This window comes from Musca domestica, unplaced genomic scaffold (assembly GCF_030504385.1).
Source record: "Musca domestica strain aabys unplaced genomic scaffold, Musca_domestica.polishedcontigs.V.1.1 1, whole genome shotgun sequence".
Lineage (NCBI taxonomy): Eukaryota > Metazoa > Arthropoda > Insecta > Diptera > Muscidae > Musca > Musca domestica.
The window spans coordinates 32,601,802-32,673,890 of NW_026712114.1; the positions used below are offsets into that span (position 1 = coordinate 32,601,802).

Here is a 72,089-nt window from a genome sequence, read left to right on the forward strand (position 1 = left end):
TATGCGCGAACCGCAATGTACGTGTTTTTCAATCATTGGTTTTGAAAATATTTTGTTTTCATTTTTCAAAACAATAAATACATACAAAAAATTGGCAGAAGTCGGGCTCTTTAAGAAAAAAAATTGTAATCAGCTGGTAGTTCTACCATACCTTTTTATTGTACCATGCAACTTCCCTACTGTGGTAAAATATTTAATACAGCCCCTTGTAGAATTAAGAAGGTTATGTCATGCAGACTTTGTCAAAATATATATTTATGAATTCATTGTACATACAAAAATCAAAGAAGCGAAACTGCTTTCTATGCAGTGAAATTTGACAAGGTAAATTACAGAAAATGAAGTGACTTTACATTCTTAGTTTAACCATGGTACACCCATACTAATACACCATGTCTATATCTTAGAATCTACAAAATAAAAAGGTTGTAAAAACTGTTACTTTTCTAAATTCACTCAACTTTAATATTTTCCAATTACATTTACATTTTTGTAGCCAAAATTTCTATTTAACTGTTAAGTCCGGGAGCAAGCCTTTATAATGTGTCACAAAATATGCCAAGCTGCTTATGTACCCACACTTTAAGACAAATGCTAAAAGAATCTAGAGTTATTTACCTTAAAACTGTGACAATGTCGCTTGCTGTTTCCGTTCGACATTTGACGGTCTTTTCTAGGCCATTAAGCATTGCAGACAGTTCAGCTAAGTCACAACCCGCACTATGCAAAGGACCAGCTAGACCCAACACTTTTGGCATATCTTGTAGGTCTTCGATTTTATAAAAACTACTAAATATTTCTCGCATGTCTGCAAATAATGTATCCTGATGACAATCATCCAATACCAGCAAATATACTTTTTCCATCTTGAGAACACCCTCGCGCATCAAATGTAGACATGTTTTCGGTTGCAAAATGTAAACATTAAACCCCCGAGGCAGATCATCAAAAGTAGTGCTTGGCTCCTGGCATACCCTCAAATCTGTTAAGTGTTGCAACATTGTAAACATTGCCGGCGCCTTGCTCGTACTAAGATAAATAGCAATTTTGTTATCTAGCAGTCGTTGCTTATGTCCCAATTCTTGCAACAGTTTTAACGCAATGAATTCCTTGGACGATTTATGGCCCAAACATATCATGGTGTTGCGCTCAAATGCAGCAGCTAAAAGTTCAACTTGATAGTCACGAGGACTAAAAACTGCTGTATGCAGATTATCGCACCAATGAAATGACATGGTGGATATGGATTATTGGATGGAACCGATTGCTTGTAAGAACTTAGAAATTTGCAACGCTCCCCTCTGTGGAGACGATAGGCGGTGCAAATTTGGGATACCAAAATGAAAGACGTCCCCAACGAAACAAATAAGAAAGGCAAAAAAGAATGCCGATAAAAAATAAAGTGAAAGTAAAACACCGAATACCTCTGTTGTTTACGAAAAAGACATGAGCAAAACGCAATCAGCTGGGAGCACTCATTAAATGAACGCGGAACCAGTCTGCAAAATTGACACTTCTAAGAATTTTATGGTTGCTAAAGTACTTGAATTATGTTGGCATTGTTAAATACGGGACAGGTCCACATAACTATTAATTTAGACATTTTTAAAGACAAACAAACTGAACCATAGCAAAAAAAATAGAAGTTGTTGTTTTGTAGCAGCTCTTACATCTGTGTTCGTTTTTCATTTTTCTGATTCCATTCAATCAGGTTCTGCCTCTAAGTCCAGTCTCAAAAAGGATGAAACATGTATGGGTTGTGTCCATAACGAGACTGAAGTTAGGTGAGTATGCTTGGCAGCGAAATAGGTGCAGCGTGTCATGTGGCCTGTGCCACAAGCTGGGCAGATGTTCTACACTTCGCTGTTAATCCGGGCCAAATAGGAATTTAGGCGGCTGCACCATCCGGATCGTAATTGAGCCAAAACTACTAGGGTTTGTCCGGGCAGCTCTCGTTCTTTACCTGCGACGGGAGGGGATGGTCTCCTATCACAGTATTCACTCTATATCCATCAATGGCTTCTGAGACCGCATTAGAGTGAATACTATTCAGTCCCGCTTAATGGGCTGGTAGATCTAGAGGATCATGAAGGTCTTTCCTAACGTGCATGGGCGGAGGTTGCCTATCCACAGGATAGTGATTCGGATGGCTTTGTCTACAACACCCAACCTGGTATTGCATTGACAGCATTTTGTTATGCTGTCGCACCGGTAAGACCTTCGCCTCCTTATGTAGGTGATCGACAGGTGTCATGGGAATCCCACGCCGGCCGGTTCTATGCACCGGATTGACTCGGAGGTACAAATCTCCGACCAGGGGCCGCCAACCCAGAAGCACCATAGCTGTTGGTGTTTTGTAGAGTAATACAACGTTCTTTTTTTCTATTATTAGGATAAAAATGCTCAAAAAAAGTGTAATTCTATCAAAAAGTGAAATTTTGTATAAAAAAGTGTATGCCAAAAATGGAATTAAGTCACAAAACGTCGAATTTAATATTAGCATTACTATAGAATCAAATAAGCTGGGGTTTGCTGCTAACTGTAATAAAATCAAACAATAATAAAAATATGAAAGTGTACAGTTAAAATATTATATGGCAGTGTTACCTAAAATTCGACTTAGCTTATACAAATATTCAACTTCCCATGGTACAATAAGGAGGTAGAGCAGCTTCGTAAAACTACAGAAATACAGCCCTGATGCTATGCCCGCTTCCTGTCAGACTCGTTCAAATTTATATACAGCAAGTTGTTTTAATTTTTTAAATGATTTTTTAAAATGGGTTGTCCCTCAAAAATTCGATCCAAACTGTTTAATCTTTCAATTTAATGGCCAAAATGGTTCATAGCTTTTATGCGCGAACCGCAATGTACGTGTTTTTCAATCATTGGTTTTGAAAATATTTTGTTTTCATTTTTCAAAACAATAAATACATACAAAAAATTGGCAGAAGTCGGGCTCTTTAAGAAAAAAAATTGTAATCAGCTGGTAGTTCTACCATACCTTTTTATTGTACCATGCAACTTCCCTACTGTGGTAAAATATTTAATACAGCCCCTTGTAGAATTAAGAAGGTTATGTCATGCAGACTTTGTCAAAATATATATTTATGAATTCATTGTACATACAAAAATCAAAGAAGCGAAACTGCTTTCTATGCAGTGAAATTTGACAAGGTAAATTACAGAAAATGAAGTGACTTTACATTCTTAGTTTAACCATGGTACACCCATACTAATACACCATGTCTATATCTTAGAATCTACAAAATAAAAAGGTTGTAAAAACTGTTACTTTTCTAAATTCACTCAACTTTAATATTTTCCAATTACATTTACATTTTTGTAGCCAAAATTTCTATTTAACTGTTAAGTCCGGGAGCAAGCCTTTATAATGTGTCACAAAATATGCCAAGCTGCTTATGTACCCACACTTTAAGACAAATGCTAAAAGAATCTAGAGTTATTTACCTTAAAACTGTGACAATGTCGCTTGCTGTTTCCGTTCGACATTTGACGGTCTTTTCTAGGCCATTAAGCATTGCAGACAGTTCAGCTAAGTCACAACCCGCACTATGCAAAGGACCAGCTAGACCCAACACTTTTGGCATATCTTGTAGGTCTTCGATTTTATAAAAACTACTAAATATTTCTCGCATGTCTGCAAATAATGTATCCTGATGACAATCATCCAATACCAGCAAATATACTTTTTCCATCTTGAGAACACCCTCGCGCATCAAATGTAGACATGTTTTCGGTTGCAAAATGTAAACATTAAACCCCCGAGGCAGATCATCAAAAGTAGTGCTTGGCTCCTGGCATACCCTCAAATCTGTTAAGTGTTGCAACATTGTAAACATTGCCGGCGCCTTGCTCGTACTAAGATAAATAGCAATTTTGTTATCTAGCAGTCGTTGCTTATGTCCCAATTCTTGCAACAGTTTTAACGCAATGAATTCCTTGGACGATTTATGGCCCAAACATATCATGGTGTTGCGCTCAAATGCAGCAGCTAAAAGTTCAACTTGATAGTCACGAGGACTAAAAACTGCTGTATGCAGATTATCGCACCAATGAAATGACATGGTGGATATGGATTATTGGATGGAACCGATTGCTTGTAAGAACTTAGAAATTTGCAACGCTCCCCTCTGTGGAGACGATAGGCGGTGCAAATTTGGGATACCAAAATGAAAGACGTCCCCAACGAAACAAATAAGAAAGGCAAAAAAGAATGCCGATAAAAAATAAAGTGAAAGTAAAACACCGAATACCTCTGTTGTTTACGAAAAAGACATGAGCAAAACGCAATCAGCTGGGAGCACTCATTAAATGAACGCGGAACCAGTCTGCAAAATTGACACTTCTAAGAATTTTATGGTTGCTAAAGTACTTGAATTATGTTGGCATTGTTAAATACGGGACAGGTCCACATAACTATTAATTTAGACATTTTTAAAGACAAACAAACTGAACCATAGCAAAAAAAATAGAAGTTGTTGTTTTGTAGCAGCTCTTACATCTGTGTTCGTTTTTCATTTTTCTGATTCCATTCAATCAGGTTCTGCCTCTAAGTCCAGTCTCAAAAAGGATGAAACATGTATGGGTTGTGTCCATAACGAGACTGAAGTTAGGTGAGTATGCTTGGCAGCGAAATAGGTGCAGCGTGTCATGTGGCCTGTGCCACAAGCTGGGCAGATGTTCTACACTTCGCTGTTAATCCGGGCCAAATAGGAATTTAGGCGGCTGCACCATCCGGATCGTAATTGAGCCAAAACTACTAGGGTTTGTCCGGGCAGCTCTCGTTCTTTACCTGCGACGGGAGGGGATGGTCTCCTATCACAGTATTCACTCTATATCCATCAATGGCTTCTGAGACCGCATTAGAGTGAATACTATTCAGTCCCGCTTAATGGGCTGGTAGATCTAGAGGATCATGAAGGTCTTTCCTAACGTGCATGGGCGGAGGTTGCCTATCCACAGGATAGTGATTCGGATGGCTTTGTCTACAACACCCAACCTGGTATTGCATTGACAGCATTTTGTTATGCTGTCGCACCGGTAAGACCTTCGCCTCCTTATGTAGGTGATCGACAGGTGTCATGGGAATCCCACGCCGGCCGGTTCTATGCACCGGATTGACTCGGAGGTACAAATCTCCGACCAGGGGCCGCCAACCCAGAAGCACCATAGCTGTTGGTGTTTTGTAGAGTAATACAACGTTCTTTTTTTCTATTATTAGGATAAAAATGCTCAAAAAAAGTGTAATTCTATCAAAAAGTGAAATTTTGTATAAAAAAGTGTATGCCAAAAATGGAATTAAGTCACAAAACGTCGAATTTAATATTAGCATTACTATAGAATCAAATAAGCTGGGGTTTGCTGCTAACTGTAATAAAATCAAACAATAATAAAAATATGAAAGTGTACAGTTAAAATATTATATGGCAGTGTTACCTAAAATTCGACTTAGCTTATACAAATATTCAACTTCCCATGGTACAATAAGGAGGTAGAGCAGCTTCGTAAAACTACAGAAATACAGCCCTGACGCTATGCCCGCTTCCTGTCAGACTCGTTCAAATTTATATACAGCAAGTTGTTTTAATTTTTTAAATGATTTTTTAAAATGGGTTGTCCCTCAAAAATTCGATCCAAACTGTTTAATCTTTCAATTTAATGGCCAAAATGGTTCATAGCTTTTATGCGCGAACCGCAATGTACGTGTTTTTCAATCATTGGTTTTGAAAATATTTTGTTTTCATTTTTCAAAACAATAAATACATACAAAAAATTGGCAGAAGTCGGGCTCTTTAAGAAAAAAAATTGTAATCAGCTGGTAGTTCTACCATACCTTTTTATTGTACCATGCAACTTCCCTACTGTGGTAAAATATTTAATACAGCCCCTTGTAGAATTAAGAAGGTTATGTCATGCAGACTTTGTCAAAATATATATTTATGAATTCATTGTACATACAAAAATCAAAGAAGCGAAACTGCTTTCTATGCAGTGAAATTTGACAAGGTAAATTACAGAAAATGAAGTGACTTTACATTCTTAGTTTAACCATGGTACACCCATACTAATACACCATGTCTATATCTTAGAATCTACAAAATAAAAAGGTTGTAAAAACTGTTACTTTTCTAAATTCACTCAACTTTAATATTTTCCAATTACATTTACATTTTTGTAGCCAAAATTTCTATTTAACTGTTAAGTCCGGGAGCAAGCCTTTATAATGTGTCACAAAATATGCCAAGCTGCTTATGTACCCACACTTTAAGACAAATGCTAAAAGAATCTAGAGTTATTTACCTTAAAACTGTGACAATGTCGCTTGCTGTTTCCGTTCGACATTTGACGGTCTTTTCTAGGCCATTAAGCATTGCAGACAGTTCAGCTAAGTCACAACCCGCACTATGCAAAGGACCAGCTAGACCCAACACTTTTGGCATATCTTGTAGGTCTTCGATTTTATAAAAACTACTAAATATTTCTCGCATGTCTGCAAATAATGTATCCTGATGACAATCATCCAATACCAGCAAATATACTTTTTCCATCTTGAGAACACCCTCGCGCATCAAATGTAGACATGTTTTCGGTTGCAAAATGTAAACATTAAACCCCCGAGGCAGATCATCAAAAGTAGTGCTTGGCTCCTGGCATACCCTCAAATCTGTTAAGTGTTGCAACATTGTAAACATTGCCGGCGCCTTGCTCGTACTAAGATAAATAGCAATTTTGTTATCTAGCAGTCGTTGCTTATGTCCCAATTCTTGCAACAGTTTTAACGCAATGAATTCCTTGGACGATTTATGGCCCAAACATATCATGGTGTTGCGCTCAAATGCAGCAGCTAAAAGTTCAACTTGATAGTCACGAGGACTAAAAACTGCTGTATGCAGATTATCGCACCAATGAAATGACATGGTGGATATGGATTATTGGATGGAACCGATTGCTTGTAAGAACTTAGAAATTTGCAACGCTCCCCTCTGTGGAGACGATAGGCGGTGCAAATTTGGGATACCAAAATGAAAGACGTCCCCAACGAAACAAATAAGAAAGGCAAAAAAGAATGCCGATAAAAAATAAAGTGAAAGTAAAACACCGAATACCTCTGTTGTTTACGAAAAAGACATGAGCAAAACGCAATCAGCTGGGAGCACTCATTAAATGAACGCGGAACCAGTCTGCAAAATTGACACTTCTAAGAATTTTATGGTTGCTAAAGTACTTGAATTATGTTGGCATTGTTAAATACGGGACAGGTCCACATAACTATTAATTTAGACATTTTTAAAGACAAACAAACTGAACCATAGCAAAAAAAATAGAAGTTGTTGTTTTGTAGCAGCTCTTACATCTGTGTTCGTTTTTCATTTTTCTGATTCCATTCAATCAGGTTCTGCCTCTAAGTCCAGTCTCAAAAAGGATGAAACATGTATGGGTTGTGTCCATAACGAGACTGAAGTTAGGTGAGTATGCTTGGCAGCGAAATAGGTGCAGCGTGTCATGTGGCCTGTGCCACAAGCTGGGCAGATGTTCTACACTTCGCTGTTAATCCGGGCCAAATAGGAATTTAGGCGGCTGCACCATCCGGATCGTAATTGAGCCAAAACTACTAGGGTTTGTCCGGGCAGCTCTCGTTCTTTACCTGCGACGGGAGGGGATGGTCTCCTATCACAGTATTCACTCTATATCCATCAATGGCTTCTGAGACCGCATTAGAGTGAATACTATTCAGTCCCGCTTAATGGGCTGGTAGATCTAGAGGATCATGAAGGTCTTTCCTAACGTGCATGGGCGGAGGTTGCCTATCCACAGGATAGTGATTCGGATGGCTTTGTCTACAACACCCAACCTGGTATTGCATTGACAGCATTTTGTTATGCTGTCGCACCGGTAAGACCTTCGCCTCCTTATGTAGGTGATCGACAGGTGTCATGGGAATCCCACGCCGGCCGGTTCTATGCACCGGATTGACTCGGAGGTACAAATCTCCGACCAGGGGCCGCCAACCCAGAAGCACCATAGCTGTTGGTGTTTTGTAGAGTAATACAACGTTCTTTTTTTCTATTATTAGGATAAAAATGCTCAAAAAAAGTGTAATTCTATCAAAAAGTGAAATTTTGTATAAAAAAGTGTATGCCAAAAATGGAATTAAGTCACAAAACGTCGAATTTAATATTAGCATTACTATAGAATCAAATAAGCTGGGGTTTGCTGCTAACTGTAATAAAATCAAACAATAATAAAAATATGAAAGTGTACAGTTAAAATATTATATGGCAGTGTTACCTAAAATTCGACTTAGCTTATACAAATATTCAACTTCCCATGGTACAATAAGGAGGTAGAGCAGCTTCGTAAAACTACAGAAATACAGCCCTGATGCTATGCCCGCTTCCTGTCAGACTCGTTCAAATTTATATACAGCAAGTTGTTTTAATTTTTTAAATGATTTTTTAAAATGGGTTGTCCCTCAAAAATTCGATCCAAACTGTTTAATCTTTCAATTTAATGGCCAAAATGGTTCATAGCTTTTATGCGCGAACCGCAATGTACGTGTTTTTCAATCATTGGTTTTGAAAATATTTTGTTTTCATTTTTCAAAACAATAAATACATACAAAAAATTGGCAGAAGTCGGGCTCTTTAAGAAAAAAAATTGTAATCAGCTGGTAGTTCTACCATACCTTTTTATTGTACCATGCAACTTCCCTACTGTGGTAAAATATTTAATACAGCCCCTTGTAGAATTAAGAAGGTTATGTCATGCAGACTTTGTCAAAATATATATTTATGAATTCATTGTACATACAAAAATCAAAGAAGCGAAACTGCTTTCTATGCAGTGAAATTTGACAAGGTAAATTACAGAAAATGAAGTGACTTTACATTCTTAGTTTAACCATGGTACACCCATACTAATACACCATGTCTATATCTTAGAATCTACAAAATAAAAAGGTTGTAAAAACTGTTACTTTTCTAAATTCACTCAACTTTAATATTTTCCAATTACATTTACATTTTTGTAGCCAAAATTTCTATTTAACTGTTAAGTCCGGGAGCAAGCCTTTATAATGTGTCACAAAATATGCCAAGCTGCTTATGTACCCACACTTTAAGACAAATGCTAAAAGAATCTAGAGTTATTTACCTTAAAACTGTGACAATGTCGCTTGCTGTTTCCGTTCGACATTTGACGGTCTTTTCTAGGCCATTAAGCATTGCAGACAGTTCAGCTAAGTCACAACCCGCACTATGCAAAGGACCAGCTAGACCCAACACTTTTGGCATATCTTGTAGGTCTTCGATTTTATAAAAACTACTAAATATTTCTCGCATGTCTGCAAATAATGTATCCTGATGACAATCATCCAATACCAGCAAATATACTTTTTCCATCTTGAGAACACCCTCGCGCATCAAATGTAGACATGTTTTCGGTTGCAAAATGTAAACATTAAACCCCCGAGGCAGATCATCAAAAGTAGTGCTTGGCTCCTGGCATACCCTCAAATCTGTTAAGTGTTGCAACATTGTAAACATTGCCGGCGCCTTGCTCGTACTAAGATAAATAGCAATTTTGTTATCTAGCAGTCGTTGCTTATGTCCCAATTCTTGCAACAGTTTTAACGCAATGAATTCCTTGGACGATTTATGGCCCAAACATATCATGGTGTTGCGCTCAAATGCAGCAGCTAAAAGTTCAACTTGATAGTCACGAGGACTAAAAACTGCTGTATGCAGATTATCGCACCAATGAAATGACATGGTGGATATGGATTATTGGATGGAACCGATTGCTTGTAAGAACTTAGAAATTTGCAACGCTCCCCTCTGTGGAGACGATAGGCGGTGCAAATTTGGGATACCAAAATGAAAGACGTCCCCAACGAAACAAATAAGAAAGGCAAAAAAGAATGCCGATAAAAAATAAAGTGAAAGTAAAACACCGAATACCTCTGTTGTTTACGAAAAAGACATGAGCAAAACGCAATCAGCTGGGAGCACTCATTAAATGAACGCGGAACCAGTCTGCAAAATTGACACTTCTAAGAATTTTATGGTTGCTAAAGTACTTGAATTATGTTGGCATTGTTAAATACGGGACAGGTCCACATAACTATTAATTTAGACATTTTTAAAGACAAACAAACTGAACCATAGCAAAAAAAATAGAAGTTGTTGTTTTGTAGCAGCTCTTACATCTGTGTTCGTTTTTCATTTTTCTGATTCCATTCAATCAGGTTCTGCCTCTAAGTCCAGTCTCAAAAAGGATGAAACATGTATGGGTTGTGTCCATAACGAGACTGAAGTTAGGTGAGTATGCTTGGCAGCGAAATAGGTGCAGCGTGTCATGTGGCCTGTGCCACAAGCTGGGCAGATGTTCTACACTTCGCTGTTAATCCGGGCCAAATAGGAATTTAGGCGGCTGCACCATCCGGATCGTAATTGAGCCAAAACTACTAGGGTTTGTCCGGGCAGCTCTCGTTCTTTACCTGCGACGGGAGGGGATGGTCTCCTATCACAGTATTCACTCTATATCCATCAATGGCTTCTGAGACCGCATTAGAGTGAATACTATTCAGTCCCGCTTAATGGGCTGGTAGATCTAGAGGATCATGAAGGTCTTTCCTAACGTGCATGGGCGGAGGTTGCCTATCCACAGGATAGTGATTCGGATGGCTTTGTCTACAACACCCAACCTGGTATTGCATTGACAGCATTTTGTTATGCTGTCGCACCGGTAAGACCTTCGCCTCCTTATGTAGGTGATCGACAGGTGTCATGGGAATCCCACGCCGGCCGGTTCTATGCACCGGATTGACTCGGAGGTACAAATCTCCGACCAGGGGCCGCCAACCCAGAAGCACCATAGCTGTTGGTGTTTTGTAGAGTAATACAACGTTCTTTTTTTCTATTATTAGGATAAAAATGCTCAAAAAAAGTGTAATTCTATCAAAAAGTGAAATTTTGTATAAAAAAGTGTATGCCAAAAATGGAATTAAGTCACAAAACGTCGAATTTAATATTAGCATTACTATAGAATCAAATAAGCTGGGGTTTGCTGCTAACTGTAATAAAATCAAACAATAATAAAAATATGAAAGTGTACAGTTAAAATATTATATGGCAGTGTTACCTAAAATTCGACTTAGCTTATACAAATATTCAACTTCCCATGGTACAATAAGGAGGTAGAGCAGCTTCGTAAAACTACAGAAATACAGCCCTGATGCTATGCCCGCTTCCTGTCAGACTCGTTCAAATTTATATACAGCAAGTTGTTTTAATTTTTTAAATGATTTTTTAAAATGGGTTGTCCCTCAAAAATTCGATCCAAACTGTTTAATCTTTCAATTTAATGGCCAAAATGGTTCATAGCTTTTATGCGCGAACCGCAATGTACGTGTTTTTCAATCATTGGTTTTGAAAATATTTTGTTTTCATTTTTCAAAACAATAAATACATACAAAAAATTGGCAGAAGTCGGGCTCTTTAAGAAAAAAAATTGTAATCAGCTGGTAGTTCTACCATACCTTTTTATTGTACCATGCAACTTCCCTACTGTGGTAAAATATTTAATACAGCCCCTTGTAGAATTAAGAAGGTTATGTCATGCAGACTTTGTCAAAATATATATTTATGAATTCATTGTACATACAAAAATCAAAGAAGCGAAACTGCTTTCTATGCAGTGAAATTTGACAAGGTAAATTACAGAAAATGAAGTGACTTTACATTCTTAGTTTAACCATGGTACACCCATACTAATACACCATGTCTATATCTTAGAATCTACAAAATAAAAAGGTTGTAAAAACTGTTACTTTTCTAAATTCACTCAACTTTAATATTTTCCAATTACATTTACATTTTTGTAGCCAAAATTTCTATTTAACTGTTAAGTCCGGGAGCAGCCTTTATAATGTGTCACAAAATATGCCAAGCTGCTTATGTACCCACACTTTAAGACAAATGCTAAAAGAATCTAGAGTTATTTACCTTAAAACTGTGACAATGTCGCTTGCTGTTTCCGTTCGACATTTGACGGTCTTTTCTAGGCCATTAAGCATTGCAGACAGTTCAGCTAAGTCACAACCCGCACTATGCAAAGGACCAGCTAGACCCAACACTTTTGGCATATCTTGTAGGTCTTCGATTTTATAAAAACTACTAAATATTTCTCGCATGTCTGCAAATAATGTATCCTGATGACAATCATCCAATACCAGCAAATATACTTTTTCCATCTTGAGAACACCCTCGCGCATCAAATGTAGACATGTTTTCGGTTGCAAAATGTAAACATTAAACCCCCGAGGCAGATCATCAAAAGTAGTGCTTGGCTCCTGGCATACCCTCAAATCTGTTAAGTGTTGCAACATTGTAAACATTGCCGGCGCCTTGCTCGTACTAAGATAAATAGCAATTTTGTTATCTAGCAGTCGTTGCTTATGTCCCAATTCTTGCAACAGTTTTAACGCAATGAATTCCTTGGACGATTTATGGCCCAAACATATCATGGTGTTGCGCTCAAATGCAGCAGCTAAAAGTTCAACTTGATAGTCACGAGGACTAAAAACTGCTGTATGCAGATTATCGCACCAATGAAATGACATGGTGGATATGGATTATTGGATGGAACCGATTGCTTGTAAGAACTTAGAAATTTGCAACGCTCCCCTCTGTGGAGACGATAGGCGGTGCAAATTTGGGATACCAAAATGAAAGACGTCCCCAACGAAACAAATAAGAAAGGCAAAAAAGAATGCCGATAAAAAATAAAGTGAAAGTAAAACACCGAATACCTCTGTTGTTTACGAAAAAGACATGAGCAAAACGCAATCAGCTGGGAGCACTCATTAAATGAACGCGGAACCAGTCTGCAAAATTGACACTTCTAAGAATTTTATGGTTGCTAAAGTACTTGAATTATGTTGGCATTGTTAAATACGGGACAGGTCCACATAACTATTAATTTAGACATTTTTAAAGACAAACAAACTGAACCATAGCAAAAAAAATAGAAGTTGTTGTTTTGTAGCAGCTCTTACATCTGTGTTCGTTTTTCATTTTTCTGATTCCATTCAATCAGGTTCTGCCTCTAAGTCCAGTCTCAAAAAGGATGAAACATGTATGGGTTGTGTCCATAACGAGACTGAAGTTAGGTGAGTATGCTTGGCAGCGAAATAGGTGCAGCGTGTCATGTGGCCTGTGCCACAAGCTGGGCAGATGTTCTACACTTCGCTGTTAATCCGGGCCAAATAGGAATTTAGGCGGCTGCACCATCCGGATCGTAATTGAGCCAAAACTACTAGGGTTTGTCCGGGCAGCTCTCGTTCTTTACCTGCGACGGGAGGGGATGGTCTCCTATCACAGTATTCACTCTATATCCATCAATGGCTTCTGAGACCGCATTAGAGTGAATACTATTCAGTCCCGCTTAATGGGCTGGTAGATCTAGAGGATCATGAAGGTCTTTCCTAACGTGCATGGGCGGAGGTTGCCTATCCACAGGATAGTGATTCGGATGGCTTTGTCTACAACACCCAACCTGGTATTGCATTGACAGCATTTTGTTATGCTGTCGCACCGGTAAGACCTTCGCCTCCTTATGTAGGTGATCGACAGGTGTCATGGGAATCCCACGCCGGCCGGTTCTATGCACCGGATTGACTCGGAGGTACAAATCTCCGACCAGGGGCCGCCAACCCAGAAGCACCATAGCTGTTGGTGTTTTGTAGAGTAATACAACGTTCTTTTTTTCTATTATTAGGATAAAAATGCTCAAAAAAAGTGTAATTCTATCAAAAAGTGAAATTTTGTATAAAAAAGTGTATGCCAAAAATGGAATTAAGTCACAAAACGTCGAATTTAATATTAGCATTACTATAGAATCAAATAAGCTGGGGTTTGCTGCTAACTGTAATAAAATCAAACAATAATAAAAATATGAAAGTGTACAGTTAAAATATTATATGGCAGTGTTACCTAAAATTCGACTTAGCTTATACAAATATTCAACTTCCCATGGTACAATAAGGAGGTAGAGCAGCTTCGTAAAACTACAGAAATACAGCCCTGATGCTATGCCCGCTTCCTGTCAGACTCGTTCAAATTTATATACAGCAAGTTGTTTTAATTTTTTAAATGATTTTTTAAAATGGGTTGTCCCTCAAAAATTCGATCCAAACTGTTTAATCTTTCAATTTAATGGCCAAAATGGTTCATAGCTTTTATGCGCGAACCGCAATGTACGTGTTTTTCAATCATTGGTTTTGAAAATATTTTGTTTTCATTTTTCAAAACAATAAATACATACAAAAAATTGGCAGAAGTCGGGCTCTTTAAGAAAAAAAATTGTAATCAGCTGGTAGTTCTACCATACCTTTTTATTGTACCATGCAACTTCCCTACTGTGGTAAAATATTTAATACAGCCCCTTGTAGAATTAAGAAGGTTATGTCATGCAGACTTTGTCAAAATATATATTTATGAATTCATTGTACATACAAAAATCAAAGAAGCGAAACTGCTTTCTATGCAGTGAAATTTGACAAGGTAAATTACAGAAAATGAAGTGACTTTACATTCTTAGTTTAACCATGGTACACCCATACTAATACACCATGTCTATATCTTAGAATCTACAAAATAAAAAGGTTGTAAAAACTGTTACTTTTCTAAATTCACTCAACTTTAATATTTTCCAATTACATTTACATTTTTGTAGCCAAAATTTCTATTTAACTGTTAAGTCCGGGAGCAAGCCTTTATAATGTGTCACAAAATATGCCAAGCTGCTTATGTACCCACACTTTAAGACAAATGCTAAAAGAATCTAGAGTTATTTACCTTAAAACTGTGACAATGTCGCTTGCTGTTTCCGTTCGACATTTGACGGTCTTTTCTAGGCCATTAAGCATTGCAGACAGTTCAGCTAAGTCACAACCCGCACTATGCAAAGGACCAGCTAGACCCAACACTTTTGGCATATCTTGTAGGTCTTCGATTTTATAAAAACTACTAAATATTTCTCGCATGTCTGCAAATAATGTATCCTGATGACAATCATCCAATACCAGCAAATATACTTTTTCCATCTTGAGAACACCCTCGCGCATCAAATGTAGACATGTTTTCGGTTGCAAAATGTAAACATTAAACCCCCGAGGCAGATCATCAAAAGTAGTGCTTGGCTCCTGGCATACCCTCAAATCTGTTAAGTGTTGCAACATTGTAAACATTGCCGGCGCCTTGCTCGTACTAAGATAAATAGCAATTTTGTTATCTAGCAGTCGTTGCTTATGTCCCAATTCTTGCAACAGTTTTAACGCAATGAATTCCTTGGACGATTTATGGCCCAAACATATCATGGTGTTGCGCTCAAATGCAGCAGCTAAAAGTTCAACTTGATAGTCACGAGGACTAAAAACTGCTGTATGCAGATTATCGCACCAATGAAATGACATGGTGGATATGGATTATTGGATGGAACCGATTGCTTGTAAGAACTTAGAAATTTGCAACGCTCCCCTCTGTGGAGACGATAGGCGGTGCAAATTTGGGATACCAAAATGAAAGACGTCCCCAACGAAACAAATAAGAAAGGCAAAAAAGAATGCCGATAAAAAATAAAGTGAAAGTAAAACACCGAATACCTCTGTTGTTTACGAAAAAGACATGAGCAAAACGCAATCAGCTGGGAGCACTCATTAAATGAACGCGGAACCAGTCTGCAAAATTGACACTTCTAAGAATTTTATGGTTGCTAAAGTACTTGAATTATGTTGGCATTGTTAAATACGGGACAGGTCCACATAACTATTAATTTAGACATTTTTAAAGACAAACAAACTGAACCATAGCAAAAAAATAGAAGTTGTTGTTTTGTAGCAGCTCTTACATCTGTGTTCGTTTTTCATTTTTCTGATTCCATTCAATCAGGTTCTGCCTCTAAGTCCAGTCTCAAAAAGGATGAAACATGTATGGGTTGTGTCCATAACGAGACTGAAGTTAGGTGAGTATGCTTGGCAGCGAAATAGGTGCAGCGTGTCATGTGGCCTGTGCCACAAGCTGGGCAGATGTTCTACACTTCGCTGTTAATCCGGGCCAAATAGGAATTTAGGCGGCTGCACCATCCGGATCGTAATTGAGCCAAAACTACTAGGGTTTGTCCGGGCAGCTCTCGTTCTTTACCTGCGACGGGAGGGGATGGTCTCCTATCACAGTATTCACTCTATATCCATCAATGGCTTCTGAGACCGCATTAGAGTGAATACTATTCAGTCCCGCTTAATGGGCTGGTAGATCTAGAGGATCATGAAGGTCTTTCCTAACGTGCATGGGCGGAGGTTGCCTATCCACAGGATAGTGATTCGGATGGCTTTGTCTACAACACCCAACCTGGTATTGCATTGACAGCATTTTGTTATGCTGTCGCACCGGTAAGACCTTCGCCTCCTTATGTAGGTGATCGACAGGTGTCATGGGAATCCCACGCCGGCCGGTTCTATGCACCGGATTGACTCGGAGGTACAAATCTCCGACCAGGGGCCGCCAACCCAGAAGCACCATAGCTGTTGGTGTTTTGTAGAGTAATACAACGTTCTTTTTTTCTATTATTAGGATAAAAATGCTCAAAAAAAGTGTAATTCTATCAAAAAGTGAAATTTTGTATAAAAAAGTGTATGCCAAAAATGGAATTAAGTCACAAAACGTCGAATTTAATATTAGCATTACTATAGAATCAAATAAGCTGGGGTTTGCTGCTAACTGTAATAAAATCAAACAATAATAAAAATATGAAAGTGTACAGTTAAAATATTATATGGCAGTGTTACCTAAAATTCGACTTAGCTTATACAAATATTCAACTTCCCATGGTACAATAAGGAGGTAGAGCAGCTTCGTAAAACTACAGAAATACAGCCCTGATGCTATGCCCGCTTCCTGTCAGACTCGTTCAAATTTATATACAGCAAGTTGTTTTAATTTTTTAAATGATTTTTTAAAATGGGTTGTCCCTCAAAAATTCGATCCAAACTGTTTAATCTTTCAATTTAATGGCCAAAATGGTTCATAGCTTTTATGCGCGAACCGCAATGTACGTGTTTTTCAATCATTGGTTTTGAAAATATTTTGTTTTCATTTTTCAAAACAATAAATACATACAAAAAATTGGCAGAAGTCGGGCTCTTTAAGAAAAAAAATTGTAATCAGCTGGTAGTTCTACCATACCTTTTTATTGTACCATGCAACTTCCCTACTGTGGTAAAATATTTAATACAGCCCCTTGTAGAATTAAGAAGGTTATGTCATGCAGACTTTGTCAAAATATATATTTATGAATTCATTGTACATACAAAAATCAAAGAAGCGAAACTGCTTTCTATGCAGTGAAATTTGACAAGGTAAATTACAGAAAATGAAGTGACTTTACATTCTTAGTTTAACCATGGTACACCCATACTAATACACCATGTCTATATCTTAGAATCTACAAAATAAAAAGGTTGTAAAAACTGTTACTTTTCTAAATTCACTCAACTTTAATATTTTCCAATTACATTTACATTTTTGTAGCCAAAATTTCTATTTAACTGTTAAGTCCGGGAGCAAGCCTTTATAATGTGTCACAAAATATGCCAAGCTGCTTATGTACCCACACTTTAAGACAAATGCTAAAAGAATCTAGAGTTATTTACCTTAAAACTGTGACAATGTCGCTTGCTGTTTCCGTTCGACATTTGACGGTCTTTTCTAGGCCATTAAGCATTGCAGACAGTTCAGCTAAGTCACAACCCGCACTATGCAAAGGACCAGCTAGACCCAACACTTTTGGCATATCTTGTAGGTCTTCGATTTTATAAAAACTACTAAATATTTCTCGCATGTCTGCAAATAATGTATCCTGATGACAATCATCCAATACCAGCAAATATACTTTTTCCATCTTGAGAACACCCTCGCGCATCAAATGTAGACATGTTTTCGGTTGCAAAATGTAAACATTAAACCCCCGAGGCAGATCATCAAAAGTAGTGCTTGGCTCCTGGCATACCCTCAAATCTGTTAAGTGTTGCAACATTGTAAACATTGCCGGCGCCTTGCTCGTACTAAGATAAATAGCAATTTTGTTATCTAGCAGTCGTTGCTTATGTCCCAATTCTTGCAACAGTTTTAACGCAATGAATTCCTTGGACGATTTATGGCCCAAACATATCATGGTGTTGCGCTCAAATGCAGCAGCTAAAAGTTCAACTTGATAGTCACGAGGACTAAAAACTGCTGTATGCAGATTATCGCACCAATGAAATGACATGGTGGATATGGATTATTGGATGGAACCGATTGCTTGTAAGAACTTAGAAATTTGCAACGCTCCCCTCTGTGGAGACGATAGGCGGTGCAAATTTGGGATACCAAAATGAAAGACGTCCCCAACGAAACAAATAAGAAAGGCAAAAAAGAATGCCGATAAAAAATAAAGTGAAAGTAAAACACCGAATACCTCTGTTGTTTACGAAAAAGACATGAGCAAAACGCAATCAGCTGGGAGCACTCATTAAATGAACGCGGAACCAGTCTGCAAAATTGACACTTCTAAGAATTTTATGGTTGCTAAAGTACTTGAATTATGTTGGCATTGTTAAATACGGGACAGGTCCACATAACTATTAATTTAGACATTTTTAAAGACAAACAAACTGAACCATAGCAAAAAAAATAGAAGTTGTTGTTTTGTAGCAGCTCTTACATCTGTGTTCGTTTTTCATTTTTCTGATTCCATTCAATCAGGTTCTGCCTCTAAGTCCAGTCTCAAAAAGGATGAAACATGTATGGGTTGTGTCCATAACGAGACTGAAGTTAGGTGAGTATGCTTGGCAGCGAAATAGGTGCAGCGTGTCATGTGGCCTGTGCCACAAGCTGGGCAGATGTTCTACACTTCGCTGTTAATCCGGGCCAAATAGGAATTTAGGCGGCTGCACCATCCGGATCGTAATTGAGCCAAAACTACTAGGGTTTGTCCGGGCAGCTCTCGTTCTTTACCTGCGACGGGAGGGGATGGTCTCCTATCACAGTATTCACTCTATATCCATCAATGGCTTCTGAGACCGCATTAGAGTGAATACTATTCAGTCCCGCTTAATGGGCTGGTAGATCTAGAGGATCATGAAGGTCTTTCCTAACGTGCATGGGCGGAGGTTGCCTATCCACAGGATAGTGATTCGGATGGCTTTGTCTACAACACCCAACCTGGTATTGCATTGACAGCATTTTGTTATGCTGTCGCACCGGTAAGACCTTCGCCTCCTTATGTAGGTGATCGACAGGTGTCATGGGAATCCCACGCCGGCCGGTTCTATGCACCGGATTGACTCGGAGGTACAAATCTCCGACCAGGGGCCGCCAACCCAGAAGCACCATAGCTGTTGGTGTTTTGTAGAGTAATACAACGTTCTTTTTTTCTATTATTAGGATAAAAATGCTCAAAAAAAGTGTAATTCTATCAAAAAGTGAAATTTTGTATAAAAAAGTGTATGCCAAAAATGGAATTAAGTCACAAAACGTCGAATTTAATATTAGCATTACTATAGAATCAAATAAGCTGGGGTTTGCTGCTAACTGTAATAAAATCAAACAATAATAAAAATATGAAAGTGTACAGTTAAAATATTATATGGCAGTGTTACCTAAAATTCGACTTAGCTTATACAAATATTCAACTTCCCATGGTACAATAAGGAGGTAGAGCAGCTTCGTAAAACTACAGAAATACAGCCCTGATGCTATGCCCGCTTCCTGTCAGACTCGTTCAAATTTATATACAGCAAGTTGTTTTAATTTTTTAAATGATTTTTTAAAATGGGTTGTCCCTCAAAAATTCGATCCAAACTGTTTAATCTTTCAATTTAATGGCCAAAATGGTTCATAGCTTTTATGCGCGAACCGCAATGTACGTGTTTTTCAATCATTGGTTTTGAAAATATTTTGTTTTCATTTTTCAAAACAATAAATACATACAAAAAATTGGCAGAAGTCGGGCTCTTTAAGAAAAAAAATTGTAATCAGCTGGTAGTTCTACCATACCTTTTTATTGTACCATGCAACTTCCCTACTGTGGTAAAATATTTAATACAGCCCCTTGTAGAATTAAGAAGGTTATGTCATGCAGACTTTGTCAAAATATATATTTATGAATTCATTGTACATACAAAAATCAAAGAAGCGAAACTGCTTTCTATGCAGTGAAATTTGACAAGGTAAATTACAGAAAATGAAGTGACTTTACATTCTTAGTTTAACCATGGTACACCCATACTAATACACCATGTCTATATCTTAGAATCTACAAAATAAAAAGGTTGTAAAAACTGTTACTTTTCTAAATTCACTCAACTTTAATATTTTCCAATTACATTTACATTTTTGTAGCCAAAATTTCTATTTAACTGTTAAGTCCGGGAGCAAGCCTTTATAATGTGTCACAAAATATGCCAAGCTGCTTATGTACCCACACTTTAAGACAAATGCTCTGTACCAGAACTGCAAGAATGTAAAACTTTTATTACGATAAACGATTAGCGATTCGCAAAACTAGTACATTCTCGCAGGTTGTGGAACAGAGCAAATAATAGTTCTATATTAAACTAATCATTCACTGTACATATTTTGTTATCGAAATGAAATAAGTCTCAATAAATCGATTACTTGACTTATTTGGGTCGACAGACAGAAGTTAGCCGGGTTTTCAATATAACAATTAAAAAAAGTCGAAAAATGAGGCGTTCTAAAGCACCATCCATGCTAAATAAGACCAAACGTTTCTGTGACCAGGGCAGCAACATTCATGAAAATTCCGACCCAGAAGATGAAGTTTCCCTAAATTGGGGTTCCAGGGGCAATACATCAGCTGCCAATGATATGGGCAGAACTAACTGGCGAATATTTAATGTGGTGTGGCGAGATGTCACCACAAAGAAACATAAGACATGGAAAGGAGATGGTACATTGGAAGTTAACACTTGCTCTTTGAAAGCTGTTCTCAAAGATGAGTTGGGCAAGTATATGGGTTGTAGCACTAGATTCAAATTATCCGACTTAATAGAAGAATATGAAATGGTAATTGGTGGAAAAGAAATTCAAATACAAACTGAAATTAAAAATGAGGATGAAATATTCGTACTTCGTAAAAAACAAGTAACCAGTCGCAATTGGGGTTCAGAAGAATATGTGTCGCCGGAACAACAAGCTGAAGAACAGAAAAAGCCTAAAGGAGGATTTTATTTTAGGCCTATAGCGGCATTAAAGCCGCCAAAGGACCTGAAATCGTTGGAAACATTCCGAAAGCAGCTGCGAAACTTAAATCCCACAGATAAATGGGGCACAAATCCAAGTTCTCTTTGTCATAACAATCATGCTGAATTTAAAAATGGAGTAAGCTCATCGTCATCTTCAACACAAAATAAGTCATATAAGTTGCGAAACAGAATTTGTTTTGTTAGGCCTTCAGAGTTACAACAATATTTATTTCAGCAAATTTGTGAATACTGTAATGAAAATAAAGATAACTTTGAAACCGATATCCTTCGGGCGCTTAATATTTCGAATATTTTGCAACAAATCTGCAATCATCCATCATTTATTAAGCACATTTCCAGCACTAATGATCTCATAAAATATCTTTCATCGGTATTGCCCGTCTGGTCAGATATGGGACCTTTTGACTCAGGAAAGCTTGAATTTCTGCAATACTATATGCAAACATATTCTGGTGCCAAGGTTAAGGGGAAGTTTATAGTTATTGCTAAAAATACAAACACTATAAACATGATCCATGGTTTGTGTGATTTTATGAATCTAAAATGTTTGCGCCTAAGTGAAAATGATGCAGCGGATAGCCTGAAAAATTACTTGTCTTCAGCAACAGAACAAGAACCATCTAAGGTATTGCTAATACCAAACGTTAGAAATTTACTCATTTGTGGAGCAGATAATATACAAAAAGAAACAATTATTGTGTTTGAGAATGTTGCCGAAACCATGGAGGCTTTGAAAAATAGAGACGATTTACATGAACTAAATGTTTTTTACTTAATAACGGCTTTTAGTCTCGAGGAGAGTTATATTCTTCCTTCAATAACTTTGGAAGAAATAATAAATTTATATTCTGTTGATTTCGATGATACATATTGTTATGTACATACACAAATCGAATGTAATTGCAATGAAAACTCCGGAAATAGTTCTTACGCAACACATTTTTGCAACTGGCAACATTTAAATGCACCTTTCGATGAAAATATTCTTAAGGTATGTAAATCACACAGAAAACAATCAACGAAATGTATTGTGGAAGCGAAAACATTTCCTTTTATCTAAAGCACAGAATGATCGACTGCATTGATTCTAAATGTTGGTTTAAAATATATTTTTCTCAATAATATATATATATATATATATATATATATATATATATATATATATATATATATATATATATATATATATATATATATATATATATATATATATATATATATATATATATATATATATATATATATATATATATATTATTAATTTATCTTTTCAGGACATCGGTTTGGCCAACTCGTCGGACAATCTTGTAACGATTTTTTCTTCAAAAGAATACTAGATCTATAATTTCTTTTTTAATAATTACTTATTACAGAAGTATTAGTTTGTTCAAATTTTCGTCCAAAACTGTTTATTTTATATTAAAAGGTTTTATTTAGCTCACCCCGTTTGTTTTATTATTTATTCTTGGGTCAAATTTAGTAATTCAAATTTCACCATCTTCCTGACAACCGATTAATCTGAAATTTGGTATACACTTTGGATTTTGGTGACAATACAATTATGTTAATTCATTATCGAATGGTGGATAACGTAGGTTTTATCAATCCCATCAATATGGGTATCAAAGGAAAGGGCTTAAAAAGCAGAATACAATATAATATAAAAAATTGAAATCCAAGATGGCGGCCGCTACCAAATGGCTGATAACAATTTTTTATCAATTCCACCAATATGGGTATCAATAAAAAGGGCATGACATGAAGAATACATTATACTATACAAGTTCAATATTTAAGATGGCGCAGTCACTAAATGACGTATAATAAGATTTAAATTTAGAAACTGCATCTGTAATTCTGGTATCTGATTAATCCAGCCTGGTTCCAAATGCGAAATAAAAACTAAAAACTTGAAAATAAATAATGAAGTAGTTAATGAGTTAAACAGAATGTGAAATAAAAACTAAAAACTTGAAAATAAAAAATAGGTAAAAAAAAACTTTTTAAGTTAAAAGGTTCTATGTTAAACATACATTGCAATGTTTAAGATAAATGTGCTAAAAACCAAAAAATAATAAAAAATAGATACAGTCGTGGGAATTATAAACATATGCATATAATTCCCACGACTGTATCTATTTTTATTATTTTTTGATTTTTAGTACATTTATCTTAAACATTGCAATCTATTTCTGTAATTAATTTTAACAATATTGAAAATAAATCCGCTAATATATACGTAAATTTAACATAAATTTTGATATCGTTAACTATTACAACGTATGGTTAGAAGTGGCTTCAATTTATATTTTTTGAATATTTAAAGGGTAAGTGTACCAGTAGTCGGCACTTTTAGGCTTTTCAATATTTCAATCTTTCGACATTCAATAAAGTTGTACAGATTCATTATTTTGTTTGTTTCGAAATAATAAACAACAATTGAATTTGAGTTTTGCCTTGTTAAGGCGAAGATCATATGTTTTATGATTTATGTGTTTGTTTTCTCTTTCGAGACGAGCTTAATGATCTGAAATTTGCAGTGAAAAGGAAAGCCAGATAGACACTATCACACACTCACCACTATGCGACGCGTTTCGCCGTTGGTTAAGCGGCTCATCAGGCATATTTGGTGTGGATGATGGCTTACAAGGGCCGTTCTCTGGAAAGTAGTATATATTTCGAACTTATTGCAAATTAGCATATGCGAATTATACACTACAAACTCTCCAGGTTCGACTCAAGTTCTATTGGCAGATCTTTTTGTAAGCCATCATCCACACCAAATATGCCTGATGAGCCGCTTAACCAACGGCGAAACGCGTCGCATAGTGGTGAGTGTGTGATAGTGTCTATCTGGCTTTCCTTTTCACTGCAAATTTCAGATCATTAAGCTCGTCTCGAAAGAGAAAACAAACACATAAATCATAAAACATATGATCTTCGGCTTAACAAGGCAAAACTCAAAAATTCAGCCGAGCCTGGCTGTGGGATTTGAACCGCGGACCTCGGTGTGCAGCCAACTAGAAGTTGCCATCTCTACGTTCAGAGCCATTAACCCGTCTTCCTAAAGCAGCACTAAAACAAGTGTATGCATTGGAAGCAATGTAGTTGTTGTGGACAAAAAATCCATCACTACAAAAACAAAACTTTGCTGTGAAAAAGATCTGCCAATAGAACTTGAGTCGAACCTGGAGAGTTTGTAGTGTATAATTCGCATATGCTAATTTGCAATAAGTTCGAAATATATACTACTTTCCAGAGAACGGCCCTTGTAAGCCATCATCCACACCAAATATGCCTGATGAGCCGCTTAACCAACGGCGAAACGCGTCGCATAGTGGTGAGTGTGTGATAGTGTCTATCTGGCTTTCCTTTTCACTGCAAATTTCAGATCATTAAGCTCGTCTCGAAAGAGAAAACAAACACAACAATTGAATTTGTTTTTATTAAATTGGCAAAATTTGCAACTTTACCAAAATAGTAGTTTTTTGCCAGTAGTCGGCGCAATTTTCCAATGCTCGGCATGTCTATTTGCCAGTAGTCGGCATATGCTATTTCATTAAAAAAATATTATTTTGTATTTTTTTTATTTCAAATAGTATAAAACAATGCTGTAATATTAATTCACAGTTTAATTAACTAATTTCGTTTTTAAATAGTGTTTTATTTAATTATCATTCTAAACCAAATATAGGTAGAAAATCAAGAATAGTATGGATTTTCAATTAAAATAAAAATGAGATTAAATAAAAAAGTACCTTTCTTATTTTTGTAATTGATCTTTTTCCTTTATACAACCAACATTTTTTTTAAATGCCACCGCTATCTATAACGTCAAATAGCAGATTTAAAAAAAAACATATTTAATTTAGAAAAGTTGGTCAAAAAGCAATAATAAAAGCAATTGCCGACTCAAAACTATTTTTTATTTGTGTAGTTTTTGGATTTTTTTTAATACTTTTCTTAAGTTTTGGTGAAATAGGTCAAAAATGATATTTTTCTAGTAATCGGCACCCCTGCCGACTACTGGCAAATCTCTTTCGTCGGCATTAAATAATATAAGAGAAAATGCTTGATTGTATATGTTTTTTAAATTATAAAATGATCTTTAGACTGTTATTTACTAATATATACTATTATAAAATATTTCTGATTCCAAAAGTATTAAATTTAATTTACTTAAATCGATTATTAAGTTGACGCCACCACTATTTTTTTTCTTTACAAACAAGCACTATCGCACGCGTTGGAAGACACTCACTGACGAAAACCGTTATTCTCTCGTAATAAATGATCGGGGCTCATTGTTTTTTTTACAGAAAGAGAGCAGAGAACACTGTTGACGTTTTTTGCAATTATTTCATTATTTGGTCAATTCCATTTTTAGTTATTTAAGTTTAAATTTCAAAACTGCCGACTACTGGGACATGCCGAACTTAGGCGCACTTACCCTATCATTAAAGGAAACGGCTTGTTTGCCCAAGCAAATTTTTGAATATAATTTTTGCAAATTTGCAAACATTGTTAATGTTTGATTGGAGAGAGATGTTTGTCCCTTTATGTTTTTGTACATTGTTATATGTAAATACCAGGGTATTTGTATGATCGTCTTAATATAAAGAAATGTCAAAAACCAAATATGGATGAGCTTACGATTAGACAGTCAAAAATATTAGAAAAGCAAAATAAGAAAATAAATGCTCTATTCAATAATCTGCATGATTCGAAAAATTTGATTACGTTACCCGTTTTTTCTGATATTGAAACAATAGTAATCATTTGCTGGTTCAGGAACTCTCAGATAGTTTGTGAAGTTTGGAAATAGTTCTGGCATGTACGGAGACAACCGGTCAGTTACTGTGAAATGCAATGAATATACAGAATAATGTAACACACTTATGTTAAGATGGTACTTCTGTCCTCTGTTTCGACCATTTCATTCAATTTTTATTGCTCTTTGTAGACAAGCCTTTAATTGTACGTTTTTGTGGCATAATGTACAGGCTGAGATAAAAAACTGCAACAAAGTCAAACGCCATTATTTTTATCGAATCTTTTCTCATCGAAGAAAACCAAATTCGGCAGTTCACCACTTTCGGCCAGGCGAAGCAATTCTTTAGCTCTTTTGTGTTTATTTTTTTGTTGCGGTGTAAGTTCCTGCACATTTTGGAATTTCAATGGCTTTACCCCGAGCTCATTTTCGGTGTAAGTTCTTGCCCTTTTTGGAATTTCAATGGCTTTACCCCAAGCTCATTTTTCAATATTTGACGAATGCAATATTGCGATATGTTCAGCTATTTTTGGCCACTGCTACGCGTGTTTCGATCACGTCGCATATTTACTTTTCGAACCATTTCTGGTGGTGTTGCTGTTTTCTTCGTCTACTTCCTTGACGTCGGGCTACGCTACAAGTATCACGGTAACGAGCGATGGTACGAAACACAAAAGATTTATTGACATTTTAATGCTGGAGTGCTCTAACGATAGCCACATGTGGTTTTCGAGCCAAATATATAGAAATCACACTGCCACGCCTGAGTTCTATCACGAATAACTTTTTTCTGGAAAATTCTCACCAAAATGCATTTGTACGCTTGTAAACAATACAATGAGCTGTCACTGGAATAGTTTTAACAAGGGCGGACGGGTGGCTTAGAAATGACAGCAGTCTGAAGTTGGTTGCAGTTTTTTCATCTCACTCTGTAGAAACTCTTAACGATTTTTATACTTAAAGTAACGCTACACTATAAAATCGATATGATAAAGAATATTATAGGCACCAGTCAAATGTACACTTTCTTTTACCACATTTATCATTACTTTTTTTAAAACATACTTATAAATACACTTGTAGTTTATTATAAACGTTATATTTCTATGAAGGTATATTATTCTAAAAACCGTTTCTATTGACATTACAAATTCAGGGGAGCGTCTAGAAGTACGCGTGACTTTTTATTTGACTTTAACATTATGTGTAATCTAGCTTCAAGAAGTCGACTGATAACTCACATGCTTTAGTTATCCAAAATGATATCAAATTTAGATACAAATCATTCTTAAGTTTCTTAATTTTAGCTTTGAATTGCAAAATATTATCTACTACCTGCTCTGTTAGTTTCATATATCTTAGATCTAGATTACAAAAACAATGAGATTAACTCTTAAAACATAATCTACTAGATTTTTTACGAAAAGAAGATTAGTGTCAAACTTATTTATTTAAGTTTCTCAAATTTTTTAATATTATTTTTTAAACATACGTTCGTATTTCCATTTCTTAATTTAATAACTGCAATTCGAGTAGTCGAGTAATCGACTAATCGGAAAGTCAAAAAATTGTTATTAATATGTTGTTGTTCTTGTATTTTTTTCATTAAACCAAGAGAGAGAGTGTGTGTAGTGTGAGTAATATAACATATCCCCCAATCCAATTTACGCCAAAAAGCACAAAATTTTATACCGTACGACGACGATTTCCCAAAAGAAGTGAAAATATTATATTATAATTTTAGTTAGAATAATAATTTTTTGTTAAAAATAGATCATGTCTCATCAAACGGGCATAAAAGGTATGACGACAGTTTTGCCATTGGAAGTGGAACGTAAACAAAATATGAAAATGATTTTTCTGTTTTCCCCCTTTTAGCTAATGAAAAATCACTGAAAGTCTTTGGAAAAGCTAAAAGTGGAAAATTTCGTGTCATAAAAGTATCTATAGAAAATGGTAAGTAGAAAATGCTGCTGGATGAAAAAAGCACATGATGTGGACGAAAGCCCACCTGCTGTGAAATGTTCAAAAAATGAAAGAAATGTGTACATATAATCAACAATTTTCCAATTGCAGAAGAGCTATGTGTCACCGATACAGCGGAAGTGAAAAAGGATTGGGAGAAAGATTTCGACAAACTTATTACACCTCTTATTGAGGAGAATGTACCATGCTACATATTGTATCGCTTGGATACTAAGACCCAGGTAGGACCAGCTTGGTTGCTGATCAGTTGGGTGCCCGACACTGCCACTATTCGCCAAAAAATGGTTTATGCTTCCACCAAAGCCACGCTCAAACAGGAATTTGGTTCTGCTCATATTACCGAGGAAATACATGCCACTAGCCAGGATGAGACTACCCTTGAGGGTTATAAGCGTCATAAAAGAGCAATTGCATCTCCAGCACCTTTAACAACACGTGAAGAGGAGTTGGCAGAACTACGCAGGGTGGAAGTTAATACGGATATTAACACCGAAAGTAGACACCAAACGTTGGGTGGCCTATCCTGCCCCCTATCCGAAGCAGCTAAACAAGCCATACAAGATGTGCTTAGAGGCTCCTATGATTATTTGCAATTCCGCATCGATTTGGAAGCGGAACAGATACATGTCTCCCATGCTGGTGTAGTGGCACTTTCAGATCTTCCAAAGCATGTACCTGATGATCATGCTCGTTACCATTTGTATTTGTTTAAACATACCCACGAGGGTGATTATTTAGAATCCTATGTCTTCGTATACTCCATGCCGGGCTATTCATGCTCGGTGAGGGAAAGAATGATGTATTCCAGCTGTAAGGCACCTTTCTTGGAAACATTGCAGTCGTACGGTATAGATGTGGCTAAAAAGGTAATTTCTATGGATAATAATTGTCAAAAGAAGTTTATACAAATTTCAAAATTTTGTTTACTACAGCTTGAAATTGATTCTGGCTCTGAGTTAACGGAGGAATTTTTGCAAGAAGAACTACATCCAAAGAAAATGCTCCACCGACCGGCTTTTGCCAAACCAAAAGGACCACCAAATCGTGGTGCTAGACGTTTAACGAAACCACAAGAACAGTCTTAATCCATGTGTGTTATAATTTAAACTTTGTCCCGTTTAAGATTTTGAGTTTATTTAGTGTCTTTGACCGTTTGTGAGATATTTTTCTATATAAATAATTTGTGAATTTGTTGTGGTCGTTGTAATATGTCAAGAATCGAATTAAATTTTAATGAAACATAGTAGACTGCTGATATTTGTTTCCTTATATTTTTGTATTAACTTTATATGATGCTCATCTTAGCCGAAATACTTTGTATGAAGAATATGTGAAAATTATCCTTTTGCTTCTTTACTAAGTGCATTATTGTTGTATTCTCTTATTTTTTGTCTATGAAAATTTTGTATTATTTTCATACTCACTTGATGATGTTTTACAAATATACATGTTTTGAGATTAGTATTTATTTTATACAAATTTATTATTCAAATGAAAAATATACTTGACATTTATTGTCGATAAAATTTAGTTATATTTCCTATTGAAATCACAATATTAAAGTAGTATTCTAAATATATATATCATGAAATAACTTTTACTTTTAAAATAAAAACAAATAAACTTTACATATTCATAGAAATTTAAAACGAAGCATATAAAAAGATCTTTAGAAACACATACAGTTTGTAATTTTACTGAACATATGTATGTGTTTATCGTTGTCAATTTTAAAATTATAATACGATTAATTGCAGTTCATGTCAACAATAAACCATATTTAGAGATTAGAAAAAATGCGTTTTAAATGGTATAAATTTTAAAAATAAAAAAAATTTGTGAGGGCATGGCAAGGTATAAATACATTCTTTGCCTGGTTTGTGCAAACATTTACCCAAACTCACGTTTTTTTAGTATAGCATTATTTATGATTCTCAAAAAATATATATTTTTTATCATTTTTTTTTCTCCTGAATAGAAAAATTAAATTAACCTTAGTCTTCCCCAAATATGAATATATAAACTCAAACATTGTTTTCATACCGATCATAGGTATTTTCTTTATTTACAAAAATAACAAGCTAAAGATAACAAATTGAGTTTTCTACTTTTTCGCTGTAATCTGTTCGGCAACTTTTGTATGAACTGGTTTTGGATCTTGGGGTTTCGTTTCATTCTGTTCAGGTTCCAGCTAAAAAAAATAAATAAAAAAGACCATTTAAAAGTTTGATAATTTTATATAAAACAATTATTTACCTTTATGGTTTCTAATGTTATTTTTTCTCCAACTTTAGCGTCGTGGGCTTTCATAAGTTCGGGTGTAGGTTCATCCTCTTCTTCGGCCAACTGTTGAGAGACAATAAAATAGTTAAAAACCACACTGAAAAATAATATTATTTATATGTTTACCTTATAGGTTTCTGCGATTGCTTGATCTCTATCCGTTCTCCATTTATATTGCCAATAACGAACCTCTTGCATAGTAGTACCAGATAACGACATTATTAACAGCGATGCTCCACCTGCCAATCCTCCCAGAAATCCACCAATTATGCCACCAGCTGCCATACCCCTTAAACCCATGTTTAGTTTGTAAAGAGCACCTGATATTGTTCCAGCTGCCAAATATTCATAGATTGAGGATTTTTCTCGGTATACGGAGACCAAGGTTACCATGCCACTATAGACAGTAATTATTCACAACATTTAATAAAATTGATGTTTGAATCTAACAAAACTGACTTACTAATAGGATGTGGTAAATAATGCTACGCGCCAGCCCCATTTTAGACCTCCTCTGGCAAAACTCATTGTGAACTTGTCCTGTAGTTTTCTCTGCAATAATGTTGATTTTATAAGTTTTTTGGAACACCTTAAAACATTTTTCTAAGCGGAACAACGTATACCTTGGCATCCAAGTGAGACTGAAAAGCAGTAGCTTGATTATTTTCCATAAAGTCCATATATGCCGTTCGCGATTGTATAATACCGCCATAGATACCACCAACCAAAAAACCCAGGAAACCAGCCTGATAGATCGAATTCAATTCAGGTGAAATTGAGCCAAATTCACTGAAAGATTATAATCGTATTATATGTTCTTATGTTTTCATTTATAAATCATGTGTTTTGTGGTCTGACTTACTCCACTTTGAAGACTTCTTTCACCCGTTCCCAGCCGGTTTCATTTGAGGGTGGTCTTTGTACAAATGATTTGTATGTTTTTGTTTCCTTTGATACTTTGTCATCGGGATCTGAGTGCAATGGCAAAATACCTAGTAGTAAGAATTTACTGCGATTTCTCTGAAGGAGTGATAAACCTTGTCTAAGCATTGTGTCGTAAAGGAACGAATTCTTCTTCTTTATAACATATGTGCTATGTATATTAAAATGATGACACAGATATATCAGCTGTTACGACGAAGCGAAAACATGTTTTTCGCTTTATTCTGTTTTTATTTCGCCTTTCGCTATAGACTTGCCATATCGTACTATTCTTTATTCGTTATTTCATTTTACTTTTCTAAACCTTTTTTCGCGTCTTATTTTAAAAGTATATTTAATATGTTAAATCTATAGTTTTCGTATCTAATCAAATACTTTTGTCGTTTTTGAAAAGATAGCCATGTTTTTAAGAATCGAAAATAGTGTTTTAATTTAACCTAGAAATTAATGAAATTACTGGAATTGGATTTAAAGAAAGTGTAGTGCAAGAGTTCTCGTGAAATATGAAGATGCAGACATCAGCAAGTCCGCTGCATTTCGACGCATGAAAATCGCAGTAATAGACAGGTTGACTTATTTGTTGCTTTAGTTGCTCCATCACATCACAGTGTGATTCGAAAAAACGTGTTTCATTGTGAGATGTCCAGTTGATCTACAGATGTACGCAAGCCTGCCTTTCTGGCTAGTGTGCACCATAACTGTAGAAGAAATCATTTGGTAAGTTTTGTACATATGACAACAGAGGTCATATATAATATTGATACGGCCGAAACGTCCGTTTTAGGGCATTTTGAGTCGTTTAAACGGCGTCCGGCCTTCTTGCTGATGCGCACGATAACTCTCGTGTTCGGAGATGAGCAAACCACTTCTGATACATCTCCCACAACGGGTCAAATTGCTAAATAATCATAACCTTTATAAAATGCGAAAAAATAAAGTAATTTTTAATTTTCTATTCTAAGATATACAGGGTGAGATAAAAAAACTGCAACAAAGTCAAATAAGATCATTTTTATTTTTTTTTAAATTTTATTGAATGAAAGCAAAAATGTCGGAAATAGCATCAAGTTTTAGAATAATTTTAGATTTGTTCGAATTGGTCACCTTTGGTACGAATTATGGCCTTCAAACGGCCAATGAAACCGTCACACGCTGCCTGAATGTTGCTCTGCGGTATTTTGGCCAATTCCCGGCGAAGCGCTTGCTTGAGGTGATCGACACTTTGGTATTTTTTAGTGCCAACCTTGCTTTCAAAAATACTCCAGACACAGTAGTCTAACGGTTGGTATCTGTAGATTTTGGTGGTTATTGTGCGCTGGAAATGAAGCGAGAAATGTCCAAGGTCAGCGGCCAAAGTGTTTGCGTGCCCATGGCTTTAATACACCCTCCAGAATATTTTCGTGACAATATTCGGCATTTATTCTGATGCCACGCTCGATTAATACGAGGGGAGAGCGACCATCAGCTTTTATGGCGGCCAACACCATCACCATGGCCAGCGCTTGAGTTCTGGTGGCCAACCGAAGGTGCACATCTTCAGCTGACCTCTTGGGCAAGTAAACACGACCATTTTGTTTGTCCATTGACATGGGGCTACGCTACAAGTTTCACGGTAACGAGCGATGGTACGAGAAACAAAAGATTTATTCACATTTAAATGCTGGAGTGCTCTAACATAGATAGCCACTTGTGGTTTTCCAGCCAAATTTAAAGAAATAACACTATCACGCCCGGATAACATTTTTTCTGCAAAATTATCACCAAAATGCTTTTGTACGTTTGTAAATAATATAATGAGCTGTCACTGAAATAATTTTAACAGCTGACGGAAGAGTGGTTTGGAAATGACAGCAGTCTGAATTTGGTTGCAGTTTTTTCATCTCACCCTCTAGTTTGAATATGTAGTATATCAGTCCAATTCATACGTTACTCACCCCACACATGATCAACATTTTGAATAATTCTAAATGTCATAAAATACAAAATATTTCACCGATTTGCTTTAAATTCGTACTATGTTATACTTCCAACAACCAACAATATATCTAGTGCGACCGATCGGCCACTACTTGACCCCATAAAAGGTAAATATTTTGAGTCAAATAGAGTTAAATTTGGTGTATCGAGCTTCTTGACTCTAAATTATAATCATACTAGCTGGCACGGTCCGCGTTGCCGGCCCGTAGTTTTTGTCTATTATACATATTTAAGAATAGCCAAATTTAATTACTTTTTTAAACCCATTAGCACCTCAGATTTTGCATTAGAGTCCTCATAAGTACCCCTAACCATGTTGGTCTGTTTGTCCGCCAAAAGGTGGATTTGAAGGGGTACTATTGCATGGAGAAAATTCTAAAATTTGTAGATATGTTGAAATTTTTTGTATAAGATTTCCACTCCAAATATAAATATTTAGCCAAATCCTTTGAAATATGGTAAAGTCAGGAGGTACCTTTAAATGGGCACTACTCCGAAACATCGCCCTACATTGAAAACTTTCTTCTACCCCATATAATCCAATATGACAAATAGAGGCCAAATCAAAAATGTAGCTATTTTACACCCATTACCGTAAGATGGGAATTAATTTTATTTGCCATTTAAATTGTAAGTTGGTCCATATTTTTCATCATAGTATAATTCAATGACGATTCAACAAATATTCGGTCCCGTGCTACTTTCTTATATTTGTAATTTGTTCATGTTTTCACAATTTATTTCAAATAGATGTACATCCCAAATTTACGTTCCCAACCAATATTCTCTTGGGGGTAACAAATTCAAAAGAATACAAAATTTTCTTTTCTGACCACACATTAGATGGGAAAGTGGACTTGGGGATACTCCAATGTGGGGACTTTACTTAAATATATTCCTATGGAGCAATTATCTGTATGATGGTTTCCTACCCCAAGGTGATAATACAAATTGAAAAGAATTGACAAATAAAGAATAACAAATTGAAAAAATCACCAACTTGTTCGCTGATTTTTTACATTTTTACATGTTTAAAGATCCTTACAAAGTTTGTCAATAAAATGTACTATTATTTTAAAATTCGATTCCATTGATTTTTTTTTCGATTTTTTTCCCTATTTGAGATTTTTTGCAATGAGATCTCTTCTTTCGTGATTTTTTAGCGATTTTGAAAATGTAATTATCTTTTAACTTTGGTGTGACCGTGTTAAACTATTTCGATATAATCTATTCCGTTTCGCCACCACATAATTCGGTACTACACTTCCATGTAACCCGACATCAATTTCAGTTCTTAAGAAATCAGGTCAATTAAATAAATTGGTATTAATATTCGAATTCAAAAATAAAATATAAAAAATACACTACAAATGTACATTAGAAAAAAGTAAGTGAAAATGAAAAAAAAAAAAATCATGCAAAATAAAACATTACTATTGTACATTTCAAAAGTTAAAAGGAAAATGTTAATATATCACATTTTTACGCGATTTGTTTGGATATCATCCTTTTCGGACAGGAGACAATTTCGAATTTGTTTTGCAATTTATGTAATTTTATTTTCTGCAATTACGGTTTCCAACATTGGGTTACAAAAATAACAACAATATTACATTTCCACCTTTATTTATCATACTGGAAAAAAGCTTTTCACGTTTATCAATTAAATAAAGAAAGTAAATAACAACTCGAACTATATTTTAAAAAAATTTATTAAACACAGTCATAAATTATGATATACAAAGTCGATCATCATTACTTATACATCTACTTGAATAATTGATATTAAAATGCTAATTATGCATGTCACAATAACTCCATCATTCTTTATAAAATATTTATTTGTTGTCCTTTTTAAACCACCATCAAACGTGGCGCAATATTCATGGACATTAGTTCTTGGAACAATAATTTTGCTGCATAGGGCAAACGAACTTGAGAGATTTGGGTTTTATTCTTGCAACCTTTGCATTCAAAGGTGTTGTTGCGCAAATTGGCTATAGCAATTAGGCCACAGAAATTGCACACATGAATACGATAAGGATCAGAGACTTCGAATAGACGTTCTCTCAAGAACTGTGCAGCACCGTGCGATATTTGACAATCACGTTCCATCTCACCGAAACGCAAACCACCATCACGAGCTCTGCCTTCCATAGGTTGTCGCACTAAAATCTGGACTGGACCTCTGGCTCGAGAGTGAATCTTGTCGTCCACCATATGCTTAAGACGTTGATAGTATGTCGGACCCAAGAAGACCTGAGCATTAATCTTGCGACCTGTGTGACCATTATACATGACTTCGTTGCCACGCAAATGATAGCCATACTCTTGGAGGAAAGTGGAAATTTTTTGTACGTTGACAGCATCATTAAAAGGAGTAGCATCGCCAATCTCGCCTTTGTTCGAACCAAGTTTGCCTTGGAGACATTCAATTAAATGGCCAATTGTCATACGAGATGGAATGGCGTGGGGATTAATAATAATGTCGGGAGCTAGACCTTCACATGTAAATGGCATATCCTCCTGGCGATACTGAATACCACAGGTACCCTTTTGACCGTGACGCGAAGCAAACTTATCTCCAATCTGTGGAATACGTACCGATCTCACACGAATCTTACAAAACTTATAACCTTCGCTGTTCAACGTTAACATGACCTGATCGACAATACCAGTTTCAGAGTTACGCAAGAATGTTGAAGCATCTCGTTTGGTGAAGCGTTTTGTTGTGCTGTCAAGTTCGTCATCATTTTCGGGTAAAGTCATTGTCTTGCCGATTACCACATCATCACCTGACACACGAATGCCGGGGGCAATAATACCATCATCATCCAATTTGTCATAATGGGCATTTCGCATGCCCTGGCACGTTTGCCGATTAGGTTTTTCAAAGTTTTCTTCCTGATCCCCGATGCGTTTATTTTCCGAATCTTTGTACGAACGGTAAAACACAGATCGGAAGTATCCTCTTTCGACAGCAGAAGCATTCAAAATGACAGAATCTTCCTGATTGTAACCGGTATAACAGAGAATGGCTACAATGGAATTAATTCCGGCTGGCAATTCTCTGAAACGCAAGTATTCCATAGAACGCGTAGTAACCAATGGTTTCATGGGATAGTACAATACGTGGGCCAGTGTGTCCATCCGAACGTGGAAATTGGTAATGTAGACACCCATAGCTTGTTTACCCATAGCACTTTGATAGGTGTTACGGGGTGACTGGTTGTGATCAGGGAAGGGAATAATAGAAGCACAGACTCCCAATATCATAGCAGGATGGATTTCACAATGCGTGTAAGTGGTACAATAGGCATAGTCTTTGTTTTGTTTTAAATCGTAGGGAGACATAGCAATCATAACGGTTTCCTCTTCCAGAGTATCAATATATTCCACCACGCCGGATGCTACCAACACTTGCCAGCTGTAGTTATTGTAATCGCGTTCCTTCAACATTTCTACGTGAGTCTTTTTTAACAAAAGAGCTCCATTTTCGACAATGAGCAGTGGGCGACAGATACGACCAGCGTCTGTGTAAATACGAATTTCACGGTCACGAATATCTCGAATCATAGACACTTCTGACACGATGATATCCATCTGTCTGCGCAGTTTTCGTAATGTGGCCATCAATTGTTCGGGGTCACGATGTATACCAACCCAACAACCGTTGACAAAGATCTTTGTGGCGTCTGCAATGGCTGAAGGTGCAATTTCTTCCAAATTTTCCATAGACCACTCTTCCAAGAACTCCAAAATTGGCGAAGGCTGTGAACCAACAGAAATGTAGGCCATAAGAGCCAGATTCTTTACCAGACCTACAGCAGCTCCCTCAGGTGTTTCGGCAGGGCATAACATACCCCACAATGTGTTGTGCAATTGACGAGGTTTGGCCAATTTACCATCACGACCAATGGGTGAATTGACACGACGTAAATGTGACAAGGTTGAGGCGAAAGTTAACCGATTCAACACCTGAGACACACCAGCACGAGCCTGATGAGCCTTTTTCTGGTCACCCCAATTGCCAGTGGCCAATGAATAACGTAAACCATCAGTGATGATGTTTGTCTTAATGGCCAATTCCAAATTGAAATCTTTTCCACGATCGATAAATTTCTGGGTGTACATGCGAACTTCTTTGAGGAGATTTTTGAATAGACCACGGAAAAGGAAAGCCATAAGTGGTCCAGCCAAATCCAAACGCTTATTACCTAAAATAAGAAAAGGATGTGAGTAAAATTACAAACATATCTATGTTCCATGGCTTTTACCGTAGTGATCACGATCGTCCAATTCACGACGACCCAAAGAGGCCAACAGCAGACGATGTACCATATAACCTAAAAAGTAGGCTTTCTTTGTCTCACAGAAATCTGAAACACCCACATGAGGCAACATTTCTTTTTGCAGAATTTCCTTGGCGTATTTTATACGTTTGTCTTTGGTTACACCAGGACGTGCACCTCTGGTACCAATAAAATTCAAAGCAACATTTTGTTCCTGAACGACAAAAGCCTCATCCAAAGATGGCTTAACCATTTCCATCATCTCTGGATCATCAAAGTCGTAGATAATGTGTTCCAAAATATCACGATCAGCCACAAAACCCAAAGCGCGGAAAACAATCATAATTGGAATTTCTTGTTTGATATAGGGCAAAATGGCAATAATACGTTGACCAATGGCTGACTTCTTAATATTCTGTGAACCTCTGGCCATCATGTTAACCCAGAGGGTGGACGTGGGACGTGAACTGTGTTCGAGACAAGAACGAATTTCAGCCTTATAGGCATATTTGCCGTCTTTCATGCTGAAAACGTACACAGTGTTAGTTGCCATTTTCTCCTGTGCAATTAGAACCTTTTCGGAACCGTTGATAATAAAATAGCCGCCGGGGTCCAATGGACATTCATTCAATTCTGTTAAATCACGATCTGTTAACTGGGACAGCAAACAATATGTGGAACGCAACATAATGGGAATTTTGCCAATAAATGTCTTTTGATGTTGTGTCTCGACAGGGGCCTGTCCTTCAACAATTTTTGATTTGGTAATATCGACATAGAGCGGGGCTGAATAGGTTAAGTTTCGCAAACGTGCTTCGTTAGGCATCATAGGACTGGGTGAACCATCCTTTTCCCAATGTGTAGGTTTTGATAAGTAGATTTGTTCGAATTTCAAAAGGAAGCGGGGCTGAAAGGAGTGTTTCATAAAACAAAAGCTCAGATATAATTCTGTATAATCATACCGGCGTTTCGATTTCTCCCGATGTATGTTGGGCTTCAGCTTGCAAATCTATGGCTGGAGAGTCTTCGACAATGCGCTGTACGGACATCTGAATAAATTCATCAAAACTGTCCAGTTGCTGTCGCACAAGACCCTTCTCGTCAAAGTAGGCGTTTATGACAATCCAACAAGCTTCTTGCCACAACTCATGGGAAATTTCCTCTGCATTCTCCTCCTCATACATTTCTATAAAAGAGGTAATAACGTTAAAATGTTGTTGTTATTGTATTGATCGCTTTGAAATGGGGCTCCATGAAGCAGCGTTCTTTTGTCGTCGCCATGTTTTATCATGAAAAATCAGATCGAAAAATTTGTGTTTTATTTTACTTACGGTCTTCATTGTCGTACATCATCTTGGCGGATTTTTGTTTATAATCCTATGTAGACCAAATAAATCAAATTATAAATTGTATATTTCCTTCAATTTACAAATATATTTCCGACAAAAATTTCACAAGAGAACAACACGCAAAAAACCACCAGCTTCCTTTGGTGGCGGCGAGTTGTGTGAACTGTCAAAATAGTGATGTGTAGTTCGTGTACAAAGTGGTTCATATTAGCCATTCACTGTAAAGAACAGGAAAACTAATTCAGAGTGGTTCCTTTTTAATTGAAAAATTAAAAAAACTAATGCTATGTTCTCATTACACTTTCAATCATGTTGTTCGCTCTAAGACATGGTAGAAAAATACAGGTAGATGGATCAGTGCTTAGGAACATTGTTATGTCAAATTTTTTTAATTATTTCTTCAAAAATAAATATATTTTTATATGTTTTTCTACACGACGCCAATCGGAGGTTGTTATAATATGCATTTTTTAATAATATTTACAAATTTGAGTAATTTTTCATTCAACTATTTCGATTCCAAAATTGGTTTGACAGTTTATTGTCCCAGCAGCTGTGTCGAAGCGTCTACCTATATTCTTCTACCATGGCTCTCAGAATTAGGTACACGAATTAACCCGTTCATACGGCACGATTCGTAATTCATATTAAAATAATACCTTTTATTAAAAAATTTGTTTGTTGATTTTAATGGAATTTTATACAAAGATACATGAAATTCTCACTTATATGAATAGAAGAAATTATTGTTTTTCTTCCAAAGCTCTCATTTGTTAGGGATGGGACAAAATTTTTCTTTGTTCTGAGAGTGATTTGATTTGAACAATGTACAAATATGAGTGTTCGCTCAGGAAATTTTGTGTGAAGAATTAAGTAGTTTTTTCATAGTTAAGGGTCAAGTGAAAACGCCACATAAACAAAATGGGAGCGTTGAGTCATTTTGCGCTTTAAATATTATCGATAAAACCGATAATTACTTGCAAGCATTTACAATTGCCACGCGTAGCCACATTTTATTATGACTGTCTTTTCAACTGCTTCCTAAAAAAATAGTAGCACGAAAATATTTCCTACATAATAAGAACTCAAAATACCAAAATTTGGCGAATAATATGACTTAAGGTGAGAGTACATAAACAGCTTGAAGTCTTCGCATGGCAAATTTTGTAACATATCATAAAGAGATGCCGTTTTCCTTTATAGGATACATAGTTCCATGGTAAAATTAAGAAGATAACCTTGTCAAGTTTCACTGCATAAAAACTAGGTGTCCATCTCTGTATTGACAATGGGATTAATAAATATTGAAAATGATATGTTGTCAAACGAATACTTTTGAAAAAATTATAAACATATGTTTGTCAAAATAAGTTGGATATCATCTTACGGTAGCACTCACCATTCACAGTTACGTTACGAATGGCAGCATCTCTGAAGAAGCACGGTCCAAAGAGGCCACTAGCCCATAAAATCGACGATTTAGCTTATTGAGTCAAAAGCGATCTTCATCCATAAAATGGAAGAAGCACGAATTTAAAATAAATTGCAATAATTTGCAAGCGTTGTTCATTTGTAAGACGCTTAAATTATACACCAAACTAAAGAATTTTGACAGTGAAATAAAATACAATACGAGCGTGAGCTGTTTAAAGCAGTGTTGTGAAAAAGATAATAGCTAAAAATCACCAATTTAAGGATTTGCTTTGCGATTTAAATGTTCAAAACGCCGTTTCATGCGTATTCTATTTTAAGACTACTTTCATAACTAACTCATTTTTTCTATAATTTTTAAAGCATACTTCTAGGCTCTCACTGCGATTTTTGAACAACATATAACTGACATTGTAGCGACCGCATAACAGCAAGTCTATGGTACAATTACTAAGGTAATCTCATGCAATCATACAATTAAATGTTCCTTACGATATGCGCGTACATCTGAAAAGAAAATTAGATTTATTTCCGACCCAATATTCTATCATTTTCACGCCTTTACAGGGTGTAAAAGTCAAGGAAGAATATAACAAGTTAAAATTGAATCAGTCGGTTTTGCCGACAGAGGTGTACCCCCAGCCAATGTTCGATTGTTTAAATATATTTTGACTTCTGTTATAATCATTCAAATGTTTTACCCTCTATGGAGTAGGTTCCAAAGGAATGGACCAATTTTGTCTATTTCATATCGGTCCTAAATAAATATGATATAAATATTGCGACGTGCCAGGTTTGGACTACATTGGTTACTTCCCTCACTTTATATGTTTAGAAAATTTTAAAATGTGCGCGAGGTACCAGATATACTTAGTGGACCGAAGTATTCAATTTTCACACATCAACCAGTACCGATAGAAATATTGGAATGGGCAAAATTACAAGAAAATTAAAAATTTATATCGAATTTTATGCAAATTCATAAATTTCATATTCATCCCAGGTTTCTGGTTGTGAGAAATATTTAGATATATCAAGTTGTGTTGTAGATTAAAGTATTGAAAACTGTGACCCTTTGTGGGTAAGGTATCAGAAGGGGATCGCAGATATATATCTTCTTCACAACAAATCTTGCGTTAGCTAAAATGTTTGTATTTTGGATATTTGAAGAGGATTGGATGCTTATTTCGCATTCTTTGAGCGTTTTGTTTTTCAAAATCTTAAACCCTATGTCTCTACCATCGTGTGTTGATGGAAATATTGAGATCTACCAAGTCTAATGAAATCGTGTTTCCCGAGCTTCTTGTATATTCAAAATTTTAATATTTTGTGAGAGAGGTACCAGAAGGAGTGGACCGATATATTCCATCTTCACAGCAGATCTTGTGTTAGTCTACTTATTATACTTATTTCGGATTTTATAATCGTTTGACCCTTTGTGGAGAGGTACTTTGACCCTTCGTGGGGGAGGTACTTTATGGAGTGGACCTGAACTAGCACTGATGCAAATATTCGGATTTGCAAAGTTGGAACAAAATCGGCTTGCCATTTCTTTTTCTGTACAGAAAATGCATTTTTTGAAAATTTCGACATTTTGTGGGGGAGGTACCAGAAGCAGTGGACCCGTATTGCCCATGTCCAAACTCGATCTAAGTTTGACAAAAATATTACGATGTACCAAGTTTGGACCAAGTCGAATACCTCTTCGAGAGTTATCGTGCACACCAGCCAGCCAGATAGACAGACAGACGGACGGGCGGACGTCGCTAGATCGACCCCAATGTCCTGAAACGGATTTGGTCCAAAGAGACCTAGGGTCTAAAACCGTTATTTCGACTAGGCACATATCAAATGACATATAACCTCTCAAGGCATATGGCTGAGGGTATAACTAGCCATATGCCTGGGGGTATAAAAAAAGTTCGTGTATTGCATTATATAATAATATTCAATTATTTCTCGGCGTCAACAATTTTTTTGTATATTCAAAACTAATGCATTGTGAGTAGTTTTGTGTTATATTTTTTATTTTATAGCATTCAGATAAAAATAAGTTTAAATTCCAAATTTACTTTAAATAGCAGCAGACAGATAAAGATTGCATAAAAAAGAGTTGGCCTATTAATAAATCAATAGTAAATCACGTCAAATTTTAGGTGGTTTATTTTATTTCCAGAGGCAAAAAAGAAATATTATTAATTTCTTTCTTTCTCATAGCTCATAAATATTGGACGGTGGATGAATGTCATTAGCATTTTAATAGCCAACTAATAGCGATCAGATGACAATTTGTTTAAGCTTTTGTCGTATTCTTTAACAACATATCTTATTGTTGTTAATTTCATAATTATTGATTAATTACCATTTGAATGATTTTTATCGCGATCCACATTTCTCACCCAATAAAAAGGCAATAAATTGAACATCTATACAATTTTTACAATTATGTAAAAAAAATAATTTTGAAAGTCAATATGCATCTTCAAAAAAAAAACACTAATTTTGAAATTCGATATCATTTTAGTTCAAAGCAAAGATTGAATAATACTTCAAAAGCTAATGTTAAATCAAAGTGTGTCAAAATTTATGTTTGAATAATTATGGATATTAGGTATATATTTTATTTGATTGGAAGTTATATCTACCCGGAATATTTTGTAAGGAAATATAGGGTGAGATGTAAAAACTGCAACCATTGCTTGTTACCGTGATAATGGTAGCGTAGCCAAACGTCAAGAAAGTGGACGTAAGAAAACAGCAACATCAGCAGAAATGGTTCGAAAAGTAAAGAAGCGACTTGATCGAACCCCGCGTCGCAGTGGCCGAAAAATGGCTCGCAATATTCCATTCGGCAAATATTGAAAAATGAGCTCGGGGTAAAGCCATTGAAATTCCAAAAAGTGCAAGAACTTACATCGCAACAGTAAGAAAATAGACTCAAAAGAGTCTTCGCTTGGCGAAAGTGGTGAACTGCCGAAATTCTCCGATGAGAAAATATTCGTTGTCCAGCAGTTTGTAAACAAACAAAATGATCGTGTTTACTTGCCAAAGAGGTCAGTTGAAAATGTGCACCTTGGTTTGACCACCAGAAGTCAAGCGCCGGCAATGGTGATGGCGTGGGCCGCCATAACAAACGATATGTCTCTCTTCGCTCGTAGTAATCGACCGTGGCATCAGAATAAATGCCGAATATTTTTGCTAAAATATTCTGGAGGGTGTATTAAAGCCTTGAGCCGCAGACCTTGGACATTCCAACAGAACTCAGAACCATCGTACTCAGCACGCGCCACCCAAGAAAGGTTACAAAATGAGGTTGCTCGCTTCATTTCCAGCGCACAATGGCCACCAAAATCTCCGGATACTAATCCGTTGGACTGTTGTGTCTGGATTATTTTGGAAAACAAGGTTGACGCTAAAAAATACCAAAGTGTCAATCACCTCAAGCAAGCGCTACGCCGGGAATGGACCAAAATACCGCAGAGCAATATTCGGGCAGCGTGTGACGGTTTTATTGGCCGTTTGAAGGCCATAATTCGTCCCAAAGGCGATCAATTCGAACAAATCTAAACGTATTCTAAAATTTAATTCTATTTCCGATATTTTTTGCTTTCATTCAATAAAATTTAAAAAAAAAAAAATGTAAAAGTTATGGCATTTGACTTTGTTGCAGTTTTTTTATCTCACCCCGTATGTATGAATACGAGTCAGTTTCTTCGATTTAAAAAATCAAAAATCTTAAAGTTAATATTCGTGCTTTTTAACAGGAAGTAAAATTCTATGAGAGCTACATCTAAACTGAAGAAAAACAAAATTGATTGTGATTACACGACAATTTTAAATTTCGTAACAACGTATGTAGAAATAAAACATATGTTCTCGCGAACCCATTTTTGCACAACAATTAAATAATATTTCTTTGTGTAGTATTACTTAACATTTACACACACACACACACTTAATTCTAGACAATTAATACACCATTAAGATACGCGCAGGTATGCGATTGCCAGTTTGGCAAAAACTAATGTTGCTGGCCAATACCACGAAGTCCATCGATCGATCGATCTAAATCGTCTTACACTTCTGGCAAAAAAATGAAAAGAAAACAATGATGACAATCAATTTTGTCAACGAAACGAAGACAATCAAGAGACAACAAACATTAAGAAATAGACAGAATTCTGGCTACCGTATGCCCTGCCTGACATTACGAGAGACAAGCTACTGTGTCGGATTATGATTAAATGTTTTGTAAAATATGTATATATGTATGTAGATGTACCTAATAACTGTCTGTGTTGGCGAATAAAAAAATAGACTCGTCCAAAGTCTCGGAGAAAAAAAAAAACATGATTGATTGTGACATCTTTATTAGAAGGTAAACCTTTGAGGATGCCCCGGTTACACAGTTGTAAAAACAAATTAAAAACATGAAATGAAGCCATTATATTACAATACCGTCTGATTTTAGTTACTGTGAGAGATTTGCCCATATTTTTCAATCGATTGGGTATATTTTAATACCCTACAACACTATGTGTTGGGGGTATTATAAGTTTGATTGGGCCAAAAATTATGTAACCACGAAATATTGGTTTCCCATATAGGAAAGTATATATGGGTCTTCCTAGCTCGCCGAGCTGAGTCGATCTAGCTATGTATGTCCGTCTGTCCGTCTGTCCATGTTAATTTGTAATCACGCTACAGGTCGCAATTATGGTCCTTACGAAATTTAGCATGAAGGTGGGGTTTGGGTCAGAATAGAACCCTATTGCTTTTGGAGATGATTGCCAAATGTTTAGGGGTTGAAATGGACCAAATACTGAAAAAATGTCGGATTTTGCAGTAGCTATACAGGTCGCAATTATAGACCAATCGACGCGGAATTTTGCATGTAGCTAGAGTTTAGGGCAGGGAAGAATAATATTTAGCGGGTCATCGGATAATATTTAGCGGGTAAAATAGACCATATCTTTTGTTTTGAAAAAAATCAACATTTTTCATTAAACCGCGAATATTTTGAATTCCGGCGAATTCACAAAGCCATGACAAGGTTACTTCTGATCTTTACATTGATGTTAACATCCAACAAAACGGATGTATAGCAAAATATGTGAAAGATCTCTTATATGTCGAGAACGGCTGAACTGATTTCGGAAAGAAAGAAAGGAAAGAAAAAAACGTCTAAAAAAATCGCATAAAAATATCTCCCTAAAAATGAAAATATTGATTTTCTAAAATTTCCTCATATTTTTTAAATTTTGTCATATTTTTGGCATATTTTCATTTTGAATTTAACATTTGGTAATATTTCTACAGCTAACAAAACTAAATAGTTAGGATATCAGGATATCATATACAGATCACATTTATTGCCCGATCCTTACGAAATTTTGCATGGAGAGGGTCAGAATAGAAGCCTACTCTTTTTGGAGATGATCGCCATATATTTAGGGGTTGAAATGGACCAAAAAACTGCAAAATTGTCAGCAGGTCGTAATTATCGCCCGACCCTTACGCACATTTGAATGGGGGTTACCGGACATTGCAAAAGCCAAGCAGTTTTGGATGGCCATCCAAAAATATTCAATGTGCGAAATAGTTTGCCAACTTTTGTAGACAAAATACGAAAATGTCCATTCCAGTGACTTTTTGGAGAATTCACAAATACAGGAAAGACGCACTGCTGATTATGTCGTTAACACTGATTTCGTTGAAGAATATAGTCAAATGTCTGTATCTCATACAGATACGTTTCAGTCAAAAACCAATAATAAATGTTAATCTTTTGCCACTTCTGAGAGATTATAGGTGTTTGGGAAATATTGGTTCCAGATCTAGGAAGACCATTTACGTGCAACATCTACCAATAAATTGGAAATGAGCAAATTAGCTTAAGTTGCTATTATTCGAAAATTAGAGAACGAAACCTGATGGTTTTCTTTTATTATTTGTCACAATACCTTTCGAGTATCTCGCCTATATAAATTGTATCACTTATTATAGTGTTGTAGGGTATTCAACGGTCGGTCCCGCTCGACTGTAGCCTTTACTTACTTGTTTGAAAATATTTTTAATAAGTAAAATCGATTAAGATTGCAACAATGTCGATTTTACTTATTAAAAATATTTTCCAAAAATTTCTCTCGCAGTAACTAAAATCAGGCGAAATTTTTATACGGGATTCATCAAAAGGTGGCCATATGGTGTGCTGGTACCGTTTCTACACAATAAGAACTCAACATCTCCAAATAAAAAATTGAATGGAAAATACAACTTAAACAAAAAAAAGTAAGTGACCATCTGATACCCTACAACACTACAATATGTTAGAAGCCCCCATTTATGTCCAAATCCTTATTGGGAGATTTCGCTTTTGAAATTATATTACCCTTAGCATTTTGACCAGGGACATTTGCCCATTATTTACGCACTCCGTCGTGATGTTAGTTGTTGTGGTCCATTTTACAGCTAAATATTATCCAATGGTCATCCAAAATGCTAGAATTCTTCCCTGTCCTTAATTCTCTCCTCAGGCGTATCGATTGGCTTCAATTGTGTGATCAAGAAATTTTTTTTGTGTTTTTGGTTCATTTAAACCCCTAAATATTTTGCGATCATCTCCAAAAGCAAGAGGCCCCCCTGTATCTCCAAATTTATTTGCTTGTCTACGATATTTAGCTATATTTGTCAACGAAATCAGCATAAAAAGCCAGAAGTTCGCCATAATTGCGACCTGTAGAGTGATTACAAATTAACATGGACAGACGGACAAACGGGTGGACGGACATACATAGCTAGATCGACTCTGCTAGGTGTGATAGGAAGATCCCTACATACTTTCCTATGTGGGAAACCAATATTGTAGGGTATAAAAATACTGATTTACTCTTATATAGAAATAGAATAGAAGGTATCGGTCCACTTTATCAAGTACCTCTCCGCCACAAAGGATCAAAATTTTGAATAATTATAATTCTTATAAAATGTGATTTATGAGTCTTCCAATTACACACATCACATTATTTTTATTAACCCAAGATCTGGTGTGAGGATGGAAAATTTCGGTCAACTCCTTCTGATACCTCCATCACAATGGGGAAAACATTTAAAATATTCATAAAGCTCATAAAATACGAAATTAATATCCGATTCCATTTAGACTTGGCACATCTGAATATTTCTATCAACACAGGATCTGTTATAAAAACGGAGATCGGACCATTTTTTTTGGTACCTTTCTCACAACGTTTTGAATAACCAAAACGTTTATAAAATCTCAAATAAGCAAAAGATTATCTTTATATTTTACATATCCCATTATTTCCACTAACAAAAGATCTGTTGTGCAGATGATATATCGGTCCACTCCTTCTGGTACCTGCCCCACAAAGGGTCAAAATTTTGAATATCCATGAAGCTCATAAAAGCGAAATTAACATCCGATTCTTTTCAAGACAAGGTGCATCTCAATATTTCCATCAACACAAGGTCTGTTTTAAAGCTGGCAGAGATCGGACATTTCCTTTGCTACCTGCCCATAGGGTTCAAGATTTTGAAAACCAAAACGCTCAAAGAAATCGAAACTTCGCACGTCTCAATGCTTTCATCAACACAAGATCTGTAATAGAGATGGTAGAGATTCGAACACTCCTTCTGGTACCTCACCCACAAGGGGTCAACATTTTGGGCATCCAAAACGCGAAATTATCATCCGATTCTTCAGACTTTTTACACCTCAATATTTCCATCAAAACAAGATGGTTTCCTCCAAATTTTGCACAAACCAATGTTTTTAATTGTATTAGATGAAGTATGAAAACGATATACACTGGTGGCCAAAACTAAAGCAACTGAAATTACAAGGAGAATGAATGCCCTGTAACTTTTTCAAAAATTAAGAAAATGAGAAATTTTTTCTTGTTTTAAATTAGGCACTTTATTCACTTTTTAAAAACCTAAAACCAAAATTCATTTTTATATAAAAAATAATGTTTGGTAAAGTCAATTAACCCGATTTTGGCTTGGACAAAACAAAAGCAACTCTGTTGTTCATTCATATAACCGCTGCAATTTCAGTTGTTTTTACGGTGATATTTATCGCTTTTCGCTTCCGTCGACAATTTCGCTTGTCATAAATCCTTTTTGAGAAGTTTTTTACAACAGTATGTGTTTTTCTTTTCGTTTTTTAAGTACTGCCCAAAAAAAATTTAAAAATGGCTAAAAGCAAATACAGTACCTGAATAAAACAGCAAATTATCAGTGATAATCAAAACAACATATCACAGAAAATGATTTCCGAGAAATATTTCATAAATATTTATGTGATTTCATAATTATTTCTGTATACTTAGCCGGTTTTTTGAAACTGCATGAGTAGTAACAGTCTATAACGGATGAAGGCCGTGAAAAACTACAGCCCGTACTGATCAACAAATTGAGAGAGAAATAAAATAACAACCATTTAAGAGTTCAACTGGATTGGTGAGAGAGCTCGAGATCAGTGCGTAGACGAGTAGTGGCAGCTGGTCTGCATGCCCGTAAGACATCAAAAAAACATTTATATCTGAAAAAATCAAAAAGGCTTTCGGAAACGATAATATTAAATGGAATCAAGCTCAATGGAAAAACATTATTTCTGGGATGAGTCTACGTTTAATATTAAAGGCTCAGACGTGAACAATTTTACGGTGAGAAGACCAAAAAATGAAGGACTCATGCCGCAGTGTTGCAAAGGTACAGTGAAGCATGAGGGAGGGTTAAAAATGGCGTGGCGCTGTTTTTCTTTCTATGGACTTGGGCCTATTCACGAAATAAAGGAAGTTGTGGATCGGTTTGTTTACAAAGATGTGTTGGACATCACGTTGTTCCCTTACGCTGAGTAAAATATTCGGCTGAGTTGGGTGTTTCAGCATGGCAATGATCCTAAACTTGTATCAAAACTTGTCAAATATTGGTTGCGGGAGTCAAAAATGCATGCTTTGTTATGGCCGGCACAATCACCTGACCTAAACTCCTTAGAAAACCTTTGGAGTATCGTAGATAGGAAGATCAAGATAGATTCGGAAATAAATAAGCACAAAATTTTCTAAAGAATTCGGGGTGCCTGGGAAAGCACACCCAAGGATCAAATTGAGCGTGTTATAGATTCAATCCCTCGTTGGTGTGCAGCTGCTATCAAAAATAATGGTTATGCTATCGACTACTAGCCAAAATTTGATTATTTTAAAATAAAAAAAATCAAAAGTTGCTTTAGTTTTGACCAAGCAAAAATTGGATCATTTTAGTTTTCCACATATTATTTTTCGTTCAAAATTATTTTTGTATTTTTATTTTTAGTTTCTTAAATGTGAATTAAACCCCTCATTTAAAACTGGAAAAATAATTACGATTTTTTATTTTTGTAAAAGTTACAGGACATTTATTGTCTTTGCGATTTAAGTTGCTTTAGTTTTGGCCACCAGTGTATCTGTAACGTCACGTATATTTCCACATTTTCCAAAAATTTGCACATATCTCATAAAAAGTATACGAAGTAGACGATATAGTCCAAATATGGCACATTGTAATATTTTTATCAGTCTTAGGTCCGATACGAATTGGTCAATATTGGCCAAGTGCTCGGGAACCTCCCCCATAAAGGCTCAACAGTTTGAATAATCATAACTCAAGTCGGGGGGTAATTTACTTATTTTTATTAAAATTTGGTATGAGAATAAATGTTTAGCATATTGCATAACCCCTTCGAGAGTTGTCGTGCGCATCAGCCAATATATTAAAGAAATCATTCAATGTTTTTTACATTTGTTGTTATATTTATTTTTTTCTTTCTAATTGTTGCATTTACAATATAATAAATTAAAATTATTGTATTCAAATAATATAATTTATTTAACTCTTAAATTTAAAATTTCACAGTTCATTGTGTACAATGTATAATCATCACATATATGCAGTTTAAGATATATATATATATAACTAATATTTTAAGAATAATTTATTTAAATTTATAATTTCAATAATTCGAAGACTAAGCTAATTATTGTTCCATCATCAGTTCGCCTTTCTTGTAGACATTTATGGCATAGAATTCGGGCACACGATAAACTTTTAAACGATTGGTGCTAAATTGGCCATTGGTAATGGCTTTCACAAAGAAAATGTCCTTCATTTGCATTTCATTGTCGGCTTCATCGATGTGTTTTAATTTTCTCGGCCGATATCCTTGACGATTCAGTAGTTTTACATAAATTATATCGTTTTCCTTGAAAAGATTCCTGCCCTGGTAAGTACCCCTCGACTGTGGATAGATCAGTGCCGGTTGTATTGGTATTATATCGTTTGGCGTAGATGGATAGAAGTCGTTTTCTTCTACGAGGGCAATTTTTGCAGGTAGTATGGCTGCCATTGTTGTAGCAAGGCAGAGGCCCAGTGTGGTGATATGAAGGAATGTCACTCGGGAAATCTGCAAGGAAAAGACAAAAAAACTAATTTAGGCTAAAGTACAATATTAGAGGGGATATTTGTTTTGGTAATGATATGCAATATTTATCCAAATATGATGCATCGGGAGTTTTTGTTATATCTGAACCAATTACCAAATTTGACACCCGATTCGGCACTAAAGCTACTTAGCCATTATTATATTATATTATATTATATTATATTATATTATATTATATTATATTATATTATATTATATTATATTATATTATATTATATTATATATATTATATTATATTATATTATATTATATTATATTATATTATATTATATTATATTATATTATATTATATTATATTATATTATATTATATTATATTATATTATATTATATTATATTATATTATATTATATTATATTATATTATATTATATTATATTATATTATATTAATTATATTATATTATATTATATTATTATATATATTATATTATATTATATTATATTATATTATATTATATTATATTATATTATATTATATTATATATATTATATTATTATATTATATTATATATTATTATATTATATTATATTATATTATATTATATTATATTATATTATATTATATATATTATATTATATTATTATATTATATTATATTATTATATTATATATATTATATTATATTATATTATATTATATTATATTATATTATATTATATTATATTATATTATATTATATTATATTATATTATATTATATTATATTATATTATATTATATTATATTATATTATATTATATTATATTATATTATATTATATTATATTATATTATATTATATTATATTATATTATATTATATTATATTATATTATATTATATTATATTATATTATTATTATATATAAGCCATAATAATGCTATTCAACACAAGATAACTCAAGATATCATATGGCCTTCAAACGGCCAATGAAACCGTCACACGCTGCCCGAATGTTGCTCTACGGTATTTTGGCCAATTCCCGGCGATACGCTTGCTTGTCGTGATCAACACTTTGATATTTTTTAGTTCCAACCTTGCTTTCCAAAATACTCCAGACACAATAGTCCAAGGGATTGGTATCCGGCCCGTGCTGTGTGCGATGGTGCTGAGTCCTGTTGGAATGTTCAAGGTCTGCGGCCAAAATGTTTGCGTGCCCAAGGCTTTAATACACCCTCCAGATTTTTTTTGGCGATAATGTTCGGCATTTATTCTGAAGCCGCGGCCGATTAATACGAGTGGGGAGCGACCATCGGCGGCCCACACCATCACCATGGCCGGAGCTTGAGTTCTGGTGGTCATCACGAATAACTTTTTTCCTGGAAAATTCTCCCCAAAATGATTTTGTACGCTTGTAAACAATATAATGAGCTGTCACTGGAATAATTTTAACAGCTGTCGGATGGGTGGCTTAGAAATGACAGCGGTCTGAAGCTGATTGCAGTTTTTACATCTCACCCTGTATATTCTGGATCAGCGTAAGATTCTAAAATCGAACGAATTGAGATAGAAGACTAAAGTGTTGAAAACATGTGTATTTTGCCAGTAGCCAGGTTAAGTTCGTAAATGGGCCACGTCGCTGCACGTTTTCGTATAGCCCCCATATAACGTTATCTCTCGATATTCGGTATTTTTATGATTTAAGCTACATTATTTAACCGAATTGCTTCAAATTTCGTATTTGAACATCCTATGATTAAAAATTACTTATGTAGGTCCACGTCTTCATATAGCCCTCGTATAAAGGTCATCATTTAAACGGTATTTTTCGGAATTTGTTTGCAATTTTGGGTTGAAATGGACCAACAACTAAAAATGTTCCAGATTTTGCAGCCGTTATACAGGTCACAAATAGAAACTAAAGGACACGAAATTTCGCATGAAGTTAGAGTTTAGGACATATCATATAGATGAGTCTAAATTTGGAGACTCATGTTCGAAAATATATTTAGGGTTTCTAATGAACAAAAACAGAAAAAATGTCCTGATCACACAATTGAAGCCAATCGACACGTCGGAGAAGAGAGTTAAGGACAGGGAAGAATTCTAGCATTTTGGATAATCATTGAATTATATTTAGCTGTAAAATGGACCACAACAACTAAGTGCGTAAATATTGGGAAAATGTCCAAAATGCTAAGAGTAATATCTGGACAGTGCTCCGTGTTATAATTTCAAAAGCAAAATCTTCCAAAATGGCTTTGGACATAAATGGGCTTCTAAAATATTGTAGATTATCACATGGTCGGCCCGGCACGACTATAGCCCTTGCTTACTTGTTTTTTTTTATTATCGTTTTGACCACTTTCAATATAATTTCGTCCAATTTTGGCATTTTGCTATTAATAAAAAATTATAAATATGGGTCCACGATTTAGTACAGCAATTGTATAATGACACCCCCTGATTTTAGTTATTGTTATGGTCTTCCTTTGTACGACAATTTTGCGGTTTATGTTAGAATCTAACTTTTCATGGATACTTCGGCCTATAGAAGAATTAAATTTTTATTTTTATTTTTTTTTTCATATTTCATCATGCTGCGATCCCGTTTAAAGTGAATTTTTAACAATATTATGAAAAAAGGCCAATAGTCCCCTTTGGTGACTCACTTGAGGTTTTAAATAATCCTCATCTAGTTGTAAGTAATTTTGCGAGGATTCTACACACTTAAAGTGCAAGGATTCCAAAGAATCTGTTGAAGAGTGGGAAATTTTCCCACCTATTTATGTTACTTCGCAATGTAAACTTTCAAAACTCGGCCACACGTGTCTTTTATTATACCCTACACCACAAGGTGGTCAGGGTATTATGTCTTTGTGCATTTGTTTGTAACAGGAAACGAGATAGACCCATAGTTCCTTTTGATGATCTGCATAGAATCACAATCTGAGTCGATTTATGCATGTCCGTCCGTCCGTCCGTCTGTCCGTCTGTCCGTCTGTCCATGTATTTTTGTAAACAAAGTACAGTTCGCAATTATTGCCCTATCCAGATGAAATTTTGCACAAAACATTTGTTTGGCCCAAGGACGAACCTTATTGAAATTGGAGATAATCGGTCAAAATTTAGATATAGCTCCCATATATATCTTCGTCCGATTTGCCTTTTATTGTGCACCAAACGTGTAATATCAGCCCGAATAGTATGAAATTTTGCACGTACAACCAATTTAGGCCTGAAAATAAGTATGCCAAATTTGATCGAATTCAGATATAGCTATAGCTCCCTTATATATTGTTTATCCGATTTGTTATTTTTGTCCTTCGCAGCCGTAATATGCACTCCGTAACAACGATATTCAAGGAAATATACTAAATACAGTCCAGAATTACATGTGCCAAATTTTATCGAGATCGGTTCAGATTTGGATATAGCTCCCATATATAAATTCGTCCGATTTACCTTATATTTTGCACCAAACGTCTAATATTTGTCAAAATGGGATGGAATTCGGCACTTAGGACCGAACTTAGTCTAGAAGCCAGTACATATGTCAAAGTTGGTGAAGATCGGTTCAGATATGGCTATAGCTCCCATATATACTGTTCATCCGATTTGTTTTATTTGTTACCCACAGCCGTAATATGCACTCCGTAACACCGATATTCAGGGAAATATATCAAATACAACTCAGAAATGTCTTTGCGAAATTTTATGGAGATCGGTTCCGATTTGGATATAGCTCCCATATATATCTTTATCCGATTTCAAATTAATTGTGCACCAAATGGGCAATACAAGTCCGAATTTAAAAGATACAAATGCTTCGGCATATTTAATCCTTTGAACTTTAAATTATAATTATAATCAAAGCGTGTATGATTGAATTCTCCCATAAAAACTTTTAATTTTTATGCGAAGCTCTACTAAATTAGCAAAGTGGTGTAGGGTATCATAAAGTCGGCCCCGCCCGACTTTAAGTCTTTCTTTACTGGTTTTTATTTCTGTTTTTGTATATTTCGATGCCTTTTTCTTTAAACACTTCAGTTACATCAATGCAAACCATGAATAATCAAAGAAAAAACAACATTTTTTTCTAGGAAAACTGACAAGGGCCAAATACACGCCAGTATTATTTTTGTCGTGATATTTCGTGATTATTAAAAATGTAAATACCGACGTCCTTGAAAATTGTATCAGATTTGTTAAGATTTCACTCAAGTTATAAAGTAAATTTAACAAATAAGAAAACATTTATTCCGATAGAACGTATCACACTAATTATTTTGAAAATTTGTTTTGTTTGCCATTATACTATTATTAATTTTAGTTAGTTCTATTTGGTAGTTGTATTGAAAAAAGTCAAACCCTTTTAGAGGTTCAGTTTTAAAAATTAAAAAACAAATCACATTTATAAATTGTTATAAGGTTTGTTAAACACTTTCAATTATCAACGTATATTTTTGACACAAATGTAATAAGCTTTTTACGTTCATTTCGTTTAATAATAATTAAATCCACAAATTAATAAATTTGTGTAAAATATTTTTTTTTGTTAAGGTTTCTTTAAATTTTTTTACATTTACCATTTTATTTAAATTTTTCTAAAAATGCAAAATTTGTATTTCCTTTAAACTTTGAAACAAAAACGAGCGAAACGATTACACCGTCACAATCCCAATGAAAGCGCGTTCACAGCGTGAAGACCAATAACCAACTGAGTCTGCGTTAAGGGCAACACAACAACTTCATTCACGCGCACCTTTTGCCAAACGCTAGCCACTACCGATACGACCGATACATTAGCTTTCGACGTGATAAGGTGACAAATGAGATTCAGAGCCAAAATCAAAACATAAACATAGGTCGGTGCTAACAAAAACAAACAGATAGTTTGGGGTAAATAAAATAAAAACACCCAATAAGAAAAAGAAACAAGAGAATCAAAAATAAACCTAGTGAACACTGAAACTAATAAATTAAACTTTGAATTAAAACTAATATGAATTATGTGAATTGCTACACAAAATGTTATAACAATTTAATGGTTACACAAATGAATGGGAAATGATAAGGCGGGATTGGTGAAATATAAACACAGTTGGTTTTGCCAAAAATGTATGAAAATAAACATCATATGTAACATATTCGGGTGTTTATTCAATTTGTAAAAATACAAATATTCCAACATTTATTGGCAATTGTTTTCTTTTTAACTATTTGAGTAACCTTAATTTACCCGTTATATCAAATTAAATTTGCAAAATAAATCGAGGTGAAAATTAAGAGCTACCAAGGGGGACATTCATTGATTACACTGAGCCACACAAAATATTATTACGGAAAATGATTATGAGAGTAGAGCTAAAACAAAAAGTATCAGTCGGTTTTGACGTTAGATGACGATACCCTCAGCCAATGCTCGATCATTTAAATATATTTTGACTTCTGTTATGATTATTCAAATTGTGGGTATTGTCTATTTCATATCTGACCTGAATAAATATGATATATGTACATATTGCGATATGCCAGGCTTGGACTATATCTACTATTTCCTTCACTTTGTATGGGATATATGATTATTATACCCTCAGCCATATGGCTACAGAGGGTATATATCATTTGATACGGTCGAAACGTGCCTAGTCGAAATAACGGTTTTAGACCCTAGGTCTCTTTGGACCAGGGGTGCACAAGAAGAAATATCTCTTTTCAGTCAAACTTCTCTTTGCTTATTTAAATCAAGAACAAAACAGTGTTAAGTCATTATTTATACAAATATTTTTTATCCATTTGCTTTATAAATTATTTTGCAAACATTCGTGTTTAAAAACAATTAAATAGAACCGTAAAATATAAAGAAAAACAGAATTTTAATTTTCTCTTAAACTATCTCTTTTTTCTCTTCATGTTCTAGAACACGGTTTTGGGCACCACTGCTTTGGACCAAATCCGTTTCAGAACATTTGCAGTCGATCTACCGATGTCCGTCCGTCCGTCTGTCTGTCTGCCTGGCTAGCTGGTGCGCACGATAACTCTCGAAGGAAGTATCTGATTTGATCCAAACTTGGTACATCGTAATATTTTTGTCAAACTTAGATCGAGTTCGGAGATGGCGATATCGGTCCACTCCTTCTGGTACCTCCCACACAAAATGTCAAAATTTTCAAAGAAATGAATTTATTGCACAGAAAGAGAAAGGATAATCCGAACTTTGCGAATTCTAATATTTTCATCAGTGCTAGGTCAGGTGTGAAAATGAACAATATCGGTCTACTCCATCAAGTACCTCCCCCACAAATGGTCAAAATGTTGAATAATTACAATTCTTATAAAATGTGATGTAAGAGTCCGATTGTCTCCAAATTTCACATATCCCAATATTTTTATTAACCTAAGGTCTGGTGTTAAGAGTGAATACATCGGTCCATTCCTTTTGGTACCTCCCCCACATAAGGTCGAAATTTTCAAAAAAAAAAAAAAAAAAAAAAAAAAAAAAAATATGTATAAAATATATTTATTGCACAGAAAGAGAAACGATTATCCGATTTTGCTCTAACTTTGCAAATACTAATATTTGTGTTAGTACTAGGTCAGGTGCTAAAATGGACAGTATCGGTCCACTCCATCAAGTATCTCCCCTACAATGGGTCAACATTTTGAATAATTATAACTCTTATAAAATGTGATGTAAGGATCCGAACGTCTTCAAATTTCACGCTTACAAATATTTTTGCCAACACGAGATCTGTTGTGAAGTTGATATATATCTGCGAACCCCTTCCGGTACCTCCCCAACAAAGGGTCACAATTTTCAATAATTTTATCTGTCATAACTATCGAAACAATTTAGCAATTCTTCACTACTTGCTATGCTCAAATATTTCTCTCGATAAGAAGCCTGATATGAATATGAAATTTATCGGAATTTATGATTTCGCATAAAATTGTAAATAAATATCCTTTCTTGTTATTTTGCTCAATATTTCGCTCAATATTTTTTATTTGTATCAGATGAAGTAAAAAAATGGAATATTTCGGTAGACTCTATCTGGTACATCACGCACATTTTAACATTTTCTAAAAATTATTACGTATCTCATATAAAGTGAAGGAGTGAGTCGATATAATCCATACCAGGAACGTCGGAATATTTATATCATATTTTTGGGTCCGATACGAAATGGACAATATTGGTTCATTCCTTCGGAACCTGCTCCATAGAGGGCCAAACGTTTGAATAATTGTAACACTAGTCAACTATATTTCGATTATTTAATCGAAATCATAGATTCCATATTCATCTCAGGTTTCTGGTTGAGAGAATATTTAGATATAGCATGTTGTAAGAATCGCTGAATTGTTTCGTAAATAATGACAGATAAAAGTATTGAAAATTGAGATCCTTTGTGGGTGAGGTACAAGAAGCGGTTCGCAGATATATATCATCTTAATAGCAGATCTTGTGTTAGCAAAAATGTTTGTGTGTGTGAAATATTAAGAGTTTTGTTTTTCAAAATCTTGAACCCTATGTGGGGGAGGTACCAGAAGAAATGGTCTGATCTCTACCATCTTTATAACAGATCTTGTGTTGATAAAAATATTGAGACGTGTCAAGTCTGAATGGAATCGGATGTAAATTTCGTTTCGTTTTATGAGCTCCATTGGTATTCAAAATTTTTACCCATTGGGGGGGAGGTACCAGAAGGAGTAAATCGATAAATTCCATCTTCACACCCTACCTTGGGTTAATAAAAATATTGTGATGTTTGTAATTTGAAGATAATTGGACTGTTACATCACATTTTATAAAAGTAATAATTATTCAAAATTTTGACCCTTTGTGGTGATGGGGAGGTCCATATTGTCCAGTTCCGCACCTGACCTAGCGGATATTAGGTTTTGCAAAGTTGGATCGGATTATCCTTTCTCTTTCTGTGCAGTAAAATATTTTTTTTTTACAATTTTGATCTTTGTGAGGGAGGTACCAGAAGGAGTGGACCGATATTGCCCATCTCCGTACTGGATCTATGTTTGATAATAATATTACGATGTACCAAGTTTGGACTAAATCGAATACTGCCATTGAGAAATATCGTGCGCACCAGTCAGCAGACAGACAGTCGGACGGACGGACATCGCCGGATCGACTCTAAATGTCCTGAAACGGATTTGATCCAAAGAGATCTAGGATCTAAACCCGTTATTTCGATGAGACACGTTTTGACTATATCAAATGATACATACCCTCTGTTGCCATATGGCTGAGGGTATAAAAAGATAATATCGGCGTTTTAAAAGTTTACATCGCTAAGTAACCCTAATAAAGTTCCCCCTCTTCCACTCTTTCAGATATTTTCGGATTAAGATTCCTTGAATATTGCTGATAAAAAAGCGAGGAATATTTTGGTCAAAAATTTTTAAGGGGTGTTTTTGGTCCATTTTCTGAAATATGGTTAAAAACTCCCTTTAAACGGCATCGTAGCAAGTCAAAATATTCCACAAAATTATTCAACATAAAATTCTACTATTAGTCCTAGTGTCCAATTACTTAAACGCCAGTAATTAATATTCTTTGTTCTTTGTGTGAGTTTGCGCAAAAATCGGCTACAAATCATCATTTTAGAAGGATGATAGGAAAGAAAAAAATATTTTTCATAAAATTTTACTATAAGTCACCAAAGAAAAAATATATATTTTCATTGTATGCCGAAATATTATTGCATCAATGCTCAAAACAAAAAACTTTGTTTTCTTTCGATTTCACGTCTGAAAGTTTCATAAAATTTCATTTTAGGTGGAAGGTGTCGAAGGAAGAAATACTCCTCACGAAATTTCTCTATAAATATCAGAATGAACCACACATCTATGGACAGTAGGTTTTATAAAAAAAAAAAAACATTCAAAATGTATGTACTAAAACTGAAAATTATGTCTTTGTTTTTTTTTTGTACTGTTAATTTAACTCGTAGCCAATCCGAGACAAAATCTGCCTTTATACTTAATTTTTTGGGAAAAGTGTCAAAATAGGAATTGTTTTAGATCAAATTTCATTGTGAGTCTGTGAACAAAAGAAATTTTTATACTTAATATGTACCATGAATAATGGCATCAATTGTTGTTATTAAAAAAAAGTTTATTTCAAAAAAATTCAATCCGCTGTAAAATTTCGGAATTTTTTCGGAAGTTTAGCCCAAAATTCGAAGAAACATCGAAATGTTTATACCTACACCACATATTGGTAATGGCATTATGTCTTTGTTCATTTGTTTGTAACATGGAGAAAGAAGCGAGAAGACCCATACTTACTTTTAAGGATCTTTGTAGAATAACTTTCTGAGTCGATTCATGCATGTTAGTCCATCTCTTCGTCCGTCCGTCCGTCTGTCTATATATATTTGTCTACAAAAAGCAGGTCGCATTTATTATCCGATTGAGATGAAAATTTCCAAAAAATATTTATTTGGCCCACGGACGAACCCTTTTGAAATTGGTTTTCACCATCGGTTCAAATTTGGATATAGCTTCCGTATTCATCTTCAACCGATATTGGGTTAGTTGTGCACCAAATGGCCAATATCAGTCCAAAAGTCTTGAATTTTGGCACATCCTACCGAATTCGGTCTAGAGGCAAGTACATATCTCCCGTATATATGTTTCATCTGATCTGGAGTTTTAAGTCCTTCACATGCGTAATATGCACTCCACGACAATGATATTTGATAGCGGACATGAGATACAGCTCGAAAATACCGCTGCCATTTTTTTTATCAAGATCGCTTCAGATTTTTATATACCGATTTTAGGTTATTGTCCACAATATATGTATATTCACCAGAATTGTTTCAAAGTTGGAATTTGAAGTTCCTGATGAGTACTACCATCTGTGACAGAAAATTGCCCATGTAGATCCACGACTTCGTATAGCCCCCATATAACGGTACCTCCCTATATTCGGTATTTTGATGATTTTAGCGACATTATTCACCGGAATTGTTTCAAATTTGGTGTTTGAAGTTCGAAATGGATACTACAGCCTAAGGCAGAAAATTGACTATGCAGGTCCACGTCTTCGTGTAGCCCCCATATAACGGTACCTCCCAATATTCGGTATTTTGATGATTTTAGCGATTTTAGCGTCATTATTCACCACAGTAGTTTCAAATTACGTATTTAGAGTTCGTAATGGGAACTACAGTCCATGACAGAAAATTGCCTATGCAGGTACAGGTCTTCGTATAGGCCCCATATGTCAGTACCTCCTTATATTCGGTATTTTGACGATTTTAGGTACAATACTCAAATTGTTTGAGATGTCGTATTTAAAGTTCGTAATGGAAGTTACAGCCTGTGACAGAAAATTGTCTCTGCAGGTCCAGGTCTTCGTATAGCTCCTTTATAACGGTACCTCCCTATGTACGGCGTTTTGATGATTTTGCCTACATTATTCACCGTTTATTTTAAGTTTGAATCGAATTTGAATCTGGTAATGGCTTGTGACAAACAATGCCTATGTAGGTGAACGTCGTACAGGCCCTAATGTAACGGTTATATTCGGTATTTTTAAAATGTTAACAGAATTTTTGGCGAATGTTATCTTTATCGAAAATTTTCAAATTCGTTCTAAATGGTGGAGGGTATTCAAAGTTCGACCCGGCCGAACTTACTGCTTTTTTACTTGTTTAATATAATTCTTATCGAAGTCATGCACTATACAGCAATGTTACTTGGTGAAAATCGATTCATAATTGGATATAGTTCCCGAATTGTAACTACTCTAAAGCCATGATACACATTCAAATAAAGTTCATAGCATGACAGGTATGATCTGCTTCACATAAATTCCTAATATATTTTTTGTGTTACGAGAGATTTACTAAATACGCACAGTGGTGTTGGGTGTCATATAGTCGGCTCCGCCTGACTTTTGACCTTTCCTTACAAGTGTCTATATTGATATATAATTTTTATACCCTCAGCCATATGGCTTTGATACGGTCAAAACGTTCATAGTCGAAATAACGGTTTTAGACCATAGTTTTCTTTGGACCATATCCGTTTCAGAACATTTGGAGTCGATCTAGCGATATCTGTCCGTTTGTCTGCCTGGCTGGCTGGTGCACACGATAGCTCTCGAAGAGTTTATCCGATTTGATCCAAACTTGGTACATCGTAATATTTTAGTCAAACTTAGATCGAGTTCGGAGATGGACAATATCGGTCCACTCCATCAAATAACTCCCCCACAAAACGTCGAAATTTTCAAAAAAATTATTTTTTGCACTGAAAGAGAAAGGATAATCAGATTTTTCTCCAGCTTTGCAAATCCTAATTTTTGCATCAGGGCTGGGTCAGGTGTGAAAATGGACAATATCGGTCCACTCGATCAAGTACCTCCCCCACAAATGGTCAAAATTTTGAATAATTTCAACTCTCATAAAATGTGATGTAAGAGTCCGATTGTCTTCAAATTTCACACATCCCAATATCTATATTAACCCAAGGTCTGGTGTTAAGATGGAATAAATCGATTTACTCCTTCTGGAGTAAAATTTAGACAAAAGGTCTAAATTTTGAATATCCTTTACGCTCATAAAACGCGAAATTAACATCTGATTCCGTTTAGACTTGGCACATCTGAATACAGGATCTGTTAAAAAAGGTAGAGATCGGACCATTCTTTCTGGTAACTCCCCCACAAAGTGTCAATGTTGTGAATAACCCAAACGTTTATAAAATCCGAAATAAACATAAGGTTCTTTTTATAATTTACACATCCCATTATTTCCACTAACAAAAAATCTATTGTGAAGATGGGATATATCGGTCGACTCCTTCTGGTACCTCCCCCACAAAGGGTCCAAAATTTTGAATATCCATGAAGCTCATAAAAAGCGAAATTGACATCCGATTCCATTCAAGACTTGGTACATCCCAATATTTCAATCAACACGAGATGGAATTGAATTTTAACATTTTCTAAATATTATCACATTTAGGTTCGATACATCCGATACGAAATGGCCAACATTGGCCCATTCCTTCGGAACCTACTGCATAAGGGGTTAAACATTACATTTGAATACTTATAGGAGAAGTCAAAATATTTTTAATAGTCATACATTGGCTGAGGGTGTACATCTGTCGGCAAGACCGACAGATACTTTTTAACTTGTTTTCATAAACTTAAAGCAAAGTATTCTTATTGACTGCATTCGTATTCCTGTTAAATGAGAAACAAAAACTAAAAAACTTAAAAATTGTTGCACAGAAAATTTAAGAAACTAATTTCCCATACTAATTATACCCTACAACACTATGTGTTGGGGGTATTATAAGTTTGATTGGGCCAAAAATTATGTAACATCACGAAATATTGGTTTCCCACTTAGGAAAGTAAATATGGATCTTCCTATCTCGCCGAGCTAAGTCGATCTAGCGTCCGTATGTCCGTCCGTCTGTCCGTCTGTCCATGTTAATTTGTAATCACTCTACAGGTCGCAATTATGGCCCGATCTTCACGAAATTTAGAATGGAAGTGGGGCTAAGGTCAGAATAGAACCCTACTTCGTTTGGAGATGATCGCATAATATTTAGGGGTTGAAATGGACCAAAAACTGAAAAAATCCTGAATTTACAGTTGCTCTACAGGTCGCAATTATAGACCAATCGACGCGAAAGTTAGTATGGGGCTAGAGCTTAAGGCTGGGCAGAAGCCTTCCAATTTTGATCATCGGGTAATATTTAGTGGGTGAAATAGTCCATAATATTTGTGTTAAATAAAAGTCAAATTTTCCATTCAACCGCGAATATTTTTAATCCCGGCGATATCACAAATAGACGAACAGGTCAATTCTGACCTTTACGTAGATGCCGATAGTTAATATATATCGGTTATATATAGCGAAATATATACAATGTGTATATACAAAGGAATTGGATGTTAGTTAGAATGCTTATATCTCAAAACCGGCTGGACCGATTTTGACAAATTTTGTCAATTCAGAATGGCCTCTTGACATAAAAGTATAAAATCTAAAAAAAGCGCAGAAAAATATGCCAATAATGATGTAAATAAATATAGATTTTGTAGTATTTTGTGACATATTTTAATTTTTTCATATTTTTTATCGCATGCGATTTTTTTTTTCTGACTTATAATATTTTGTAAAATTTTTTCACCTTACAACACAGGTTAGGGATATTATATAAGTATTGCAAATATCGTCCGGTCCTCACAAAAATTTTCACAAGGGTAGGGTTGGGCTCAGAAGGGCTAGGCCTATTGTTTTCAAAGATGTCCGCAATATATTAGGGGGTTGAAATGGACCACGAAATCTTAGAGTTTAGGACAGCGGGTACAATGGACCACTAATTTTGTGTGAAAAAATACCATCATTACTTACAGGCGATATCCGAAATACACAAAAGGCGAACTTCTGACTTTTTTATGCTGATTTCGTTGACGAATAGAGCCAAATATCGTAGACAAGCAAATCGTATAGATGAGTCTAAATTTGGAGATACAGAGGGGCTTCTTGCTTTTGGAGATGATTGCAAAATATTTAGGGGTTCAAATTAACCAAAAACAGAAATGCTTTTCCGATTACACAATTGAAGCCAATCGACCCGCCTGTGAAGAGACTTAAGGACAGGGAAGAATTCTTGCATTTTGGATGACCATTGGATTATATTTATCGGTAACAGCCCGACGGAGTGCATAAATGTTGGGCAAATGTCCCTAGTCAAAATCCTAATTTCAAAAGCGAAATCTTCCAATATGGATTTGGACATAAGGGGGCTTCTTACATATTGTAGTGTTGTAGGGTATAACATAGTCGGCCCCGCACGACTATAGCCTTTGCTTACTTGTTTTGAATAATTATTTTTAAAATTAAATTGAATAATTATTTTTAAAGTAATGGCCCAATTAAATTGAGGCACAAAATAGAAGAATAGATAATTTCAAGATAACAAATGTCAAAATCTGGTTACAATGTCAATTTCGAGATTTTTATAAAGATATAATTTGCAATTTCTTTGGGGGGATTTTTTCCATTCAACACCACTTCTTTTGCTAATGAAGCTGTGTTTCTGAACTAAATTTGATATGTTTCATGTCAAGTTTGACATTTATAAACATGCAAAATCTTGTCTGTCCATCCGAAGATGCCTGCGGTATTGATTTCATGAAATTTGTAGTAGTTAAAAAAAAATAAATTATGCTGCTTTCGCTTTGTGCTTTGATGTTGATAGAAAGTGGTGTTGAAAAAGAGATACATATGTACGTGAGTAGGAACTTATTTAGAGATGCTTTGGTTGCCACACTATCAATTTGGCGATAGATAACAACATTACGGCATAAATGCTATTTCTTATTTAATTGTATCGCAATGAACCTAAAAATAACAAGTAAGCAAAGGCTATAGTCGTGCGGGGCCGACCATGTGATACCCTACAACACTACAATATGTTCGAAGTCTCCTTATATCCAAATTCATTTTGGAGGATTTCGTTTTTGAAATAATGTCAAAGAATCCCGCACAGAGGTTACCCTTATTTACGCACTCGCCAATATTTACGCACTCCGCAGTGTTGTTAAGTATTCAAAACGATTTCACTCGAAAGTTGTCCATTTTACAGCAAAATATAATTCAATGGTCATCCAAAATGCTAGACATCCTCCCTATCCTTAACTCTCTACTGATGCTAAATTCCGTGTCGATTAGTTTTCAGTTGTGGCCTATACAGCGACTACAAAATTAGAAAAAATTATTTTTTTTAGTCCATTTGCACCTCTAAATGTACATCTTAAGAACAATAGGCTTCAATTCTGACCCTACCCCTACCCCCATGCCAAATTCCTTGAGGATCGGACGATAATTGCGCCATGCATATAATACCCTCCAAACGTAGTGTTGAAGGGTGTAAACATTTAGAAAATTTACAATTAAAAATTGTAAGTCAAATTGAAAAAATCGCATGCGATAAAAAATATGACAAGAATAGAAAAAAATGGAACAAAAAATATTCACTTTTTTATTGGTATATTTTCCCGCGATTTTCTTAGATTTTTCTGCTTTTCTGGCAAAAGACCATTCCGAATTGATGGGAATTGTGAAAATCGGCCCAGCGGTTCTTGTTTTATAAGCAGAATAAATTAGATCAATTCTTTTACATATATATTGTACCTATTTTGCTATATATCCGATTTCTTGGCTATTAGCATCACTGTAATGGTCAGAAGTGATCTTTTAATGTATTTGTGATTTGGCTGGGGTTGAAAATATTCGCGGTTTAGTGGAAATTTTCCTATTTTCTTACATAAAAGATAGGGTCTATTTTACCCGCTAATTGTTGTCCGATGGCCAAATTGGTAGGTTTCTGTCCACTCCTAAACTCTAACTCCATATAAATTTTCGCGTCGATTTGTTCATAATTTTGATCTATAGAGCAACTGCAAAATCAGGAAATTTTTCTGTTTTTGGTCCATTTCAACCCCTAAATATCGTGCGATCATTTCCAAAAACAATAGGGTTCTATTCTGACCATAACCCCACCTCCATTTTCAATCTCGTGAGGATCGGTTCATAATTGCGACCTGTAGCTTGATTATATTTTAACATGGACAGACGGACAGACGGACGGACGGACATACATAGCTAGATCGACTCATCTCGGCGAGATAGGAAGATCCATATATACTTTCCTATGTGGGAAACCAATATCTCGAGGTGTTACATAATTTTTGGCCCAATCAAACTTATAATACCCCCTAACACATAGTGTTGTAGGGTATAAAAACACCTGATACCACACACCAGTCTTATATACAGAATTTGTTTTATTCCACCAGGTATAAGAGTATTTCTGAAAACCTTCAAAAACTTTTACGATTTGTGCAATTAATAGCTAACAAAATTAAAATGACTCCACTCAAATTTATTATTTCCTACAACACTCATATATTGTTTAATTAATTCCTTGGCGTTATGGCATATCGTCTAAAATGACAATTCTAATATTTTTACTGCTTAAACGCAAATACAAATTCGTATTGAATAAACACTTAGTTAATTGTAGTCTCTGCGAGTTATTTGCTTTTCAAAGTACATATCGTAAAGTGTATTTGTTTATGCTAAAAAATTATCGTAAACTCTTTACCGACGTTATTAAATATTCTACTGTGCAATTTAAGAGAAATCGTATAAAAAAATCCTAAAATCTATTTATAGCTATAGGACGTCTTATTTGGATGTTAATATTGAAAGTCACTTGGGGGGAGAGAAAAAAGGTTTGTGCCACAAAATGAAGCTTAAGGTCAAGGGTGGATAAAATCCTTTGCGAGAATATATTTAGAACCCTTAGAGGAAAATTGCCCATGAGTTGATTTTCTTGGAGAGATAGGGGGTGTCCTTAGTTTTCGATGATCAAAGTTCTTTCCAAATCGAGGACTCTGCCAGTTTATATGTAATTTACGATTTCTCATAATTTTGGATGGTTGTCGATGATGTAATAGATATAATAATAGCAGAGGTACTGAGATAACATGTGATTGTTTGAAAAAAAAAATGAAAATCAAATTGAATTTAAGTGATAATACAGGGTTGTCCATATTCGACGGACCCATCTGGCAACGCCATAACTTTTGACAGAGATGTCACATCGCTTAATGACATACCGCGTTTGAAGCGTCAGTCCAAGCAGATTTTTACCAAGAACCAATACACGCCACGCGAGCGCTCTGAAATAGCTGAAATTTACATTCAACAGAAGAAGTCAATTGTGAAAACTCAACGTGCTTTTAAAACATTAAAAAATGTGAGAAGTGCGCCTTCTAAGAACACCATTAAGCGTTTATACGAAAAATTGTCGACTGGTAAGGCTCTTTCTAATCCGAAGAGGCCATATAAAAGTCGACCAAGGCGATCGGCCGAGAATATCACTGCCGTACGAGCCAGTGTTGAGAGGTCCCCAAGAACATCCCAAAAACGCCGTTCTCAGCAGTTGGGCATGGCTCGGTCCACTTTACAACGGATTATTCGCATTGATTTGCATTTGTTCCCGTACAAAATTCAATTGACGCAAAGAATTTTGCCTGCGGACAAGCCTCGTCGATTGGAATGGGCCCAAAGAGTCATGGGTCCGTCGAATATGGGCAACCCTGTATGCGGGCGTTGTACGAAGAACAAAATCCACTTTACAGGGTGTGAAATTTTATTGAATGAAGACAAAAAATGTCGGAAATAGCATCAAATTTTAGAATATGTTTAGATTTGTTCGAATTGTTCACCTTTGGCACGAATTATGGCCTTCAAACGGAAATCGTCACACGCTGCCCGAATTTTGTACTGCGGTATTTTGGCCCATACTCGGCGAATCCCATGCTTGAGGTGATCGACACTTTGGTATTTTTTAGTGCCAACCTTGCTTTCCAAAATACTCCAGACACAATAGTCCAACGAATTGGTATCCGGAGATTTTAGTGGCCATTGTGGGCTGGAAATGAAGCGAGTAACCTCATTTTGTAACCATTCTTTGATGGAGCGTGCTGAGTGAGATGGTGCTGACTCCTGTTGGAATGTCCAAAGTCTGCGGCCAAAATGTTTGCGCGCCCACAGCTTTAACACACCCTCCAGAATAGTTTCGCGATAATATTCGGCTTTTATCCTCATGCCACGGTCAATTAATACGAGCGGAGAGCGACCATCTGCTGTTATGGCGGCACCATCACCATGGCCGGAGCTTGAGTTCTGGTGGCCAACCGATGATGCACATTTTCAGCTGACCTCTTTGGCAAGAAAACACGAACACAAACTGCTGGACCACGAATGTTTTCTCATCGGAGAAAACCAAATTCGGCAGTTCACCACTTCCGGCCAAGCGAAGGTGCACATTTTCAGCTGACCTCTTTGGCAAGAAAACACGAACACAAACTGCTGGACCACGAATGTTTTCTCATCGGAGAAAACCAAATTCGGCAGTTCACCACTTCCGGCCAAGCGAAGTAACACTTTAGCTCTTTTGAGTCTATTTTCTTTCTGTAGCGGTGTAAGTTCTTGCATTTTTTGGAATTTCAATGTCTTAACCCCCAGCTCATTTTTCAATATTTGCCATTTTTCGGCCACTGTCGCTTCTTTACTTTTCGAACCATTTCTGCTGGTGTTGTCGTTGACGTCGGGCTACGCTACCAGTAACAAACGATGGTACGAGACACAAAAGATTTATTTACATTTAAATGCTGAAGTGCTCTAACGATAGCCAGTTGTGTGTTTCCCGCCAAATATAAAAAAATCGCACTATCACGCTTGAATTCCATAACGAATAACTTTTTTTTTTGGAAAATTCTCACCAAAATGCTTTTGTACGCCGAATACCCGAATATCAGGATATACCGCCATATAGTGGCTGCAGTAAAATGAGAACCTATATAGGCAATGATCTGCCAGAAGAAGTAGAACCCATTAGAAACTTTAAAGACTTCCCTTAGAAAATGTGATCTAAATCATCAAAATTGTGAATATGGTCGGGTACTGTTACATGTGGGATAAAGAAAAACGTGGACCTATATAGACAATAGTTTGCCTCAAGAGACAACTAGATGAACGCAACTCAACTCAAAATTAGACATTTTAAACAATTTTGTTAAAAACTGTTGTTAGGATCAACATAATTCCAAATATCGGGAAGTACCGTTTGGCAATATGAAAACGTGAACCTATATACACAATGATCTCCCACAGGAGGTATAACACGTTATAATATCTGAGTCCCGAAATTTAGAAAATTTTATCTAAATCGTCAAAATACCGAATATCGTAGGTACAGTTATATGGGGGTCATACAAAATCGTCGCCCATATACGAACTTAACATGCCTTCTCACAAAATACAGGGTTGCCCCTATTCGACGGACCCATCTGGCAACGCCATAATTTTTGACAGAGATGTCACATCGCTTAATGACATACCGCGTTTGAAGCGTCAGTCCAAGCAGATTTTTACCATGAACCAATACACGCGCTCTGAAATAGTTAAAAATTACATTCAACAGAAGAAGTAAATTGTGAAAACTCAACATGAATATCGCTGCCGTACGAGCCAGTGTTGAGAGGTCCCCAAGAACATCCCAAAAACGCCGTTCTCAGCAGTTGGGCTGGCTCGGTCAACTTTACAACGGATTATTCGCATTGATTTGCATTTGTTCCCGTACAAAATTCAATTGACGCGAAGAATGTTGCCTGCGGACAAGCCTCGTCGATTGGAATGGGCCCAAAAAAAACATGGGTCCGTCGAATATGGGCAACCCTGTACTTATGTGTTCAAGATTTTACATCTCTATTTCAATTCGTTCGAAAGATGGCGTAATTACAAAGTGATATACCCTCCACAGTAGGGTGTAGGTTATAAAATATCGGGCATTATTTTCACCACTTGTACTTTTAGTCAGAACAGTGAATGCTTTAATGAAGAGGTGCCATCCAAAGATTATTCATTCCATTAAAGAAAATGGATCTTACCTATCTTTTCCCTAATATCTTCAGTATTTTTAGCATTCGATTTCAATTTGAAGATTTGTTAAATATTTTTTATTGCCACTCAGAAAGATTCATATTCAAATCCCGAAAACAAAGCTAACGTTATTTGTTTGAAGCGAAAGTAAACATCGAAATGGCTTTAATGTACTTTCGTTGACAATTTGTTTCATAAATTATGCAAAGCCCTGAGCCGGCTGACAGACGGACTGAATGACAATCAGTTGGACAAAGTGAAAGAGGTGAGAATTTCACGGCTCGTGTTCACAATTATCAATTACACTTTAATGTCGGAGAAGAAAAAAAATAACACGGCGCCGGAAGGGCTCTTTTAAATGATCTGCATACAAGTCTCTCTTGATCAAAATTTCTATCAGCTGAAAACTAAAATTCATTAGCTTTTGGCCTTGAGCAACAACACACAACAACAATGCTATTGACGATTGAATAAAAAACAACAACAACAACATCTTGTCAGTAGCTGTAGTTTTTAATTTAATCAACAACAAAACCAAAAAAGATCGTTAAGTGTAATCAGCCAATGTTTTTGGTGGTGGTACTTCATTTGTAATTGCTGAATTATTTTAAACAGAGATTTTATGCGGACAGCGCACGGCGCATGTGCAGCCACCATTCGAGTCAATCTCATCATGCCATTCCTCTCAAATTTTTGTTTAACATAAATTAGTCATATGTAAAGTATGGTATGATTAGGGCGAGAGGGAGTTTTTTTAATTGTTTTGCCCGTTGCTGCTGCTTTTGCTACTGATACCCAATTTCGTCAACAATTTAAGTTGTTTATTTCAATTTCAATTTATTTGCCATATAATTAAAATCGTTTCACATCATTTATTTTGACTGAAATTTTTGTGTGTGTGTGTTTGTTTATGTCTTGAATTTCATATTTAATTTTTTGTTTATGTTTTTTAACTTCAATGCTATTTAACGATTTGTGTTTGATTGGCAATTTCATATTGATATCCAAATGCTTAGATTTTGGAATATTTTAAGGACCAGCAGACCTTTACTGGTGCATTTTAAGACTTTCTTCAAGAAAAAGCGGGGTTTTGAAAAAAAAAAAACTTTAAGAACTATCGTGCATTAAAAATAAATTTTGATTTATAAACCAAATTTGTTTAAGTAATGTATATTCGTAGATTTTTTAAAAACATTTTTTCTATTTATATAAATTGGGGATTATTTAAGTATTATATAAATATTATTCGTATATATTTAAATATTATTCGTATATATACAAAATATATGATATCGATCACATTTTACTCGAGGAATTTAAAAAAAAAATAAAATTTGAAGTTTTGAAACAATCCACGATTTTTTTACTATAATTTGAGTATTGTTATTCTCTAATGTTTTTTTTTTAAATACGATGTTGGACACTACTTTTTCCTGGATCTTTCAAGAAATATAGGTTGAGATAAAAAAAATGCAACAAAGTCAAATGCCATAATTTGTACATTTTTTCATTCATTCAATAAAATTATTGAATGAAAGCAAAAAAATTGTAATTTTATTGAATGAAAGCAAAAAATGTCGGAAATAGCATCAAATTTAAGAATAAGTTTAGATTTGTTCGAATTGGTCACCTTTGGCACAAATTATGGCCTTCAAAGGCAAATGAAACCATCATACGCTGCCCAAATGTTGCTCTGCGGTATCTTGGCCCATTCTCGGCGAAACGCTTGCTTTAGGTGAGCGACACTTTGGTACTTTTTAGTGCCAACC

General features: G+C 35.4%; 6 protein-coding genes across 8 annotated transcripts; 2 read left to right on the forward strand and 4 right to left on the reverse strand.

Annotated features, from left to right (window-relative positions):
* Nucleotides 1-3,291: 3,291 nt before the first annotated feature.
* Nucleotides 3,292-4,205, reverse strand: LOC131802206 (endoribonuclease Dcr-1-like). Its single transcript, XM_059121897.1, has one exon. It carries the CDS (start codon nt 4,086-4,088, stop codon nt 3,468-3,470), a length of 621 nt encoding a protein of 206 aa, XP_058977880.1. The 5' UTR covers nt 4,089-4,205; the 3' UTR covers nt 3,292-3,467.
* A 14,372-nt stretch (nt 4,206-18,577) lies between these two features.
* Nucleotides 18,578-22,793, forward strand: LOC101899333 (uncharacterized). 3 transcript variants are annotated; one of them, XM_059121832.1, is made up of 3 exons: nt 18,578-22,343; nt 22,627-22,697; nt 22,736-22,793. In XM_059121832.1, the coding sequence occupies exons 1-2, from the start codon at nt 20,811-20,813 to the stop codon at nt 22,687-22,689; spliced, it is 1,596 nt and encodes a 531-aa protein (XP_058977815.1). In that variant the 5' UTR covers nt 18,578-20,810; the 3' UTR covers nt 22,690-22,697; nt 22,736-22,793. The 3 variants fall into 3 exon arrangements, with proteins under 3 accessions (XP_058977815.1, XP_058977800.1, XP_058977805.1); XM_059121817.1 differs by having other exon boundaries at nt 18,578-22,445; nt 22,627-22,793; XM_059121822.1 differs by having other exon boundaries at nt 22,627-22,793.
* A 4,935-nt stretch (nt 22,794-27,728) lies between these two features.
* On the forward strand, nt 27,729-29,355 carry LOC101889716 (twinfilin). The gene is made up of 4 exons (XM_005188780.4): nt 27,729-27,924; nt 28,002-28,079; nt 28,200-28,975; nt 29,042-29,355. Exons 1-4 carry the CDS (start codon nt 27,900-27,902, stop codon nt 29,192-29,194), a joined length of 1,032 nt encoding a protein of 343 aa, XP_005188837.1. The 5' UTR covers nt 27,729-27,899; the 3' UTR covers nt 29,195-29,355.
* Nucleotides 29,356-30,140: 785 nt separating this feature from the next.
* LOC101889886 (RPII140-upstream gene protein) lies at nt 30,141-31,481 on the reverse strand. The gene is made up of 6 exons (XM_005188781.4): nt 31,255-31,481; nt 31,016-31,181; nt 30,856-30,944; nt 30,519-30,789; nt 30,366-30,455; nt 30,141-30,300 (listed from the first exon to the last, which is right to left on the reverse strand). The coding sequence occupies exons 1-6, from the start codon at nt 31,440-31,442 to the stop codon at nt 30,214-30,216; spliced, it is 891 nt and encodes a 296-aa protein (XP_005188838.1). The 5' UTR covers nt 31,443-31,481; the 3' UTR covers nt 30,141-30,213.
* Nucleotides 31,482-35,005: 3,524 nt separating this feature from the next.
* LOC101890053 (DNA-directed RNA polymerase II subunit RPB2) lies at nt 35,006-39,117 on the reverse strand. The gene is made up of 4 exons (XM_005188782.3): nt 38,935-39,117; nt 38,566-38,789; nt 37,589-38,510; nt 35,006-37,528 (listed from the first exon to the last, which is right to left on the reverse strand). Exons 1-4 carry the CDS (start codon nt 38,954-38,956, stop codon nt 35,166-35,168), a joined length of 3,531 nt encoding a protein of 1,176 aa, XP_005188839.1. The 5' UTR covers nt 38,957-39,117; the 3' UTR covers nt 35,006-35,165.
* Nucleotides 39,118-50,066: 10,949 nt separating this feature from the next.
* On the reverse strand, nt 50,067-55,566 carry LOC101890210 (uncharacterized). Its single transcript, XM_005188783.4, has 2 exons — nt 55,393-55,566; nt 50,067-50,848 (listed from the first exon to the last, which is right to left on the reverse strand). Exons 1-2 carry the CDS (start codon nt 55,393-55,395, stop codon nt 50,423-50,425), a joined length of 429 nt encoding a protein of 142 aa, XP_005188840.2. The 5' UTR covers nt 55,396-55,566; the 3' UTR covers nt 50,067-50,422.
* Between the last annotated feature and the right edge of the window lie 16,523 nt (nt 55,567-72,089).

Excerpts from the sequence above, each read along its gene's own strand:
- LOC101899333 (XM_059121817.1), top strand. The coding sequence starts at position 20,811 with ATGAGGCGTTCTAAAGCACCATCCATGCTAAATAAGACCAAACGTTTC.
- LOC101890053 (XM_005188782.3), bottom strand. The coding sequence starts at position 38,956 with ATGATGTACGACAATGAAGACC. Across the intron at positions 38,790-38,934 it reads GATGTACGACAATGAAGACC|AAATGTATGAGGAGGAGAAT; the intron begins GTAAGTAAAATA and ends CCTCTTTTATAG. Across the intron at positions 38,511-38,565 it reads CGGGAGAAATCGAAACGCCG|CCCCGCTTCCTTTTGAAATT; the intron begins GTATGATTATAC and ends CACTCCTTTCAG.
- LOC131802206 (XM_059121897.1), bottom strand. The coding sequence starts at position 4,088 with ATGTCATTTCATTGGTGCGATAATCTGCATACAGCAGTTTTTAGTCCT.
- LOC101889886 (XM_005188781.4), bottom strand. The coding sequence starts at position 31,442 with ATGCTTAGACAAGGTTTATCACTCCTTCAGAGAAATCGCAGTAAATTC. Across the intron at positions 31,182-31,254 it reads AAAGAAGTCTTCAAAGTGGA|TGAATTTGGCTCAATTTCAC; the intron begins GTAAGTCAGACC and ends ATAATCTTTCAG. Across the intron at positions 30,301-30,365 it reads TAACATTAGAAACCATAAAG|CTGGAACCTGAACAGAATGA; the intron begins GTAAATAATTGT and ends TATTTTTTTTAG.
- LOC101889716 (XM_005188780.4), top strand. The coding sequence starts at position 27,900 with ATGTCTCATCAAACGGGCATAAAAG. Across the intron at positions 28,080-28,199 it reads AAAAGTATCTATAGAAAATG|AAGAGCTATGTGTCACCGAT; the intron begins GTAAGTAGAAAA and ends TTCCAATTGCAG. Across the intron at positions 28,976-29,041 it reads GTATAGATGTGGCTAAAAAG|CTTGAAATTGATTCTGGCTC; the intron begins GTAATTTCTATG and ends TGTTTACTACAG.